The 67,560-nt window shown below is 52.5% G+C and overlaps 19 protein-coding genes and 1 non-coding gene across 20 annotated transcripts; 8 read left to right on the forward strand and 12 right to left on the reverse strand.

Annotated features, from left to right (window-relative positions):
* Positions 1-3,302: 3,302 nt before the first annotated feature.
* On the forward strand, positions 3,303-4,482 carry COL26b_009235 (uncharacterized protein; the record flags this gene model as incomplete). Its single annotated transcript, XM_053181970.1, has 2 exons — positions 3,303-3,936; positions 3,986-4,482. 2 exons carry the CDS (start codon positions 3,303-3,305, stop codon positions 4,480-4,482), a joined length of 1,131 nt encoding a protein of 376 aa, XP_053034086.1.
* A 375-nt stretch (positions 4,483-4,857) lies between these two features.
* COL26b_009236 (uncharacterized protein) lies at positions 4,858-6,041 on the forward strand (the record flags this gene model as incomplete). The annotated part of the gene is made up of 2 exons (XM_053181971.1): positions 4,858-5,524; positions 5,581-6,041. The coding sequence occupies 2 exons, from the start codon at positions 4,858-4,860 to the stop codon at positions 6,039-6,041; spliced, it is 1,128 nt and encodes a 375-aa protein (XP_053034087.1).
* An 838-nt stretch (positions 6,042-6,879) lies between these two features.
* On the forward strand, positions 6,880-8,118 carry COL26b_009237 (uncharacterized protein; the record flags this gene model as incomplete). The annotated part of the gene is made up of 3 exons (XM_053181972.1): positions 6,880-7,306; positions 7,357-7,602; positions 7,706-8,118. The coding sequence occupies 3 exons, from the start codon at positions 6,880-6,882 to the stop codon at positions 8,116-8,118; spliced, it is 1,086 nt and encodes a 361-aa protein (XP_053034088.1).
* A 4,957-nt stretch (positions 8,119-13,075) lies between these two features.
* On the reverse strand, positions 13,076-14,489 carry PRB1_2 (proteinase B; the record flags this gene model as incomplete). The annotated part of the gene is made up of 3 exons (XM_053181973.1): positions 13,076-13,675; positions 13,784-14,125; positions 14,187-14,489. The coding sequence occupies 3 exons, from the start codon at positions 14,487-14,489 to the stop codon at positions 13,076-13,078; spliced, it is 1,245 nt and encodes a 414-aa protein (XP_053034089.1).
* Positions 14,490-21,480: 6,991 nt separating this feature from the next.
* On the forward strand, positions 21,481-22,615 carry COL26b_009239 (uncharacterized protein; the record flags this gene model as incomplete). The annotated part of the gene is made up of 3 exons (XM_053181974.1): positions 21,481-22,377; positions 22,432-22,524; positions 22,577-22,615. The coding sequence occupies 3 exons, from the start codon at positions 21,481-21,483 to the stop codon at positions 22,613-22,615; spliced, it is 1,029 nt and encodes a 342-aa protein (XP_053034090.1).
* Positions 22,616-23,198: 583 nt separating this feature from the next.
* COL26b_009240 (uncharacterized protein) lies at positions 23,199-24,060 on the reverse strand (the record flags this gene model as incomplete). Its single annotated transcript, XM_053181975.1, has 2 exons — positions 23,199-23,981; positions 24,043-24,060. 2 exons carry the CDS (start codon positions 24,058-24,060, stop codon positions 23,199-23,201), a joined length of 801 nt encoding a protein of 266 aa, XP_053034091.1.
* Positions 24,061-26,202: 2,142 nt separating this feature from the next.
* Positions 26,203-27,940, reverse strand: COL26b_009241 (uncharacterized protein; the record flags this gene model as incomplete). Its single annotated transcript, XM_053181976.1, has 3 exons — positions 26,203-26,538; positions 26,593-27,363; positions 27,446-27,940. The coding sequence occupies 3 exons, from the start codon at positions 27,938-27,940 to the stop codon at positions 26,203-26,205; spliced, it is 1,602 nt and encodes a 533-aa protein (XP_053034092.1).
* Positions 27,941-28,780: 840 nt separating this feature from the next.
* Positions 28,781-29,723, reverse strand: COL26b_009242 (uncharacterized protein; the record flags this gene model as incomplete). The annotated part of the gene is made up of 3 exons (XM_053181977.1): positions 28,781-28,865; positions 28,921-29,386; positions 29,438-29,723. 3 exons carry the CDS (start codon positions 29,721-29,723, stop codon positions 28,781-28,783), a joined length of 837 nt encoding a protein of 278 aa, XP_053034093.1.
* Positions 29,724-33,285: 3,562 nt separating this feature from the next.
* On the forward strand, positions 33,286-35,086 carry COL26b_009243 (uncharacterized protein; the record flags this gene model as incomplete). Its single annotated transcript, XM_053181978.1, has 3 exons — positions 33,286-33,535; positions 33,633-33,833; positions 33,927-35,086. 3 exons carry the CDS (start codon positions 33,286-33,288, stop codon positions 35,084-35,086), a joined length of 1,611 nt encoding a protein of 536 aa, XP_053034094.1.
* Positions 35,087-35,673: 587 nt separating this feature from the next.
* Positions 35,674-37,402, reverse strand: COL26b_009244 (uncharacterized protein; the record flags this gene model as incomplete). The annotated part of the gene is made up of 6 exons (XM_053181979.1): positions 35,674-36,140; positions 36,372-36,518; positions 36,584-36,856; positions 36,960-37,040; positions 37,101-37,178; positions 37,237-37,402. 6 exons carry the CDS (start codon positions 37,400-37,402, stop codon positions 35,674-35,676), a joined length of 1,212 nt encoding a protein of 403 aa, XP_053034095.1.
* Positions 37,403-39,301: 1,899 nt separating this feature from the next.
* On the reverse strand, positions 39,302-40,761 carry COL26b_009245 (uncharacterized protein; the record flags this gene model as incomplete). Its single annotated transcript, XM_053181980.1, has 2 exons — positions 39,302-40,449; positions 40,692-40,761. 2 exons carry the CDS (start codon positions 40,759-40,761, stop codon positions 39,302-39,304), a joined length of 1,218 nt encoding a protein of 405 aa, XP_053034096.1.
* Positions 40,762-43,826: 3,065 nt separating this feature from the next.
* COL26b_009246 (uncharacterized protein) lies at positions 43,827-44,699 on the reverse strand (the record flags this gene model as incomplete). The annotated part of the gene is made up of 1 exon (XM_053181981.1): positions 43,827-44,699. The coding sequence occupies one exon, from the start codon at positions 44,697-44,699 to the stop codon at positions 43,827-43,829; it is 873 nt and encodes a 290-aa protein (XP_053034097.1).
* A 4,892-nt stretch (positions 44,700-49,591) lies between these two features.
* Positions 49,592-51,694, forward strand: COL26b_009247 (uncharacterized protein; the record flags this gene model as incomplete). Its single annotated transcript, XM_053181982.1, has 2 exons — positions 49,592-50,457; positions 50,599-51,694. 2 exons carry the CDS (start codon positions 49,592-49,594, stop codon positions 51,692-51,694), a joined length of 1,962 nt encoding a protein of 653 aa, XP_053034098.1.
* A 524-nt stretch (positions 51,695-52,218) lies between these two features.
* COL26b_009248 (uncharacterized protein) lies at positions 52,219-52,962 on the reverse strand (the record flags this gene model as incomplete). The annotated part of the gene is made up of 1 exon (XM_053181983.1): positions 52,219-52,962. The coding sequence occupies one exon, from the start codon at positions 52,960-52,962 to the stop codon at positions 52,219-52,221; it is 744 nt and encodes a 247-aa protein (XP_053034099.1).
* A 3,453-nt stretch (positions 52,963-56,415) lies between these two features.
* COL26b_009249 (uncharacterized protein) lies at positions 56,416-57,192 on the reverse strand (the record flags this gene model as incomplete). The annotated part of the gene is made up of 1 exon (XM_053181984.1): positions 56,416-57,192. The coding sequence occupies one exon, from the start codon at positions 57,190-57,192 to the stop codon at positions 56,416-56,418; it is 777 nt and encodes a 258-aa protein (XP_053034100.1).
* Positions 57,193-59,499: 2,307 nt separating this feature from the next.
* COL26b_009250 (uncharacterized protein) lies at positions 59,500-60,747 on the reverse strand (the record flags this gene model as incomplete). Its single annotated transcript, XM_053181985.1, has 1 exon — positions 59,500-60,747. The coding sequence occupies one exon, from the start codon at positions 60,745-60,747 to the stop codon at positions 59,500-59,502; it is 1,248 nt and encodes a 415-aa protein (XP_053034101.1).
* Positions 60,748-61,655: 908 nt separating this feature from the next.
* Positions 61,656-62,555, reverse strand: COL26b_009251 (uncharacterized protein; the record flags this gene model as incomplete). The annotated part of the gene is made up of 1 exon (XM_053181986.1): positions 61,656-62,555. One exon carries the CDS (start codon positions 62,553-62,555, stop codon positions 61,656-61,658), a length of 900 nt encoding a protein of 299 aa, XP_053034102.1.
* A 954-nt stretch (positions 62,556-63,509) lies between these two features.
* COL26b_009252 lies at positions 63,510-63,581 on the reverse strand. Its single transcript has one exon. It is a non-coding gene; the product is annotated as a tRNA-Thr (tRNA).
* A 755-nt stretch (positions 63,582-64,336) lies between these two features.
* On the forward strand, positions 64,337-64,969 carry COL26b_009253 (uncharacterized protein; the record flags this gene model as incomplete). The annotated part of the gene is made up of 1 exon (XM_053181987.1): positions 64,337-64,969. One exon carries the CDS (start codon positions 64,337-64,339, stop codon positions 64,967-64,969), a length of 633 nt encoding a protein of 210 aa, XP_053034103.1.
* Positions 64,970-65,314: 345 nt separating this feature from the next.
* COL26b_009254 (uncharacterized protein) lies at positions 65,315-67,030 on the forward strand (the record flags this gene model as incomplete). Its single annotated transcript, XM_053181988.1, has 1 exon — positions 65,315-67,030. One exon carries the CDS (start codon positions 65,315-65,317, stop codon positions 67,028-67,030), a length of 1,716 nt encoding a protein of 571 aa, XP_053034104.1.
* Between the last annotated feature and the right edge of the window lie 530 nt (positions 67,031-67,560).

The raw sequence follows: 67,560 nt of genomic DNA on the forward strand, positions 1-67,560 counted from the left end.
CTCTACTCGACAATATGCGTGCTAGATGAGTTGCGTTATGACATAGAGAAATGCTTTCAAGGGGCAAGAATAGCGGCAATTTCTGGCTTAATGCAAGGTTGACTATCACAGCCATTCTGAGCCCTTATATCGGGGTACTTGTCCGAAGACTTGCCTAAGGGGCTTTAGCTAGGTACCGACGGCGCGGCTTTTGAGCATATGGAGGGTGCTGCGTGCATTGATGTCTCCTTTAAAATCGACAATCGGACCGGGCAACGTCTTTCTGTTATGGAACACAAGCGAGAAATGTGAATGCCATTCCAGAAGTCTCATATCACACGATACAATGTTCTGTGTCAGCATTGTGTGCCCCAGCTACCACCCATGCTATGCTTCTGGCAGGAAGAATATATTGTGCGGTGTTTCCCTCGTGGCGTTGGAATGACAAATACATTCTTAACGACGGCTAGAGCGGACGATGAAGAACGACTGACCTCAGTACGCAATACTTGAATATATGTTGACCCTGATGTCACAATGACGAGATGAACCCAGACCGGCCGGTGTGTAAATCTTTTGGATTAGCCGTCATCCGATCATCAATGTTATGGACTCGTCTGGCAGTACCGACATTCTTAGTTTTAACTATTATGAATACGTGGGAATTCAATACGCCCTCACTCACATATCCATTAGCATCGAGCCAAACTCCTAACTGCATGTTTGGGGCTGACAATGGCGACTGCTTATCAAGGCCCTAGATTGAGCATATGCATTACTCAGACAGCCTAACCAAATGCCATTGCCTGTGGCTTGACGGATATGAAAATGGTTCAGGGTGCCCATTTTTATACGCCTAGCCAGTCCAAACATGAAAGAACATGCAGCGGCCTGGTGTGCTACTGGACATGTATAAAAGAATTGTGTCAAGATCCTAATCTGGCCTCAGGACAGCCGAATCAATTTGTTGTTGATTTCTATAGCAAGAGGATTTTGATCTCCGGCATGAGCTAAATGCGCACCAATATAACTAAGCTCCCGTTAGCAACGATCGACCCAACTGCAAAGTGATGTTCGGCATTTCTTTCTTACTATCCCATCAATACACCTAGGAAGAAGGACGATTGTTTGATTCCATTGCAACGTCAGCATCTCTAGTTGTCGTCCAGGGCTTCATGGATGGGTGGCTTTCAATTTCCACTAGGCTGGTTGATACCTGGTACGGAGAAGAGTGTGCCAGTTCCATCTGGCAGGCTTTCCATTTGTTCAAGAAGTAAATTGACAGATTTATCGATATGTTTATATATCCAAGTGTCTTACCATGCAGAGCAATATCCCGGACTGCTTGGATGCCGCTCGACACAAGATAGCCGTTGCGTAATATGTGACGGCGCTTCGGCAACAGATTCGCTCTATCGTAAGCTTCCAAGGGCCCTTTCGACAGGAAATGCTAGCAATTAAATGCAAGATGCGTCCAACAGACTCCGAGCTACAGCGCCTCACTCAAAAGATCTAGTAAGTTGACGGTGTAAGGTTGGTATCGAGAGCTGTGTTCTTCATATCAAGCTCTGGCCTGGAAAATGAAATCATCTAATCGATCATCCTTCGTTTAAAGTATTATCAAGACATCATTCATGGACGATGACGGATGATGTGAGTTGAGGGAGGAGCGCTTGTAAACCGGGAAACATCACATCCATGTCTTTCGCTTGAACTCTCAAGCGACACGAGCATCATAGCCGTCAGAAAATGACATTCTGCTCAACCATTTGCAACGTTATGCCACTTAACTGTGGGCATCTAAATAGCCCGCTTGACCGTACCGGGCCGAAGTTCAACAAGACCTGTGGTATTTAAATACCAATGTTAGTGTCGTTACGTGCGCTCCTGGACAATCAATCGACTTTGATGATAAAAGGGACAAGAACTACTCGCTTGACACAGCAATTGGACGACAGGCGCTACGAAGAGAGGTATCGTCGCTGGAAGTATTGACAACAACTGAACGGGATATTAGTCTATCATCCCGACTGTTAATCATTTCCGCTAAAGGATGATACATGGAAGGTATACCTGACACGAAGCTGCTGGATATCAATCGGGGGTACTAGAGCCATCTAGCCCCATCCCATTTGCGCCAGAGAGTACCTAGACCAGACTCGCAACAAATCGTTGACTCATTGCTCAGACAACTTAGCTCAACTTCACAGTTATTCCTCGCCCTGCTTGCTTCTGAACATCGAATTGCGCTTTCTCAGTCGGGCCTAAACTTGATGAAACATAAACCGCATAAGTCTGCAGATTTGTGGTCAGGCTTTACCCAAAGTTTAGGTCCTGTTTGAAAGCAAGTCGCATTGGCGTAATTACTGCCGCGGACATACTGGGCAACAAGACTGTGCATTCTTACTAAACAACGAGTTCGATGGGTCCGATCGTGATGTAAGATGATGTCCGACCAACACTGTGACCGGTTTCGTTGTGGTAAAACTTTCGACAAAATAAATTCACTTTATATCTACTAGCAACATGGCCGAAATCCGTGGTGGCAGCTACTTTGTGAACATATCATGACTTTGCCAAGCACACAACTTGGCTATTTCCCACTTTCCGAGTCATGGCGGAATCCATTTGAAGCTGCAGCCCCATCTCGAGATAAGACAAAAAAAATAAAAAAAATTCGAATGCCTGATTTGAGGCACACTTCTAAAAGTCGCTCAGCCCAGCGGCTCCAAGGCGCATCGGGTCGGCAAGCCACGCGCGCAGGACGCGTCCCGGCCCGCGGAGCTGTGGGATGCCGAATCGGGGGCTGGGAAACCCCGGAATACGAGAGGCCAATGGGATTTTAAGCGGGGCCCGGCGCGCGAACGCGGGGGCCTCGGGGGCCGGGATCATGCTGAACCTTTTTATATCTTGAGCTGAATCTCAGCCCTTTCCCGTCTAGTTCAGCTGATGTTGGACGTCGATGCGATCCCATTTCCACACATCACCTTCGCGATAGCTGACTCACTGCTCAACGAAGCATACGCACATTTCAACACATAGTACACGTTGGATCAGGTCATCCACCTCGCCAGTTTCAAATTCGCGAGGGAAAATCTCCCCGGTTACACAGGTTCCTGCGACGTGCACGGGCCACAATCTGACCACTCTTTCACCCCTCGGAAGCGGAACCAGGCCAGACCTGGTGTTGTCCCAAACTTTCACCTGACCGTTCCGAGTATCTGTCTTCAGAGGAACGAGTTCGGGCTTATTGGTTCCTGCCATTTCACTAATCAACAAAACGACTCTGAACTGCCGAATGAAGTTATTGCCGAGAACCAAGCATGGCGATCATGGACGAGGACGGGTGCACCAACCATGACCCGCCATCACCAATTTCAGGGGAACTTGTCAGCTTCGACCCAAATGGCGACCTTTATTTGCACGTTGGCGCGGGTGTCGAAGAAAAGACAAAGACTTACTTTGTGTGCTCGAAAGCGCTCGCCCGCGCGTCAACAGTGTTCAGAAAGATGCTCTATGGGGGCTTCGCTGAATCAGGGCACTCGGATGTCGACCACGGATGGACGGTGGACTTACCTGAGGACCGGCAGCAGCCCATGGAGATGATGCTGAATATCGTTCACGGCGCTTTTGACAAAGTGCCTGAGAAGATCGAGCTCACAGAGTTGTACACATTTCTTGTTGTCACGGAGAAATACGACGCGACTAATATCACGCGACCTTGGGCGAAGGGCTGGATGGAGGGCGTAAAGACGAGCATGCAAAACCCATTATTGCTTGGGGTGGCGTATGAGTTGGGAGATTACCAAACATTCAACGCCATGGCTATGAAGATTGCGACTGAATGCCATTTGGATCATGAGGAGGACTTGGTGTTTGGGTTTGCGGGGGAGAACAGGGAGAGTTACACATACAAACTCAAGAATTTGGACTGCTTAATACCGGACGGGTTGCTTGGTAAATTTCCCGCACCCGAGGATGAGCCAAAAGCTGATATTATGCGCAGACGACGCCGCATCAATACGAAAGACTCTGCTCATCGCCATGCTGGATCCGTATCTCAACCTCTACGCCGCTCTGAAGGGTGGCGACCGATGCATGTCCTCGCCAGGAGATCCATCCGGCGGAAAGAGATGCGACAGCTTACTCTTGGGGTCTCTCATCAGATCCTTCGCCACGCAGAATCTGGACCTCACGGCGAATGATCCCGTCAAGGCATACCGCGGGAGTGCGTCCCACCTTCAGTCGGTGATGCTGAAGCTGGAGCTGTACACAATCCACTCAGGCTACGCTCACCCGACCACTTCCTCATTCAGCTTTGGTCAGACGGCGCCTTCCCGATTCGGATTCAGCATGAGCGCATGCGAGCACGTCCTGCAGTCTGGGCTGCGGGAAGGAGTTGAGAGGTCGTTGATGCTGAGGGGGAACATGTCATTTGCGCAGCCTAAGCATAAGGAGTATTTGACGAAACAGGCAAGTAAGACGGGCCTGCCAAAGTCATGAGGGTATGAAACATTGCATTTGACAGCCCTGTCTATGGGAAGGCTCGGCGTTGGAAGATTTGCGTGGACACCTCGAGTTGCGAGTCCCGATTAACTCCTTCCGAGACCTTCCGTCTTCTTCTGCGTTGGAAGGAGAGGCTCTTGCCTACTTTTCTCTCTTCTCTAGGCTAGATTATTTTATAAATAGACGCCTCCCTATGCGCCTACCGGATTCAACTTGGAATGTTCCAAACTTTCTACAGGCTCTACAGCAAAAGCAACCGTAATTCAATCTCCCGAAGCACAGCCTCATTATTTACAACCTTATCAACTGCAACCTTGACCTTCAACACCAACTGCGGAAACACTTTTCATCAATCGTCTCTTGCTCATCATCATGGGGGATTCGGAGAATTCAATGAGTGAGCCTGACAAAAAGCGACCCAAGCTGGAAACAACAGGGCCCACCACGCCTGTCGTTCTTGAGGAGTTTGGAGATTTGCAACTCAGAGTTGGATCCGATCATACTGACCAGACCACCATCTTCCTCGTCTGCTCCAGGACGGTAGCAAGATCGTCGCCGGTGCTGAAGAGAATGCTCTATGGGGGTTTCGCGGAGTCCTTAAGCGCCCAAACAAAGAAGGAGAACTGGGTGGTCGACTTACCCGACGACAGACCTGACTCTTTCAAGATCTTTCTCCATGTCATGCATGGTCACTTCGACCAAGTACCGTCGAGAACCGCAATTGACAACTTGTACCTACTCCTGGTACTGCTTGACAAGTACGACAGCATCGGCCTCATTCGCCCATGGGCAAAGCCCTGGCTCAAAGGTATCAAGACATCGGAAAGCTTGCCATTGGCATTGTACATCGCATGGAACCTTGGCCACAAGGAGACTTTCCAATCAAAGATGACGAAAATCATCCACGCATCCTTCATCGACGAGCAAGGTAGCCTGTCGTATGAACAGAATTGCCGATCGAAGGAAACCGGTGCATGGAGCGTACACCACATCAAGCTCGCAGCCGATCTGGACAATTGGGGACCCTCAGACGCTCTAGGTGAGCGGAATCTCTCGTGGTAAATTGCAGATCAATCATGCTAACTTGGAACAAAGACACCATCCGTGAAATGCGCCACAAGTTGGTGAGCATTCAGTTTGAGCCGTACATTCAACTCTACAAATCTCTCATCTCCGAGCAGGGACTATGCCGCTACCGAGCTAGGGTGAAGCCCTATCTCCTGGAAGCCGGAATGAGATGTGACTCAGTAGCTCTGGGATCTATGATCAGGGAGTGCTTGCTCCAGGGCATTGATATCATGGCTCAAGACCCAGTGGAAGCTCATCGCGGGCCTGTGCGTCAACTGGAAGACAAGCTCGCTGCATTGAAAATCTTCGTCGGAGAGAGCAACGACAAAACTGAGCATAGCATCTGCAGGAGAAATCTTACGAAATATCGGGACAACATTTCCGCAGACAACGAACGGAAGACAGCAGAGGCGCTCGTGCTGAAACCTCAATACCAAGCCCGGATGGAAGCGCAGGCGAAGAAGACAGGCATTTGCGATGCTCGTTGAATGCAACATCCTTGTCCGGAATATCTCCTTCATGGTTACCAGTCAATCAGGGTGAACATGATCGGCGAAGACGCGGCGAAAGCGTACCGGGAAATCGCGAAACGACTAAGAATCCATTTAGGAAAAGGGGAAATGCTTCCGCAAGGTTGCGATGAGGGTCATTACCACAGGCCCCGCGAGCAACTCATTCAATTGATGAGCAACTTGACCTTGGAGGGCAAGATACTTTGGGGGTAGAAGGAAACAAACATGTTCTGCAAAGCGAAGGCGGAACATTGGACTCGTTTGGAGGCCCCAGCCCAGAAAGCTGGATTTGACTATCCTCCGTGAGAGTCTCGCGAGGAGAACATAGGGCAAAATGGCGTTGCATTGGGATTGCAACTTCGCAATTTGGTTCTGTAGTGTGATTTGAAAAGGCAGAGCATTTGATTTTGCATGGCAAAGGCGGATCAAACTTTCTCGGGCCGGAGAACACAAAGATTCAGTAGCATAGATAGCGCCACGGACATCTAAGAAACACCTACTACTGATACTGAACCCTGGTCATGATTTCACTGGCCATTTGGAAGTTGTCGACTACAAGTCGTGTCCATTTTCCCTCTTTTGCTCTGGCAAGCTCCTTCCGCCTGGCCTCTCCTTACTAAATCTTCTCTGGCAGGTGCCTGCCTCCCTGTAAGGTAGGCGCGCTCCTTCCCTTCTACTACCTCACAGGCTTTCTCCGTCGGGTTGTTCCTTCCGAATCTTGGAAGGGGGAGGTCGCTTTTCCTCTTTCCCTGCCACAAAATCTCCCACCCTCAAACCCGAAAGACGACAACTACGAAAGAACAACAACCGCATCATGGACGACAACGAACGATGCCGACCAGCGGAGATGGCAAATGACGACGAGCGGGAGACCAAGCGCATTCGCCTCGACAAAGCAGCCATACCGACGCCGACCAAGATATTAGACAGCAAGGGCGACTTGTACCTTGTTGTTGGCAGCGACATCCGTGCCGGCGACCCGTCAACCTTTCTCGTCTGCTCCAAAGCCCTCGCACGCGCGTCGCCAGTTTTTGACAAGATGCTCTTCGGTCCCTTTGCCGAGTCCCGTCCATCCACCGAGTCGTCGAAGCAAGATTCAGTCTGGATCGTACACCTTCCCGGAGACGAACCGGCCCATTTTGAGGTGGTGTTGAACATTCTGCACTGCAATGCAATTTCAAGAAGGTCGCACAACGCCTCTCCATTCCCCTCCTCTCAGGCTTGGTCGCCATTGCGGATAAGTACGACTGCATCGAAATCTTTCGACCATGGGTCAATTACTGGCTTCCAGACCTCGAGCCAGAGGACATCTACGAAGCGAAATTGACCCTTCATATTGCATTGCATTTCGGGTGCATTCCTACCTTCGAGTACGCGCTGTGGTCCATCACTAGCCGATCTTCTATCTCCAAAGATGGTCGACTTTCCATCGTCCCAGAACCTTTCATGAACTTCAATGCGCGTGGAGAGGAGATTGCCGCGATGCCACAGGACCTTGACAAGTATCTGGGCGACCTGATTCCTATGGAAATCGTTGGTGAGTACCATGGTTGTTGTATCTTACCGTCGATGTCGGCGCCTTTTGGATACCGCCTCTTTCCACCTGTTCTGAGCAAAGGCTAATTGTGTATCTCGAGCAGATCAAATTAAGGACCATCGCGCCAAATCCGTCCTTGGGATGATGGAGCCTTTCGTTACCCTGCATGACGACCTCGCAAATGGCCACCGCCGCTGTTCCATACCCGGTGATCAAGACGAGTGCGACAGCATGCTACTTGGTAGCCTGATCAGGAGCTTCCGCCGTACAACGCTGGGACAGCCTTCGAAAGACGCAGTCCAGCAATATCGCGGCAGCGTTTTGGACCTCGAGGGAAAGCTTGAAGAATTCGACCTTATGACATTACGTAGTCATGACCATCTCTCGGAGTGTCACAAGGATCTTCAGGAGAGACGAATGATGATAGAAAAGTATGCAAGTGGATCTGCCGTTGTCCTCCATCCTCAGCAGAAGAAGCACTTGGAGCGGCAGACAGTCAAGACGGGATTGGAATGAATTGGCTGGGTTTGCTGTATGGGCGTTGAAAGGCGGAGTTATTCGAGAGGAACTTGACCTATGAGGGATTCCTGGTTGCCATCGCTATCTATTTGTATGCGTGAACCTACATGCATGTCTCGGCCGGAGCCTGGGGTCATTTCAGCCGAGAAGCTTGCGCTGAACTCTTTGGTCCCAAACATTACATAAGCAATTCTGAGGTCTCATTTTACTTTTATGAAGGGGATAGCCAATCGTATTTGCATGTCAAGCTCTCTATCATAACAGCAGTTTGACGTGAGAATGACACGCTACCAGGCCGAAAGAACGAAGCTTGACGATGACATCGGCCCTCAGACGGTCACCATGGTGGAGGAGGATGGCGACATTCATCTCATTGTGGATGGGACGGGTTGTCTGAACGCATTACCTACATTGTCTGTTCTAGGGCCCTTGGTCGCCACTCATACGTGTTCAAGGCGATGCTCTTCCTGGGCCTCGCGGAGACTCGGCCCACAGATGGGAGCAAGTGGGTACTTGGAATCTCAGACAATAACCACAAGCAGTTTTTAGTCTTTCTCATCATTGTTCACAGCTGTTCCAAAGATTTACCGACGAAGCTTCATATCCAAGACCTGTCCGCGTTGGTCGTCATCGTTGGAAAGTGCGACGCTTTGTCCATCGTACGACCCTGGGTCAAGGGATAGATAATAAGAGCATCTACATGGTCTGACGATGCAAACTCCTCTCACCTCATGTGCCTTGCTTGGGTTACCGGACATCATGCTATTTTCGAGAGCAACGTGAGAAAAGTCATCTATAACTATGATGACAGTGATATGATGACAGTGAACATGAGCTGTTTCTCTACTTTCAATTCTCTGACCTTGAGGCCTTCCGCTAGGGCTGTTTGGTAAGTACTGGCTTCGCGTGGAATCCCTCATCAATAGTCATATTCTGACTAGTAATTAGTCGAATATTTTGGCGAAACTCATAAAGATATCATTCAGGTTATCATGGATCCTTATCTTAATCTTTACTATCAACTCACGGCCAAAAGCGGTATTCAAGAGCGTCGAATATGCACGAAAGTCCAATGGTTCGACTGCGAGAGCTTATTACCAGGTTCCTTGATGGCTGGTTCTTGCCACAGGGGCCTGGGCATCATGCAGAACGAAGGCAAGTCCGAACCAAACCTGGCGTCTCAACAATGGAATCGTCAGGATATAGTTCCTGATAGAAAAGGGTCACAATGAATGCGAGTCTGATATTTTGCAACGCATAAATAGAGGTCGTCTAGGAGAGGAGCGGCTGATTGCCGAGACTGATCTCATACGGCCCGAGCGTTTGGAACACCGTCAGAGGCAAACGAAGAAGAATGGTCTAGACGAAGACAACAAGGCTGGTGGTACCAAGAACTGAGATCCCATACTGGAAGCCTGATAAGAGGTGCGATTATCAAGTGATCACTGCATTTTTGGTCATCATTCCGGTCAACTGGTGCGTCCGCTGATAAAACAGCGACGGACACATTGAGAGTTTGAACCTTAATGGGTGGCAGGGGCAGGCTCAAGTGACAAGATGCCCATTTACCACACCTTCATCTCAGTCAAAGTTTGTTGAGACTTTGACAGCTTCAATCGAAGTCCACGGCTGCTTTCGCAAACCACTGGCAAAAACACCCAGTTTCTTTATCAAGGGATCCAGGTAATGTTCTGAAGACACGTGTAATGCGTGAAACCGCCCCACATAAAGTGTCGCGCAGCGACTCAGACTCATCAGGTGTTTTTTTCTCAACTCAAACCTTGAACTTCGCAACCAGCAAACGCACCTCCAACAACCACATCATTTGCTCACCGACGCTCGATTGGCTAGAAAGAAAGAAAGAAAAAAACGCATCACAATGGGATCCACGCCGGCTTCTCAGAGCCTCCCATTGACAACAGAAAATGGAGTTTATGACAGCGATGGCGACTTGATGCTCCACGTCGGCCCAGAAATGGCACGATTCAGGGTGTGTTCCAAATCACTCGCACGATCATCTCCGGTCTTCAAAAGAATGCTGTATGGAAGTTTCGCCGAATCAAAACCTTCAGACGACGCAAAATGGGTCGTTAGGCTACCCGAGGATGGGGCCAGGGCGATGGCAATATTTCTGAGTATCATCCACGGAAAATTCCACGTCACGCCGGAAACATTGTCCGTCCGAGACCTTTACGATCTTCTAACGCTCACCGAGAAGTACGATGCCACCGCCCTTCTTAGGCCTTATGCACATCGATGGATCGATGCTGTCGGTTCCCAAACGGATGATCCGTATCTTTTGTGTGTGGCATGGGAGCTGGGTCACATTGAGCTCTTCGAGAAGATGATGGTCACCATCACGCGAGACTGTACCGTTCATGAAGATGGCACGCTTCTATATGGAGTGCCGACGAATGAGCTTTCAAGCTGTATATCAGATGCGACTGCGTGTCTGGACCCAGACAGAAAGCTAGAGCTGCCTTGCTCATTTGATGTGAATTCCAGGTCTCAGCGTGCCACACACCTGGATAACTCCTGGACATTCCCAATGGACTCGATCCTCCACCTGCAGCCCGACAACATGATGGGTAAGCCGGACTGAAGCTTCGTTCATGATGCCCTTGGTACGCTAACAAAAGGTGATTCAGAGACAATCAAGAAGAACCGTATGGCGTTAGTCCAGGAATACCTGAAGCCCTATCTAATACTTTACGACGCTCTGGCCAGAGGCAGATGCACTGTAGATTTGGGCCGCCGAGAACACTTGACATCAATTGAGGAACACTCGGCATGCGACGCAATGGCCTTTGGGTCTCTTTTCAAAGCCTTCCAAAGCCTCGGTTACAACATCACGTTACCTGGCATTGCAAACAGGTACAACGGGAGTTTTAGAGACCTGTTCTATGTTCTACCTCGGGTCAAAATCTTATCACATCATTTCGATTGCTTGAAAAGCTTCGCTGTCGAGTTGAGAGAGGGCGATCATAGAGCAGGGGAGAAGTGCAAAAGATTGGAGTTCATTACACGGAGCCAACTTCGCTATCTCAATAAGCAAGCTGAGAAGATGGGTTTTCCGACAAGGAATCCCGAAACGAGAGCGGAAGATGAGGTGATGGGATTTCTGACGAGGAAGTTTGATAGAAAAGCGAAAGAGGAGGTGTTCTGGGGGCAGTCGAGGCGCATAGAACAACCTGCAGCGTCCTGGGGGCAGCAACGCGCCGATCCTTCATGGTGGTAAGCTTTGGGATGGTCATTCAGAAACAAATCATACACATGCTTGAATGTTGACTCAGCTCTGAAAGATTCAGAAGCCGTATAGATTCTAGATAGAACTACAATGTCTGGGTAGAAGATAAACTGTGGGACCCCCACAAAGGGTGTCTCGCCAGAGTACATTACAATGGTGGAATGTTTCAAAATGGTCTTTCATGGCTGTCTCAAGGCCTGTGATTATGAATTCATCAAAGGCATAGAAGTAGACCGAAGCGAGTGTTGACGTTTGCCTAGCACTCTACTTTTGCCTAAAATGCTTTCCATAAGTACCTAAGACTGCCATTTTATTCAATCACCCATCATCCGAACTCAACTTTTCAGGGTCCAACATGGTCGGCCACTGCGCAACTCCGAAGATGACGACACCCACTGAAGTCAAAGTCTGCGACAAGGATGGCGACCTGATCCTTCGCGTAGGACCCACGGAGACACTCTATCAAACCTGTTCTCGCAGTCTCGCTCGGAAATCGCTAGTTTTCGAGAGGATGCTCTTTGGCAAGTTTGCAGAGTCTCGCCCCGCTGTTGGTGATTGGGTGGTCGACTTGCCTGAAGATGACACTCGAGCGATGGGGCTGTTTCTGGCAATGGTTCATGTGCAGTTCGATAGAATACCGAGACCCTTGCCGCTTGCAAGTTTATACGCACTGCTCACTCTCACCAACAAGTACGATGCCTCCGCCATTGTGCGAGGATTCGGGCGCTCGTGGATCGCCCCGCTGCAGAACTTTGTGCAGGATTATCGGCTGCTGGGAGTCGCTTGGGAACTCGGTGACTCAACAGTGTTTTCGAAGATGATGCGGGCGATGATTGAAAATTCGGTCGTTGGCTCAGATGATCAGTTGCATTTTGATCACGGCCTTGGACCCCATCCATTTCCACTCGAAGATTTCGTCTATCTGAGATCGACGAGACTCATTGGTATGCGAACAACAACTTCGTGTCACAGTTCAAAACTGACCATACCCATCGCAGAGATGATTGAGGAAGGACGACAGTCCTTGATAGGAGTGGCGTTGTGGACGCTGACCACAGGCCTGAACATCCGTACGGGATCCTCGATTGTATACGAATGCCGGTATCTGGTACAAACACAGTCAGCAGAAAACCATCGCTGCTGCTGTACGATTCTGGGATCGTTGGTCAAGATCCTTGCTCATGAGGGATTGTCGCTCGAGACCATTTGCGGAGAGGATGCGTTCCGTCACAGCCCCAGAAAATTTCGAAGAATACTGCGAGACAGCAAAATCTTCGCTTTACACCCAGAGTGTGATAAATCCATCGCCAAGGTTTTGTGGGATGGGGCCATGCAAATGGACAAGGTCTGCGAGGAGAAATGCGAGAGGATCAATGTGAGGTTTTGGTGAGGCAGGCAGAAGACAGGTACCTATCTGGCGTGGGGTAGCTACCCTAAATGAGCATGAGAGCGGAGAAGGAGTTAAGGCAGGCAACCTCATTTCGACAAGATCATTCTGTAAGTTAGAGGTAGCATGGTAGGAATGAATATTATTCAGCTACTTCGATTACATGCTCATGTCGTACATATCTTGATAACCCCACAACTCTTCTAAACCAAAGTTTTAGAGAAGGAAATATGGTCAGACAAAGACTATTGTTCATAGACAACCAATGTTTTCAATCCTCCTCTTTCTACTGTCTAGGAAGTTTGCTGAGGTAGTCGCAATTAAGCGCTGGCACCGTTGAAGGAAACCAGGTTGGGGCTGCCGCTCAGGGTACCGGTAACGCGGCCAGTGGTGCCGAGGGCCTTGATGCGGTTGGTGACGGCAGCGGGGGTGGAGAGACCCTCAAGAGCCTGGAGGTAGACGGCCAGACCAGCAAGGTGGGGGGCAGCCATGGAGGTACCGCTGAGGGAGGCAGTGGCAGAGTTGCCGCCGATGTAGGAGGACAGGATAGAGACACCGGGTCCGAAGATGTCAACGCCGGCACCGTAGTTGGTGAAGGAGGCCGGACGCCAGCTGGAGTCGATGGCGGCGACGGTCAGGGCGTTGGGGGCGTTGGCGGGAGATTGGCTGGAGACGGGGAGAGGGTTGCCGTTCTCGTCACCGTTGCCGGCAGCAACGACGGAGAGGACGCCCTGGTTGTAGGCAGCGTTGATGGCGGTGGTCCAGGTGGTAGTGGCCTCGCCGCCAAGGGACATGTTGATGACGGAGCGGGAAGCGCGGGACTTGGAGACAATGTCGTTCACGGCCCAGTTGAAGCCGGCGAGAATGGCGGAGGTGGTGGACTGGCGGCCCTCGAAGACCTTGACGGAGATGATGTTGGTCTGGGTGGTGTTAGTGGATGGGTCAAGGAAGAGTGGGGGGTTGCCCTCAGTTGCGGGAGCGGGATGTCCCGGCTGATGAAACTGATGTGGGCTTGAGGCTCAACTCACCTGCTTGGCAACACCGTAGGTAGAGCCACCGATGGTACCGGCGACGTGGGTGCCGTGGCCGATGGAGTCGACGTGGGCGGAGGAGAAGACGTTGTAGCCGAGAGTGGCACGTCCGCCGAACTGGCTGTGGGTGGAGAGAACACCGGAGTCGACGACGTAGGCGTAGGTGTTGGCACCGGCCGAGGTGTCGTAGACGTACTGGGTAGAGCCAGAGGTGCGGTGGGAGATGGTGCCGAGACCCCAGGTGGCGCCAGACTGGGTAGTCAGGGCGCGCTTGGGGTTGACCTCCTCAACGACGAAGTCGGAGAGGTACATGTAGTAGTCAGGCTCGACAAGGGCGACCTATGATGATGATGTCAGTCTGCTGCTCGTCCAGGATGAGACGATTGGCGAGGAGGCCTACCTCGGGGCTCTTCTTGATCTCCTCAATGGTGGCCTCATCGAACTCGCCAGAGTAAGCGTTCCAGTTGCTGATGTTGAACTTGTTCTCAACACCGACGGTGTCACGCTTGCCGAGGGAGCGGCGGTGGACATCGGCAACCCAGGTCAAGTGGGAGTCGACGTTGGCGGCGGCATCCTCCTTGAGGGTGACGATGTACTTGCCGGGGGCGAACTTGGGCTCGTCGCGCTTGATAGCGGCGGGAGCGGCAAGGACAACGGGGAGCAGGGCTCCGACGGCGAGGGCGAGGCGGCGGAAGTTGGTCATTTTGGCCGATGAGGGGAAACCTTGAGGATTAGATCAGGGAGGCGACTGAGCTTGAAGCATGGGGCTGAGGCTGAAGAACAAAAGCTGAGAGGATGGCGAGGAGGGCGGCCATCTTTATACATGATTCTCACGATGCGTGAGTAGGAGGAGGAGACATTGGATGTTGTCAATCCGACATCTCATTGCGCCTATCGGCGTGGTATCTTGCGTGATAGTTTGCCAAGTCTATGGTCTCCAGCTACAGGCTGTCAAGCTTCCTAAACTGGACCTAGATCGTGGTGATGGAGCAAGGAATCTGTGGGCTCCGTGAGCTGTATACGAGAGCGAGTTGTCTGCGGGTGGGAACTGTTGCCTCCGAAGGCTGAAAAGCAATTGACACACTTATCCGCAATTGCAAGGGGTAAGCGTGCATCATTGGCAGCAATGCCCTCTATTCCCCAGCAGTTAATCTATCCATAAGCTTGGTTCTTCCGCTGATGCGCGGAAACCAGCTCCGCGGTTCAAGAAAGCCAAGCGGGAAGCATGCCGGGCATTGACCATACTCTATCATTGTCAATATTGTGAATAAACGTCCGATCTAGCTCCACAAAGCAATTCCGCGCTGGCGGGGACCGCTGTGCCATTCAATGGGACATCCAAGCGTGTCGATTCATGGTTTGTTGCACTGGCTTCTTGGCAAACAAGTCATCCTCGATTTGGCTGACAGCAGACCGTTGGACGTTGCCTTAGTTGAGGAGCCTTAACACACCCAATTATGCTTAAAATGGAAGGTCGCGTAGGGCATTGGTCAGAGCCGATGTAGGCGGACCAGCACTTAATTAAAGGTGGCGCAAACCCACATCTTTCCCGCCTGCCAATTCCGTAGTGATATCCGAGAAAATCGGGGGTTGAATAAACTCCAAATGGAGACGGGAGATCCCCAGACGGGCCAATTGCCGGCCAAGGCGCTCACCGTCGTCCGGATCCAAAAGAAAAGGGTGCCCCGATTTGTCTTGGCCCTGGAAGCGCAGGTACCGCAAGGGGCAATTGGACAGCTGAACGTCTGGAGGCGAAGACACGGCACAGCTGACGGCGCAGTTGAGATGAAGGAGCATTACATGAAGGAGGGTGAATGGTCTGGGGAAATCGGGACGCGCTGCTGATGCGTGTGAACGCTGATGCGTGGAAGGATTGGCATCCAGGTACCGCGGCAATTGGTTTTCTGTCAGTTGGTGCAGATGGATACTCGTATTCATCATGTTGTCACTCGAGCGCATGCTGCGGCGGCTGTTTGTACAGATTCGAGCGTCCATGCAGACATCAAGGTCAGAATTCCTGTTTGAATTTCGTTGACAACCCGCGATTGAAGATATCGAGCTTCCTGAATAGTCAATCGAGTCACCGTCGCATGTTCGTTCTCGCACATCGCTTTTCCGTGCTGACCTGTGGAGTTGTCTTTCGGATTTACCATTCCGATTCAGGCTGTTCGAACGGATGCCAATCGATCCTCGTGCAGCCCACATGATGCCATGAACTCTTCGCCCGAGCTGACCCAGTCAACTGCGAGTGACGCAAACTCCCTTGTAGATGGCAGATAGGCTTGTGGGGTCCCGCCAAGCCGCCACGAGGGGAGCTCGGATGTCTTGGGCAACTGCCGTCAAGCGATAGGGGGGCCGTCGCGAAGCCAAGGAACAAGCTTGAGAGAAACATGGACGGGGCGAATTCGAGTGACCGGCCAGAGACAGGCTTCGGGAAAGCTTCATTGGGGGATTGGAGAACGGCGGAGTCCGGGCCCGGCCGGTCGCGTGACTCGCGCACTGATATCACGAAAAGGCGAACTCCAGCTTGGCGAGGGTTCACGAATTGGATTGGTTTTGATCATTGGGCTGTGCTTCGTAGGGAAATTCCAAGGTTGGACATCCTGCTGCAAGGAGTCGGGAGGGAGGCGCCGATGGCGGCGGCAGTCAAATACAGTAGGTCCTCTTAGAACTGAGACCGAAGAAGGAAAAATAAGGGGCGAGGCGTCCTGCGTGCCGCACACCTGCTTGAGAATGACGGATCAGGTGGGAAATCGCCTCTCGGCAGACTGGGCGAGAAGAGATCGCAACGATTCTGGGGCCGAGCCGACGGGGAAGGGATTAGGAAGGAGATAAAGAATCCTGGCGTGTCTCGCTGGCCGAGGTTTGCGGGAGAGGAAATGTGCGCCGTGCTTGGCGGCAGGGTTAGCTCAGAAGGAATCATTGAGCGCAATTGCGCACTTTGTTGCGCATGTCATCTTTTCCTACGATCACACTTGTCAGCAGGAAGCAGATAGCTCTCAACTGAAGTCCTTCCTTTTTGATATTTGAGCTCAACTGTTCTTAGGTTCTGGGAGACACGAGGGAGAGCGGGAAATTCCCAGCATGTGAAGGCTCCAGCGTCTCCATTCAGTCGTATTGCCAAGACTTCAACTCAGTGGGGCAGATAGGAACACATCCCGACTTGGCACCGAGGTTCTCGTATCCGCAGGACGAACTTTGTTGGCACGTGAGGCAGGACAATGACTTCGGATCGTGTGTTGTTGATTTTGAACATGAGGCTCTGCGTAAAGTCGTCGCGAGAGCTTCTAATACAGGCCAGAGGTAGTTGAAATGAGAATCCGGGGGGTTGCAGTGCTTTAGTGAGCCTGGGGAGACGTACACTGCGTGGTAGGATTCGTAATCATCCTAGGAAGGCCAATGATATCGACCGGATAGGCCCAAAGATGCATACCGACGATAACTGCCGCTTGGGAATTCGTGGGGGTTCGCTTGTGATGGAAGACGGGAGGATATGCACGTTAGCAGCTGCTAATTCCTGTGCTGTAACGCAACCCCCGGAATGTGGGCGATACGGATACATGTGTGTATGTTTAAGGCACAAGTGCCTAACGCCAGCCAACGCCGCTGCATAATAGTATGCATAACTCTGTTGGTAAGAAGAACATCATTACCTTAGTTTTTATCAGTTGCCTTTGGAGTACCGTTATCCATACATTCCAAAATCTATGTTATGTTTCTTACCCTTATCATGTAAGTAGTTGCTTGATGTCCCGCCACCCTACATCAAAAACCTTACTAAACCTTTTCATTTTAACTGCAATTATACTATTTTTTCAATGGAGGATATATAAGTACGTTATTTCATTGCCTTAAGCGCGAATTGTCCGCCTTAGGCTCAATATTCCAGGTTGCCGGAAGACAACACCTAAGACGACTTATAATTTTATACAACAATTATTCTATCAAGTTTTGCAATGGTCTGCAAGACGAGTTAGCGTCAGTTCGACAAGAAACAGTCCAATAATTTACCATGTCTAGTAATTAGAACAAATGAGCTAATCCGGCGAGCAGCAATTGTGCTCAAGATACAAACTACATAGCCACAGAGAACTTTCGATGTCCCGTAGCTCACCGAGCAATTGACTTCCGATCAATGTCAAACTGATTGCTAGCCTTCATTGTATCAATTCCGCCCAGGGACTCTAGCATTCCCTATCATGACACCTCTGTCGTATTAAATCCATCGACAGCTATTAGTTGCATATGTTGTGACCAGGAGATACTCCGAATACAGAGTAACGTGTGACTTGTGTGAGCCCTAGCCTCTTTGTGCATTCGTCTCCCGCATTGGTCCGGAAGCGAATTTAAAGATCGTCGTTGTTGATGCAGATGATGTGACGCTCGTCCGAATATTCGCAAGCCTTAGAAGGCCCTTATTGGTACCACCGAAGGGGCGTGCATTCCACAGGTCCTCACCGACAAAATCGGACTTGGAATCCTACTTGCCATCGAACTCAACAGTGCCAGTTTCAAGAATGATTTCAGAGAGTTGTGTTTCAGAACAGTTTGATGCCGTGACAGTGATTTGCAACATCGTTACTAGAATAAGAATGAAAACGAAGGTTTTCCATTATCAAAGGAGGCCGAGCCCAACGGCGGTTGATGGGCTTAGAATATTCAGTTAACGTTCAGTAGCAAAGCGCGACAAGACATGAACGAACCTCGGATGAAGTTGTGTTGATCGGTTCCAGAGACACCAGAAGCGTAGTGTCAGTTGTCGCAAGCCCGTGAAAAGCAACTAATTTATGGAACTCTCACGCTCCAGCGTTCTGATTTGACCGAGTCTTACTGTTATGATGATAGCGCCATCGTGACGAGGTAAGAGCAGCTAACGGCACCACAACGTGAGGGCTTCGGAAATGGCAAGTCTGTTGCGTGTATCCCCTTTTATGTCCGGTGCTGTAACTCCAGACGGCATCAAAGAATTAATAGATGTGAAGATGAAATTAGTAAGGGCGTGCGCCTTAGGATAGACTCTCAAATTGTGCAATGAGTCCAGGGCGAGGATGGCGACATCGTTAATGATTTTAACGGCCGAGCTAGATCATCATGAGCCAGGCCTAGAGTCGGACGCACCCGCGCAGCTCGCTTTGATATCAAAAAAGAAAGCACGCTAATGAAAGCCTAATAGATGCGAGAAAGGTGGTGGTAAATTATTCCAGTTTCATTTATGTGTATTCGATCCCCCGTTTGTCACCCTTCGGCAAGCAAAGCCGAGCATAACTGAACTCTATCCCACCTCGCATCGCGTTATTTGCTGAGAAACCTTGTCCTAGTATAGCCCTGAGTGCCTCGCATTTCAGGTCGGCACCTTTTCTTAGTTGCCGGAGAGAAGTTGACTGCTTGTCCTTCTTGCTGCGTCTCATGCATACGCTTTATCCATTGAATCAATCCAGTCCATCATTTAAATTCACTAATTTTGCACGCGGAAGCCTTAACCCTCACAACGCAAGGCTTCCAGACCGGTGTCATTTGCACACATTTAGATGCAAATTCCTTTATCGCAGTCCTGCGGCAAAATTAGCATTCCCATTCGGCAGTGGTAGAGTGTTAGCTTATCAACTGACTGAGCGGCTATTGGCTTTGCAGGTCTATGATGTATTAGTTATTAAATGACTCATAGTTGGACTACACAACTCACGCAACGGCCGCCTGCAGGCGGTAATGTACAGCAAACCTCGCGTGCAGCCAGAACAGGATTAGGCGCCGATTGTACGACCTTTGACGGCAGCTCTGCGGCTAATGTGATGGCCAAAGAAGCAAGCACAACTAGGTATGCGTTGATTTGCATGATGAAAGCAAGATGAGAGATGTGTGGCTATTTTTCATTAGAAAGTAATATGTCAGATATCATTTAATCTCTTGCCTTTTCGTGCTCAACTCTTTGCTTTATACTTTTGCATGCGACGGAGGGACAATGACCCTAACCCAGGGTTGCGAAAGGGTGTCTAGTCATGCTTATCCCATCGGCTGTCGCAGTCATATGCCAGCCGATGGGATACGACATTGATTGAGTCGCAGCCTCTACACGTCTCTTCTTTTCCGCCTTTTAAAGTTTTCTTTGTACAACAGGTTACCGTCTGGATTTGTCGTGTTTGAAGCATTTGTATCCTTCAAGTAATCTCAGCACCTGACGCCAATCTAGATAGCAGGGATCTATGCTGACGCTGTTGGCTTCTACAAACCAAGGACACAAGGCTCAATAGCAGGATGACAGAAAGGTCATTGGTTCCCGTCCTTGCTCATAAGCTCTCCGTGCGGCTTGCGGTATCTTTTTCTCTCCTACTTCAATTGTGAGATGACAACGCGAACCCCGCTAGTTGATTTTGCGATTGACATTAGTTGAATTCATGGAAAAGATCAGACGGAGCTCCGATATCAGTCTCAACCAATAATATAATGAGACACATCCGGTGGTACTGTCCGGCATCCAAACAAGCAAAGTCTGTAGACCAGTGCTTATGCTCTGTGTCGTTCTTGGTTATGAAGACGAATGATGGACCGCTGAAATTGGAATTTCCCTCCGTAGAAGGATTGTAAATGACCCGCTGAATAGCCTCGAACACCGACATCAGTGTCGGTGTTTTGGAGAAGTTGGAGGATCAATGAATTTTCATCTCTTGAGATTTTTATCAATCAGGCAGGAGGTTGTGCTAACGGATGGGATGAACATCTGAAGAATCGTGTTACATGTCTCGCAACGCGTAGTCTGAGTAAGAGCTCGAACGTATGGTCCTCGGCTGGGCCTATCCTCAAATTTACCACTTTCCTCCGATTCAGCGCAATGCGTATGCTCGGACTTCTGTCCGACGTGACTTACCCCATCAATCATATTCCTACAAGGTCATGAGCAGTGCCAAGATTCATGCCGTAACAGATTCTCTCTTCAAACAGGCTCTCTCTTCAACGTCGATGATTGATCTTGGTAGTCTACGGCGACGTGACGATGAATAGTTATCAATTCCGCCGGAAGAGTGGCCATGATTTCCGTCACCCGGCGAGTGCCTTCCCAATCCGTCCCGGCAATCCCGCCGGCACGGCACACGTTCCAGCCCCCTTCCGAACCAGTGGAGATCAGACACATTCCCAAGCCGCTTACTGACCTAGCACACCCGCATGACCCTTGAAAACTATTCGTCCCTCTCGGCAATCTGACATTTGCCATCCCGCGTAGCTGATCGCAAAACAATAGGGGTGGGGATCAGATAACGTCAAGCGTGGGACATTCGCCGCAAAATGCCTGAAAATGCGGGGGATATATGGGGAGAATTCCAAGCCACAGCTGTCAGAGCTATCCCGATGAGGCAATTATTCGCCGGGTAAGAGGCGGATGCTCTGCTTTTACCCCGCGGATTACTTTTCTCTTCAAGGAGATTCGTGGACCGCGCCCTATGGCCAAGAAAGGCACGCGGCGCCAATTTCGGGCGGGAATGGCTATTCTTGAATTTGCCGGGTGTTGATGCCCGGCGGCTGGTAGGATACTTATTTAAAGGGTCTTCTCACGATGGGTTCATTGTGAGTGCCTGCTTTTATCCAATTCTCTTTACTCACATCATCGATCGCATACTCACTTGCCTCTTTCTCTACCAGAATATCGTATAACACACCACCGTTCATTGAGAGCAACCAACGGATAACAACAGACACTCACCATGCCGCATGCAGAGTCTCCCACGCCAGCCGGTCCTCCCACGATCGCCGGCGTCCAGCTCCATGTCAACGACGACCTCCTCTCACCCAACGAAGTAGAGCAGCTCATCCCCTCATACCCAACAGAAGACCTCGAGGTCCTACGTAAACGCTACCGTGAAAATGGCTACCTTCTTCTCAAGGGCATTCTCCCTCGGGAGGACGTTCTCGACGCTCGCGAAGCCTACTTCAAGTCCCTCGAGCCATCAGGGGTTATCAAGCCCGGCACATCACCACGCGACGGCATCTTTGACGATGCGAAATCACCCGGCGACTACCCCGGCATCGGCGCCGGCAGCGTGAAGAACTCTCGGCCCGGAGAGACGGACCGGTCCGCCATCTTCGCCGACCAGGCCTTGAAGGCACACACGGAAGACTGGTATGCGGGGTCCGAAGACGGAAAGGTGCAGGGCTTCTGCAATCACCCCGCCCTACGCGACTTTGTGGCGAAGTTCACGGGCTGGGGAGACAACACACTCCCTGTCAAGAGGTCACTGTTGAGGAACAACACCCCCGGGAATAAGGCTATCGGAGTCCACTATGACCAGTCGTTCATGCGCTACGGCGAGCCTACCTCCGTCACTGCGTGGGTTCCCATGGGCGATGTCCGGCTCCAGGGTGGAGGCTTGATTTATATGCAAGACGGCGAGAAGCTCGGCGAGGAGATTGAGAATGAGTTCACAGCCCAGGCCAAGGCGAAGGGCATGAGTGATGAGGAGACGAGGAATGCCTTCAATGCGAACATGATGACCACGGGATTCCTCTGCGACGGACCTGCGGACTTTGGGCGCAGGTATGGGAAGAAGTGGCTTGTCTCTGCTTACGAGGCTGGTGATGTTGTTTTCCACACGGCGCATATGGTCAGTCGGCTTGCAGCACTCATTCTTTTTATCATTTGCTGACCAAAACCTTAGATCCACGCTTCAACGAAGAACTTTGACCCTGAAGGGCGCATTAGGCTCGGCACAGATCTCCGATTCGTCGATAAGAGCCGTCCCTGGGACACGGTGAGTTCTTTTATTCAACCCATCGCTACGAGCTGGTGCTGACGAGAAACAGCGCTGGGACAAGCACTACAGCTTCAATGACGGTATTTGATTCGTCAAGGCAGTATGAGACTGTAAAGCATAGGTGTCACAGTGTCTTTTCGGGATGACGCCACGAACAAATTGCATAGCCACGCGGATGAATTTGAATCATTGATTAGAAGCTGTCAAGCTCAGCCCATTGCTCTTTCAATGTCTTGACCAACGCCCCTGTTTTCCATTGCACAATATTCCTCACCTGTGCCAAGTACTTTATCGTGTGTTCTCTCTCCAGCGGATGTCGTATGAGATGTCCGCCTGTACCACTGTTAGCATGTCATAGCAACGTGCAATGACTCGTCTTGATGGGACTTACAAAGAGACAGCATATGCGCTGGGAGATAATACGCATTCACAGCCTCGTTTGAAAGTGCCAAACCCATTAGAATACACAAGTAGAATGTTATCTCGCGCTGGAGATTTCGTTAGCTTGAAGATCCTGCCAGACTTCAGCACATGTGGCTTACCTCGCTGTCGAACCGCTTCTTCGTGCCCTCGAAACCAACCATTGAGTTTGAGCTGTTGTAATCTTGAAACCTGAAAATGGCTTTTGAGGCATAGTAGTATCCCAGACCAACGGTTGCTAAACGCCGATATCAGCGATCGTTCTTATCGTCAAATGCTTCCAGGTCTTGCGACCAGGGCCTCAAGATGCACTCACCTGGGCATGCACTCATCCACAACACCGGAAACGGCTTCCCCCTCGCCAGATCCGGCCGGTCATAAAACAGCGGACGGAATGACACCGGCTTGTCTCGATACCAAGCCTCGACTTCACCCTGAAGCTCCTCCCAGGCGGCGGTGCTGCTTGCCAGAAATCCCGTGCCATCATCGGGGAAGAAGAGCTTCAACACCTTCGCGAACAGGTAGACTATCCGGTTCGCTTGCGCCGTGTCATCGTTCATCCTGAAGGTGGAAGACCTTTCGAAGTTCTCCAGGCAGATCTCGATCGGTGTTCGGCGTACCAAGAATACATATAGCGCCTGCCTCAAATGCACCCAGCTGGCCGCCTCAGCAAGCCCGCCTTGAGTGACGAACCTTGCAATCGCGTCATGGTTCAGCAAGTTGCGGGTCCCGCGCAGATGGTGGTAATGTGAGTCCGTCTCGTTGTCGTACTCCTCGTATAGGCGCATGATGACGACGGCCGTCAGGAGGGTAGAGTCCCAGGTCTCGGGTGGTTGCGAGAAGGCTTCGATGAGCAGCTCGATGCATCGATTGTGGTAGTAGGTGCTCTCAAGATCAGTCTTTTCGGCGTTGTCGTCAGCTTGTGTGTCAAATCGGCTCGCGAGGGCGAAAATGCCGTTGAGGAGGATTGGTGTGCTGAGAGCTAGGCGAGGGACGTCGAGGGTGAACGGACGGGCATCGTGACATGCATCAATCTGTGTGGAGTGAGATTAGACGGGATGATTAATCATCAGAGACCACGTAAGTGAAGCCTACCGAAGGAGCTATCCTCATGATGTATGTGCGGAACAGATATGCTTGACGTCCGGTAAAGCCGCAGTGTTCGGGATCCGTAGGCTGTGGTCGTACCTCGACATCTGATATAAGACTCTCAGTCCGTTCACGCGGTGCTGATCCGCCTTGAGTCGACGGAGAATCCCCTAGGAGATACGATATCTGAAGCTGGGGTTGGACCTCCCCGGGATTCCATCCCCCAGACTCGGAGGCCAGGCCATCGCGGATGGAATCGAGATAACCGGGGCTAGAGGCAAAGCTTGATCGATTTGGAGGCTCAGCCGGCGGGCCCCTGTTCAACATGAACCCGATGGGTGCATTCCCATCACCGTGCGATCCGTGGCCGGTGAACCTCTGAGCAGGCGCCTCGCCAGGCCTCGATCCCGCAGGAGGAGAGAAGGCAAAAGTAAGTTGCTGGCTCTCGAAGGACGCTGAGCCGTGCGGTGACGCGTGAGATCCGACGCTACCACTCCTCGCGGCCGCCTGGGTGGACTGAGTGGCTGGTGACGAGGAGGCTTCGGTCCCGGTCTCCTCTACTCCTCGACTTGCCTCGCTCTTACGTCTGGCTGAACATAAAATAAGCCCCTGGTGTAACGAAATGGAGCGATGTGAAGGTTTGAGAAGGAAGCCAAGGGATTGACAATGTGTATAAATTGCAACAGAATGTCTGTGATGGGAAAGTTGTCCAGGAAAGGAAAGTCAAGTCACACCTCTCTGCTGCTCCAGCTTCTGGACCTTATCGCCGACAGAGGCACTTTTCCTCGAGCTGCCGGGTGCATGCTTAAAGCGTAATGTGGTATCAAAGTGACACTCCAAGTCCGCCTCGACGCAGGCGCCGCAGCCCGTTGCGCCGGGTTGCACGACGCATTTGCGGTGACGCCGCCGGCAGGCGTCGCAGCAGCGTCGGGGCTTCATGTAGCTCTAACCACCGACGGGCCCCTGATCTGTTCGTCTCTCTCTCTGCCTCTCTCTCAAGAGTGTCCGAGTGTCATCCGAAACCTGCCGCATTCGGTACTCACTGTCTTGTCTCCTTCCACCGGAAAGTAATCACCATTGCCGTGAGTGGTGGGGGGTTGCCACAATCAATCTGGCCGGCCGGGGGTCGGGGTGAGGATGGACAGACAAACGTACGATTTTGGGTGTGTTGCGGGGGAAGCAGAGGTGAATCCCGCGGGATACATGGCCTTTTGAAGACATGGCGGGCAAACAGGGCATTGGTCGGGGCTCGGGATCGACGCGATGCGGGGGTGAATGCGGGGTGAATCCCGAGGATAAAACATGCCTGTCGCTCGCTCGCGATTGGGTTCTGCATCGTCACGTTTTAGCCCCAAGCCAAGGTTGAGTTGGAGGGTCTCCATTTCAAGTAAAAGCCTCCGCATTTAAGGTAAAAGGCTCCGACCTGCTGAAGAATACGTGGCGTGTGGGCTTTTACATCGTGGTTCTCCTCTCTTCTGTATGAAGTTGACTAACAAAGCATGATTCAATGCCTTCTTTGAAGACTCCATTCATGTCAGGTGATCGGGTTAATGTACAGCCAACGGCACAATCCTCTACCGAAGACCCGGGTCAGCCGCGACAAGATGAGTTGAGGTATTAATATCTCGACGACAAAGATTCCGAGACGACGGCTGAACCCCGTCAGATCTCCGACTTCACGATAAGTTGCAACTCCCACCCAATCACACCAGGACAACAGTAGCTGGCCTTATCTGATCACATCCCTTCACAGGATGGCGTCAACGGGAGCCATCCGTGTTCATACGAGGACAGCCCCGTATAAGCTGCCACAGAGGAAGCATTGCGAGTTTGTCCTGTTGAATCATACAGGTCACGCTGACCGTGTCAGCGGATCAAGCCCTAGTTGACCCACGATGCCGAGGGTGGCGAAATCTGCGCTCAGCCAACAAGCTCGATGGTAAAAGTCTTGATCCTGTTGCCAAAGTCACTCTCACTTGATGCGGGCCTTAAGTGGTCTACAGTAATAAAAGAGCCGTTCTTGAACACGAACACTTTGGTGGATTAATTTCGATCTGTACCTGAAGATCCAGCACTTGATCTCGTCACTTTCTCGTCAACAAAGCCCGATGACAAATACAAGAATCAAATGAAAATGCGCGGATGAGGGCCGGGATATGAGACTGCTTAGGCCTCAACACACTGCCACTGAGCACCGGCTGTGGTGTTGCCCCCCGAAGCCGAGGCCAGGCGGGAACGCTGAGGGTACGGGCAGATCAAGCGCTCCTCATTGTCGCCCTGCTCATCCTTCCGTTGCAAAGGAAGTGAGTCTGGAGCCTTTCCCTGCTCTACCCAGGCAACGAGAGCATCCCACATGGCAGTTGGCTGCCCTCCCACACCCCCAGCGCAATGGGCCAACCCAGGAACCTCGAAGACACGGTAAAAGTCCTGAGCCTTGGGGTCCAGCTTCAGGATTTCATTGTAATAGTGCGTCGTCTGCTTCAGGGGAATGAGGCCGTCGGCCTGGATCGGAGACAGTTAGTATGCATTTGAACGACGTTGAGAAGATCGACTTACAGTGCCATGGTAGGTCATGAGTTTCCCACCAGACGCACGGAATCCAGACAAGTCTGCATCAGCAGTCCCAATGATAGAGTTGAACTCGCGGATGGACTCTTTGAAGAAGACGGGGAGGTTCTCGGGGGTCAAGTCTTTCCAGGATGCAGATGAGTTCTTCTGCACAAAGAGGGGGATCCATTTGTCGCCAAATCCAGCGGGCGCGCCCTCGCAGGTGCCGTTGCTGCAGGCGGTCTGGGCATAACCCAGATCCGAAGTCTGCGCCCCTCCGGACGCATCGCCGGAGAGGCGAGCGTCGAGGTTCGGGCCATACCAGAGGAAGTCTCCCTCCGGGGTGCGCGGGCCTGCCCAGGTCGACGCAGCGACCACCGCAGCCGTCTCGCTGATAGTGGATGTCTTGCCGGAGCAGTTGAACTGCTGTCCCACTAGAGTCATCGGGTCAAATTCGCAGGCCGATTCATCAGAGACGAGACCATCGACAAGGCCATCGATGGGATCGCACTCTGCGATGGCGGCGGCAGTGATGTAGTCGAATTCGCAGCCTTCGGGAAACTCTCCGCGGGAGTTCATGAGCGTCTGTGCCCAGATGGACGCCGAGAAGAACTCGTTCCAGTAGATTGCAGGCGCCGAGGCAGCGATGCCGTCGTACGCGTCGGGGTATCTCTGGGCTAGCATCATGCCCTGTCGGCCACCTTGCGAGCAGCCGCTCCAGTACGCGTACTCGTGTTTCTGGCCGTAGAAGTTCTCGGTGACAGCCTTCACGATGATAGACTGGCAGAAGATTAGCAAGACACGTCCACACACCCGAGAGTGTCAATGTTTGTCGTGCGACTGGAACTCAGTTACAACTCACCTGGTCATGCAGGGCCACGGAACCGAAGTTTTGGAGGTTGTACAAGTTGACGTTCCCCTCTGAGACCATCGCCCAGTCGTCCGGGGTGTATGCAACTTGGCCACTCTTGTCCTGAAGCCCGGCATCAATGCTTGAGGCAACATAGCCCTCGGCAACGGCGCCAGTCATGGCCTGGTACGAAAGGAAGAAGCGGCCCGCGATCCAGCCCCCGCCGCCGACGGACTGAATGCGGCCGTTCCAGGTGCTCAAAGGCAGCCAAGTCTCGACACCGAGACTGTCATCCTGGCCGGGGTGGGTGTACGTGATCGTGATGTTGCAGAAGTCGACGCCCTCGGCTTTGATGGTCGGGTGGTTGTAGTTGTAGTCCTGCGATGCAGTCTGGGTGTAGTTCAGCACTGGGACTGCCGTCAAGGAGAGAATCTCGGCCCCGTAGAGCGATGGTATGGGGATGTTGGCGTCGGCGCACGCAGAGACGGGAACGACTGGATACGACATGTTGAGTCGTCGGTGGAGGTTTGAGTAAGTGATGAGGAAGTGGTTGGCTGATTTTACAACTCACAGGATTTGCGATGGGCAGACATCGTATTTCTACTTTTTTTTGAATAGTGCAACTTATCGCAATTATAATGATGATCTTTGTGTTCTGCCGAGATGCCCGCAACTCCTAAAGCGAGAACGCGGAATGAGGTTCGGACACGGAAGGCCCTGATTGGTCTATCCAGGGATCACCAAAGACGACAAGAAGCCATACGCGGCTCTCCTGGCTTAATCCGAACTACCCCACAGAAGAGACAGCAAGCAATGGGGAAACGACGTCACTACCCGTGTTGACAATCGGGAACCAGATTCCGATCTTACAGCTGGTGTAACGTGCGGCAGGAACCATCTCGGTGATGGACCCAGCGACTCTGAGTTGGGCACTTTCTCGTAATCATTATATTTGCTGATCTGATCCAACCAACCAGAGTCTTCCCAGAGCGGGTGAGTCTAAGTTCAAAGTGCACTGGAGATAGGTCAGTCTCCGTGTCAAGGGCTACTCGACATGCTTGGGTTCTTGCGGCCAGGGCGGCCGGACGACTCTGTCATCAGACACACAACTCTCTCGCGGTTTCCCGCAATCAAACGAAAGAGGCATGATTGAGCTCAAAGTCGACAACACTGGGCTTCATGCTATGATGTCAGACTGCAAGTAGCACATTATCTAGGATCTCAACTTTAGGCAACACTTCATGAGCCACTACTTGCGACCGAGATGAGCAGGGTGAGCTGGGTATCATTACATAACCTTAACGTCGCTTTGTATTCTTATTCAGGGGTATCTCTTTAGAAAAGGTCTCAAGGGTTTACAACAGTATCTAATGCATAGTACGCCATATTCTGGGCGTTTTGCACCTTGTCCTTATCGTCAATGTGTTCACAGCTGATGTCGGATTAGCAAGACGTTCAGCCATTATGCTCGTGCACAGAATACATACCAGTAAGGATGATAGCACGCCTTGGTAACATCATTTGGTGCGGGAGCATAGTTGTCGACGTCGGTACACCTTCTCTGATCCCCGGTGATTTGAGGAATGTGTTGTAGCTCATGTAGTAAGGTAAATCCCGACGTGAGCAGAACCTTCCCAGTCTTATCCCACCCAGACGTCCGCCAATCGTCGGCCATGTTCTGCCATGTAGGTCTGCTGAAAAATGGAGGACACAACGTGACTAAGGGACCCGTGTTGTCTGAGATGGATCCGGTCTGGAAGGCGATGGCAGCAGCCCCCGGCCCGCAGAGCGCGAAGTCGTAGGGGATGCACACGAAGGTGAGCCCCGTCGGGCTGAGTGCGGCCAGGTTGGCGTCGTGGATCCGGTTCTTTTCCCATGGCGGCTGTACGTTTGCGACGGGGTCGTAGTTGTTGGCTTTGATTGCTGTTCTCATGGCATCGTTGGCGTTTTCCTCTTTGGCGAGTTAGCGTATTGGTTGCTGGTGATGAAGTTCAATTAACGTACTGCCAAACCACTTGAGGAATGACTTAGAGCCCGTAGACTCTGGCTTTGCGAGTGCATCTGAAGCACTGCGGGCCAAGGTCTTAGCCTCAATCACAGCCGTGTAAAGCGTGTCGATTTGTTTGTCGCTGCAGCCTAACTCGTCTCCCTCCGCCTGGTCTACAACGAAGTAGCCGTCCAAAGCTCGCTTGCGATGGAGGCTGGAGTGTATGCTGTGAGTCTCGGCCGGATGAGCGGAAGAAAAGTCTACAAGAGCGATCAGAGCGAACAAAACAGAGAACAACTCCATCTTGGGGAGCGTTGTAGAAGCCGGGCGCGAGAGAAACAAGGCAATTCGAAATGTGCTTTTTCCATGATGTTGCTGCCTATCATCTGTGTATATGTACTGAACGTACACTGGCATCCAGGGGTGCCACGCGATTCATTTAGCAGCAAACTGCACCTAAAAAAGGGTGCCATACCCTGCTAACATTTTAAACTGAGTCAAATTCAAGGGGCAGGAAGAACACCTAAATAAATTCAAATGAATTATTCACTGCGTAGTGCTTTAAGTTTGCCTATGCTTAATTTCCCATCCTCGGGCTCGCCGCTATCGCAGTACGCAGACGCTGAGCAGCTTCCTTCACTCTGCTCGCCCTGACCTTACCTCAGTCGTCACTTTCTTCAAGTCAAGTCAAGAGCGGCCACACCGAGGTGAGCAGAAGGCCGAGACAATCACACTTGAGCAACAAAATGTCTTGTCACTACCAAGGTCATGGACGTCGACGCTTCGCTGCATGTCGTTCGCCGTTTGGTATCCCACCGACTACTGCATGACGTCAGTGCAAGTGTGTACGGGGTAAGACTAATCAAGTGGTGTTCCGCTTAACCGACACTTTTTTTGCCCTCGCAAATCGCCAACTTCAATAACCGTAAATTTAGAGAAGTATAAGGATTCACCTTCTACCTTTTGAACGCAGCTACATCCAATTTATAGAGGTTTACATTACACTACGAAAATTCTAGTTATACTTGGATAGAAATCTTCTGAGTACCGTGATACTATTGAAGTCTTGGGATTCAATGTGCTGGCGTTAGGCAGTAGTCGATGGAATAGCATGTGTCGTAGTGGATTGCGAATTGAATATAGGGTATATGAACTCCGAATGCTTTGAGAGAGAACTTTCAGCCCTCATCGGCGATCTCTACGGCGGCTTCGATGGTGGTGCAGCCTCAGCGTGGCAAAACCAACCCGCATCCGGCCGACACAACGCGAAGGCGTTACCAGGCTTTCGTTCTGAAACACGAGGCCCTGTCTTCAATTAAGACAAAAACAAAGAGGAAACTCGTCATACAGATGTTTGGAAAATGCCATCATATCTCTGTTATGTGTATGTTGAAATGACATCGTTGGGCTTTTGGCGCTTGGAGGACGGCAGACCGAAGCTTCAGGACTTCAATCATGGGTCCTCAGCCACAAGTGAGGAGCAGTTGGCGTCGGTATGTGGCGTAGGCAAACACAGCCTCTTCAAGGCCTTTTTCTCTTCAATGTCTTCCTTTCACCGAGGCTGAAAGTTCAAGATGGCGGTGATAGTACGGCGCGGAAACACACTCAGTGTTCCCACTCAGTGGAGCTGATGACATGAGCTCCAGTCATTGGGTGTTCCTGCATCATCCCGTGAAGAAGACGCTCGTCTCTCCCCCCAAACTGCAAGTATTTCCCAGTCGTGCCGCATTTGGCAACGCCTGTATCTTCTCTTGAGGTCTCGCGACTCTCGTCTGAGCTTCACCCTCGTGGCTGTCGAGCGGTGAACTGGGCCTGGGATGGTGATCGTGCGACCTTGGCCAGATGACAAACGGAAAAGGCGTGATTGGCCCACACCGCAAAAGTCATCCATACGAGACGTGTCTTGGCATCTTACGTAAAGATGGGTTTGCACCGATTCATCGCAGCGCTGGGAACCAGATCTTGGCAACCTTCCAGCTGACAGCCGTCAAGCGCTCACTCTCAGCTTCGGGATGGAGTGTTTATGTCGTCGAAGGTGGGCGAAGAGAAACTCATCTACAGGACTGTGTTTGCTAGGTGCTGCCCTTCCTTCATTCTTGTCGTCCGAGTTGAGAGTCCCATGCGATGCGAGGGCACATGGGCTCCGAGCCGCTCGGTTTACGGCGCGCGTTTTAACCATCGGACGCCGTCTCCAATGATAACGGTGCATAGCGTGCCCAGCATGCTGTTAATTCTGAGGTTGGAAGGGATGAACTCTACACCGCACCGCATACAAAACAAATTGCAGCAAATTGAAGCTCGTGGTTTTGCTCGCCCGGCCAAGTGCCCAGCCACGGATGCTCAAGTGACGCGTCAGTAAGGGGTGGCGCCAGCCGTCTTGGGGCCTGGGCATTTGCAGGGCATGACTGGGCGCTGTCGCAGGACGCCGTGGCCACGAACGACGAGAATCGGGTTCTCGATCTTGCGCGCCCACCTGATTGATGTCTTTTCCCCGGATAAACAAACAACAGTCTACCTAGACTACGGACAGCAAGTCGGAAGTTGAAACTGACTTATCGCAGCTATCGCTGGCGCTGGGTCGGCTATCTTGTTCTTGGGTGCAAGCCTTCGGAATAGAGCGGGAGCGCTGAGCCCCATGGGGTAAGTGGGAGGCCCATCAGTGGACGGGAGATGGGATATGCGACCGCGGCGCGATGTGACCAAGGCAGCGATGGGAAGAACCGGGTGCGGGGAGGGCGTGAAGCATATGCAGTGATGTTTGGAGGTTGCAGTGAGAGGGGCACTTGGATGCTATTGCTTTTCGTGTTGTGGTCATCCTCGGCGCAAAGGAGGGCGATGTGTGAGATGCGGGATGTGTTGAGAGTTGTTCGGTGTCAGCAGCAGTGTCAGCTTAGGTAGGGATTCAGCAAACATGAAGATGAATCAGTTTGTAGAGCCAGGGCAGGCGAAAGAACAGTCATCTTCCAGAGTGAGCGGCTCAATGATGCGATTCTTGAAAATGCCAGAAATATTCCATCAAACTCTTCGTGCTGAATGACATTCAGGCCCGTTGCCCGACCGGCAATCCCAGGACCCAGAAGACGCCTACCGGGCCCCGGCAAGGTTCTCTTCCCCCAGGCGCCTGGTGACAGCCGAGACCCATCCTGTGGACCGCGGCCCCGAGCACCCGATCATCAAACAGGACACCTGCATCTTGAATGTGTCGGGACTTCTCAATAATTGTGAGTGATGTTCATAGCCGCTCAATTCCGATGGACTGCAATGGCATGAAGAATTTTGAAGACGTGGCGATGGACATGAACCAGTGTTTTGACACCCGAGCCATGTACATGAAGCAAGAGCCCTCAAACCAGGGCATTGGAGACGGAAAGAAACCTCACGAACCGTGCCTGCAGTCTCGACGAACTGAGCTGATATCGAAGATGCAGGATCCACCCTGTTCCGAAGAGGTTCTCAGTGGCTGCCAGAGCCAGAGGTGCGCGAGTTGCGATAACAGGGAGAGCGGAGGAGCTGAGGCTGTGTGACTCGCTTCCGCATTTGGCCGAAGCAGCTTCTGGACACCCCTGCCCCTAAAAATTCTAGATCCCGAAGACGGCCACTGATTTATTTATGTTCCCATATATTAGGTACGCGGGTACCTGACATCATCGTCCGACATCACCCCCTTGAGCCCGTGACTGAAGAAGCATCGAAGTCGTTGAATGCTCTTACGATCAACACGTTGAAGCAGTACTGTCATCACTTACGTACATCCACAAACACACTCGATAAACATACACGCACGAACTGAATTGAGGCCGATTGCCAGCAGAGAGAGACTTGAAGGAAGCAAAGGTGTCCCACGGCACACCCACCCACCGCCACGATGAACTGTCCCTCGCGCACCGACGAATGCACGCTGGAGCATCCCGATTGGAACCAGAACCCGCCCTTCCTCGCGCCGGACCTGACGACCTGCGAGGACCTGAACGGCATCGCCAACGCCCGCGAGCACCGCCGCGGCACCGACGGCACCGGCAACGGATCCGACGGTCGGGGTGATGACATGAATTACCAGACCCTACCGCGTCTGCAGCCCGATCGACGGGCGCCCGTTTCGGGAGGGTGGAACCACGGTGAGTCACCTCCAGTGCCTCTGTCTCTGACTTATTCACAACATCGCGAAGATGATGTTGTTAGCCATCACCATCACCAACTGACGTCTGTCCAAAGGATTCCACCCCCGAAACAAATACGTGCATGGTGGTGATGACCATACACGTCTTCTCAAGGGTTCCGACCCATCCCGCTCCAGCATCTGGGGCTGGCTGAGCTGGACCCTTTCCGTCGTCGGCTGCTCAGCCATCATCTCGGCTCTCAAGAGTCCCGAGGCCGTCGCCTCGTTCATTTTTGCAACCAAGGAAACCGCCCAATGTGAGTGTTTTCATCATCCCAACCAGAGGTTCACTGCCTTCAACCTCACCTCGCCATCGCCAGCACCATGAGTGACAACACTAACACACTCAGCTACCTTCAAGCGCTCTGCTCGCGTCACCCGCCGCTCAACCTGCCCGACCGGCGGCCTCGGTGACGAAGACAAGTACAACACCCCCCTCCACGTCGGCGCTCTCTTCATCATCCTCGGCGTCTCCTTCCTCGCCTGCGCGTTCCCCCTCATCGCCTCCCGCATCCCGGGCGTCCGCATCCCCCGCCCCTTCTTCTTCGCCGTCCGCCACTTCGGCACCGGCGTCCTCCTCGCCACCGCCTTCGTCCACCTCCTCCCGACCGCCTTCACCCTCCTTGGCAACCCGTGCCTCAGCTCCTTCTGGGTCGAGGACTACCCCGCCATGCCGGGCGCCATCGCCCTGGCCGGCATCTTCCTCGTCACCCTCATCGAGATGGCCTTCTCGCCTGCCCGCCACATGTCCCACACCCCGGACGCCTCCGTCCTCGGCCCGCACCGCCCCGAGTCCGCCGACGAAGACGACCACCGCGATCCGGGTTCCTACCCGCTCGAGATGGCCCCGAGCCGCGGCGCCCGCCGCAACAGCATCGGCCGCACCCTCTCCCGCATCGGCCGCGACGACCAAGCGCACGAGCAAGCCGGTGACAGGCTTGCCAAGCGCGTCGACGAGGAGTCCCGCGCCGTCACCGTCGGTGTCACCCACGGCATCGTCCTCACCCCCGCCCAGCAGCACCAGAAGGACATCCTCCAGTGCATGATGCTTGAGGTCGGCATCCTCTTCCACTCCGTCTTCATCGGCATGACCCTCAGCGTCTCCGTCGGCCACGAGTTCGTCATCCTGCTCATCGCCATCGCCTTCCACCAGACCTTCGAGGGCCTCGCCCTCGGCTCCCGCATCGCCTCCATCGCCTGGCCCGAGGGTAGCCTGCAGCCCTGGATGATGGCCCTCGCCTACGGCTGCACCACCCCCATCGGCCAGGCCATCGGCCTCGCCACCCACCGCCTCTACAGCCCGGACTCCGAGTTTGGTCTCATCCTCGTGGGCACGATGAACGCCATCTCCTCGGGCCTGCTCGTGTTTGCAGCTCTTATCGAGCTGCTCGCCGAGGACTTCCTGTCCGACGAGAGCTGGCGCATCCTGCGCGGCCGGAAGCGCGTGTACGCCTGCCTGCTCGTCTTTTTCGGCGCGTTCGGTATGAGTCTCGTCGGGGCGTGGGCTTAGGCGCGTCCAGCTGGCAGACGCATCTTTTGCTCACGGCTGGGATATCGTGTATTCCATGTTGGGGTGGATGTCGAAGTCTGGCCTGTTTGGTGAACTGATCCCGCCCACCCGCGCCTGCCGGTGTCGCCTTGGCACAGCCCGCGGTCTCATCGCGTCTGAGAGGATGTGGTGAGGCATCCCATAGGACCTCGATGGGACCTCATTCGGGGATGACTTGAGTCAACCCCCCGTCGCATCGCGACTTCTTTCGAGCATGTTTTCTTTCTTGTGGATGCTATTGCGTCTGTCTCGTTGGTTTCGAGTTTGTTGCTTTGGTTAGTTGCTCGCTCATGGGTTGAGAAACCCACCGCTTTTGAGAAGTCAGTTTGTTTGCTTGGAATTCGTTTGCTGGTCTAAACATGACCGTCCACTCATTACACCTGTAGAAGAAATGCCAGATGTCACTCATTAAATAGTCAAATAAGATTAAATCTTCCTGGCAGAATCATGAAACAAATGACCATCCCAAGTCTATCCCAAACATTGCCTCTCATGTCATCCAGATACCGCTCTCACAAATCTCATCACCCACCCATCTCATCACACGTCTAGCTCACAAAAGTGCAGTTGCTCCCGTCAGACACACTCGGACTGCCCACATACCCGCTATCGCAGCTCCTCACCCTCTCCCTGCGTCCCCGCCGCCTCTCGAACCCAGCCGCCTGCCATGCGCCCTCTTGCAGCCGCATCTCCGCCACGTGCCGCTCCCTCTCTGCGCGCAGCCGCTGGCCCAGCGTCTCCTCCATGTGGCTGTAGTACTTCCCCTCCCGCTCCCTGCCGCCGACACCGACTGTCGCGCCGGTGCTCGACAGCGGCGGCGCCGGGCGGGCCATGATGGCCGCGTGCATCACGCAGCAACCACCCTCCGGGCCGCGCGGGACGGGGCACCCCGGCGACGCACACGCGTGCGCGGCATCGCAGTAGCCGCTCTCGTTCATCCCCGCGGCCTCGTAGCAGTTACGGGCGATGCACTCGTGGGCAGAGCAGAACTGCGCGGCGGGCACGGCGAGGGGGTCTGCGGTGCGCGGGGCCGGGCAGGAGGGGGACAGGCAGGCGTGGAGCGCGCAGTGCCGGGAGGATGGTTTGGAGGGGTGGTAGCAGGAGGGCGAGGCGCAGGTGTGCGTGATGCAGTAACGCGCGAGCGAGGGAGAGGAGGGGTTGCAGGTTGGTTGCGGGCAGGAAGTGTGGTGGCATGTGTCTGTGGTCTTGTTAGCTGAGGGAGGAGGAGGGGGGAGGGGAGACGTACGGCTTGCGCAGTAGAGGCGGGATTGGTCGTGGGTGTTGTCTTTGGCTTCGTGGCATGGGGTGTACATGCACTCGTGCTGGGGGCAGAAGCGCACGCTGCCGCTGATGATGGCTTTGCAACCTGCTGCGAGACAAGCCTTGGGAAGATCTGGGGTGTGGTTTTGTGAGTATGATGTATGGGATATTGTGAGAAAGGGGGGAAGGTGGACTCACGGTTCCAGCAGAAGTCCTCGAACCGTCCGCCCGCGGTGACGGCCCTGCCCTGCTCGCAGCCGTCCGTCTTGCAGAGCCGGTGCTGCTTGCACCAGTGGCCGCCGTTGATGACGGCGGCGCAGTCGGCGTCGGAGCAGCTGTGGCAGGGGCAGTAGAGGCCGTGATCGGTGCGCGGCGTGTCGCAGCCGGGGATGAGGCAGAGCGGCGTGTGCGAGATGCACATTCGCGAGGTTGCGGAACATTTCTGGCGGCAGCCGTTGGAGGTGCAGGTGTCTGGGGTAAGGCGTCAGTCCAGGCTGTCTGATATGAATAATGGGGTCGAGAAGAGAGGGATAGGGGGGAGGGAGCATGAATGGTGATAGTGGAGGAGACGTACGCTTCTCGCAGTAAGGCCAGTCGGAGTTGACATCTGCTAGGAGGCGATTTTGGGAGCAGCCCTCTGACTGACAACGACGATCTGATGGACGTGTTTGGTTAGTGGCAAGGTCGATAAGAGATGTAGGAGGGGGAAACATACGGTCGTTGCAGTACTTGGCCATGCTGGATTCCTTCGGGCTTGGGCACATCATGTCGTCGAGGCGCTGGCGGCATGCGTCTGGTGAGGAGGATGTCAGCAAATCAAAAGCAGCAAACGGACATAAGGGAAGACTAACGATCTTTGCAGTAGAGCGACTGCATGGCATGGTGGCCCTTGGCCTTCTGCTCGCACTTGACTGCCTTGCGGGTGCAGTTGGGGTACATGCATCGGAATCGCGGCTCCGGCGGTGCAGCGGCAGGTGGAGGAGGCGGCTGTGGTTTGGCGCGGCAGTTGAAGAGCATTGTGGAAGGTGGATGTTTGTTTGGAATCAGTGTTGATTGAACCGGGTGTAGATGATGGTCGCCTTGCAGGTTTGCCGGGTGAATGCAGACAGGAGGGAGGAAGGCGACAGGAAGGTTGTCATGTTCGGCGGGATGATATAATTGTGGGTGACAAAGGGACGATGTCGAGAGACAGTATTGCATCATGGTCTTCTTGATGTAGGCTGGAAGTTGTGATGTTTGACTGGAAGATGGTGTGAGTGCGATGCCTGAACTCAACTCCGCCGACGGTGCAGACGTATTTTTCCATGACCATGATTGTTACGCTGAAAATGGCATTGATGCAGGACTGAGATTTCGGCATCTTGCATGCGAGACCCTCACCATTTCCAGGCAGCTGGGGAGGTCTGCCTTGCTCAGTTTGAACTACCCCTCAACCACTGGGTCCAGTTGAAACCTCTGTTGACTACTATGTAAATAATGAATGTTGATTCAGTCCCAATACCTCTAGGTGTCTCGTGGACTTCATGATAGACATGGTCGTGGCGATTGGTTGGCTGGGTGCCTAGCTGTGTGACACGTTCAGACTCACAACGGTCATCAACCACGGCCTTAAGACAGGCATCGTCATTAAGATCCTTGAGGACTACATCAAGCTGAATCTAGGTCCCTTTGTGAGGATTCTAGAAAGATCGTGCCTTTGTTGGAAGATCATGGCTGTCTGTCGCTCATGCAGGCCCCAAAGCTTTGTCTCCATTCTTTGTTTTCGACATATGGCACGATTCACCTGCTAGACCAGTTGTATTTCTTTTCCTTTGTGTGTGATCGTTGCGCCTGTTTCGGAGTGCGTCTGCCCCGGGCCTCAGGACAATTCAGCCTGAGTGGTGGTAGCTGATTGCCTCACGATGGTGGCAAGCGGTGTTTCGTTCACCGAGGGCTTACCGAAAAAGACACGGAGAGGTCCACACTCCTGACCACCTACCTAGCCACATATATGACATGTGTATTCATTCACCAGCCACCGTGGCTTCCGACTTCCAGGGTGAAGCATTCGGACGTCCGGTGGTCGAATTTGCGAACACGCGGCGGGTGAAAATTCAGAATGACACGGGTTTGGATGCGAGGGGTAATTTGCAGCCAAGACGATGAGAGTGAAACTGTCAGGCTTGAAGACTTACTCGGAATCGATACGAGTAATAACAAGCACATCTCGATTTGCCTCTTAGTATTCAACATCATCTTCACTCATAGGAGTCATATCGAGATATAGACATATTAGAGAGAGAGGAAGTCACGAGACAAGAGAAATATCTCACCGTGCCAAAGAATAACTCACATCTTCTGCCCGAAGACTGAAAATGGAAAGCAGGTCGTTGGGCTGGTCTTGTGATCTGCAGCGCTCTCCACAGAGACTGATGTGGCCTGTCTAACGCGAAGTATCCGAGGAGTGTCGGAGATCGAGCGAAGTTCCTATCTTAGTGTTTGGAGTTGGTAAGATATCCCTGTCGCACTTCCGCAGTGGTCGAATTGCGCGAGTACGACATGAATCTGCCGAGAAGAACCAGTCGTGACATGAACCTCTGAGGCGCCATCAAACGTGATCGACCGCCGCATTTGCAAAGAAGACAGTTCTGCTGCATGCGAACGCGCATTCGAACGCCAGGTTCTCGCTCTGTCACTTTCTGACAGTACCGACACGAACTGCCACCATGTCTCCGCCCGCAAGTCATACCCGGAATTGACAACATTGACAGCCTAGCGACAGTCATGGGAACCACAGCGTACGGGAATATTTTGTTTCATTTCTCTGGACATGTTCGCAACGCCATCTAGCAGACCCAGGGTATCCCTAAACATACAAAAGAAAGCGCTCATCCTAAACCACAAAAAGCCGTCTCCATAATAACATTGACCCCTCGATCACGACAAAGAGAACTTTGAACTCGCCGCCCCCGCCCACACTCTGCCCGGGCCCCGAGGAGTCTCCCAGACAAAGTCGCCCCGCTCCAGATCCGGGCCCAGCACCACGCCCCCGGCAGTCGACTGCCCGACGTAAGTCTCCTCAATCGTAGCCCCTGAGTGCTGCGACGGTGACGCCGACGACGCGCTCTTGCGGTTCTTCTCCGGCGTCAGCGAGCTCATGGGCGTCTCGCTGCCGCTTTCGAGGAAGAGCTCGGTGCTGGGGCTCGCAAGCTTCGCCCGCGCCGGCTTCTGCAGCTCCAGATCCCCGGCGCGGATCCAGGCGCCAAACTCGAGAAACGTGTCCCTTTTCATGACCGCCGCTGTCCCGACAGGCCATCCTGCGGGTCCGACCTGGCTCCTCTCACCCACCGCTGTGGACGCCTTCACGTTTGTCTCCTTCCCTCTCGGCCCTGAGGCCCCGGCAGGGTGAGGCGTTGGCAGGACGCCGACGGTCTTCAGGTTCTTCAGCCAGGGGAACCACTCTCTCAGGAGCGGCCAGAGGAGAGGTAGGTTGGACACGTAAACCGCGACGCTCGCCTCCCGGATGTACCATAGCATGTACCTGGGGCTGTACGGGTCGCTGAGGTTGTAGACCTTAGTCAAGAACGCCGCGACGACGACGCAGATACCAAGGCTGAAGATGAAGACGAGAACCACCTTCTGCCTCCATGACACCGTCATCCTGATGATCAAAGGCAGCGGGACCATCAACATCAACATGTCGGATGAGATGTTGAACCATGCTTGTAGAATCGCGTAGGTTTCGAAGGTCGCACATTGGGGGTTGGAAGGCGGCACGGCCCAGTAATCGGTGAACGGGTGGCATGCCGAGAACATTGTGATCTGAGTCGCAGTCCAGCCGACGACGACGTACAATGCCAGCCAGCGGACGAAGCGCCTCGTGGAGAGGTTGAGTGTGAGGCGGGTGTAGAGGATGAGAACGCATGCCTTGAGGACGTAGATTAGGTTAAGCATGCATTGTTCCGAGATTAGAACCAGCTTCGAGTTTGCGATTCTTGCTTGGATGTCTTGGGGGGAGAAGGTGGCATAGTCCTCGATAGGGAACAGATTCGAGCCGCCGTTTTCGGTAATGATGTTTAGCAGCGCTATTAGAGCGGTAAATAGACACTGAATTCGACCTGAGGTTAGCAATGTCCCCGTCGTGAGTCGTAATCAGTCCGTTGAGAAGACTCACTATTGCTACTAATTGTAAATAATCGTCGATCTGGTAATGCTGCACCCCGCCAAGTCGTCTTGCTCTGCTATATCTAGAATACTGAAGTCAGTCTCCCATTCAACAGTGAGAAAATGCAGGCAACTTACAATCTCATAACGACCAGCGCCATACCAATGGAGTACAGAATCCAGCTCTCGCGCTGGAGCGTCGTGGCGAACTGCCAATCCGTATCGACCATCATCGCGGCGGTATTTGTGGAGGCGAATCGACACCAGCTATTCCCAACGATCCACCACTGACAGGAAGTATCCGATGGCCGACGATTTGCAAAGTTGCATGATCCTTCAGCTAGAAAGAAAGCATGCAAGATCTGGACAATTACCGAAAGACGATCCGAAACGTTCTTGGCGAGGAGGCGAGAGATGGAAGATATTCACGATGGCAGGTCATCATCAGAGTCAGGAAACGCCCATACAAGTAGGCTGTGGAATTCATCGTTTTCCAGAGACAATGCGAGGTCTTTGAGATCTGGGTTCTAGTCTACGCCCGTCCGTTGGCCTCTACAAAGGAGCTGCGGCTGTTGGAAGGTTCACCGGGCTCGAGGGCCTTTTTTGTCTCAACACCAGCCAGTATTGTCTCGATCAGTCCACAGTCCCAAAGAGGGAAACGCCACTCGCATGTCTGGCTATCAGCGCTTTTCTCCATCAGGTCGTGGTAGCATATTTGACTATGATTCTCTGTCTTCTCTGTGCTCTCTGAAACCCATATTGGGCCGCATCTCGCCTAGGGACCAAGACTGGTGGCAATCAGCCGCCGGATGCAGCATAGCTCAGGTGCGCCACGGAGCAGATGAGTGATCACCAACCCAAATAGAGCCTGGGACTCATTCTTTGTCAGGGAGGAGAAGCTCGCCCACGCAACTGGGTGCTTTTTCCGACAGCTTGGTTGATCTAGACGTTGGCTTATGTGCATCTTGCCTGCGCGGCACCCCGCCTGCTGCGGGAGATGAGCCCGCCGCCGACAATGACCTCCCCGGCCACATCGCTGACGAGGTAGTATATCCGGATGCGGACGTCTCGAACACTTTCAAAGTCAGAAAACCTTGGCACTAAACGTTTGTGGTGTTCTGACACACTTCACCGTCAAGCCGGGGGGCTCAGGTCTTGCCCGCAGGCTATTCTGGTCTTATCAGTGAGACGTAGTTCTCCCAATTAGCGGCTTCGGTTAGATCTGTCAAAGTAACGGAACACGATGCTGTATGTATGGTGGACTGATAAAACACTCAAATTCAGCCAAATTAGTTGCTTCTTGGATGCAACTAGGGATGCTTAGACAACGGCACCTAGGCCAACGGAGTGTTTCTCCGGCCCGAGGCTGCGAGTGCCTGAATTGAACAAGTCTTCCCGACGGGATGGGTCGACGACCATAGACAGCGCGTAGATGACGAGCCATCGCACCCCAAAGCCTTTCAGGTTAAGCTTGAGTCGGCACCTTTGCCGAGACTAATTCACCTAGATAGGCCAGCTTTCGGCGACGGCAGCGATAGCGCCGATCCTCCGCGACAGGTCGGCCATCGCATCCGCCGGATGCCGACGTGCCGGTGGGAAACTGTCCAGACTTTGAGTGAATGATTCGATAAACGTCAGAAGTGCGGGCAACGCTTTAATCAACAACCCTGGAAGTTGGTCGTCTGTATTAGCTCCCCCGCTGCAATGCGCGCACTCGCACTCGGGAGGCACCGGCAACGATAACGAGTTGCCAAGAACATCCAATCTTGCCAACAATTTCGCAATCTGCCATCGCCAAGCGCGGAGGGATGGCATGTAACGATCGAGCAGATTTTGTCTTTGATAGGTTGCAGATTCCTTGAGGGCAAAGATCTCCTCTCAACCGCAGGGACCAATTGGCAGACTTGGTTTCCGACACGGCATTCAATAAGGCCCCGACGGCATTCGTGCTTGGCTGTGGTTGAGATAACTTCTGGGAGAACATGAAAGCATAAGTTAGTGCACTCTCAAAGATCGATCGTGATCGACGGACAACTTCAATTCAAGCCTTTTGCATTCTGAACGTCGTTGGATAAGGACTAGTTAGTAGTGGATCATCATCATCATTCCCATGAATTGATGAGGAATCGTGATGGTTCTGATTGCAACCCCTGTCTTAACAGCATCACCCCCGAATACGAACCTGACATGGAGTTCGGACCCGTTCGTATGATTCTTCGACGACCCTTCTGCCCAAACTCTTGCCCCTGAGACTGACACCAACTCCGATCGCCTCGATCGACCACACGACGGCCAGGGCCGTCAGGCTAAGGGCGGCAGCCCGTGGCCCCGGCTGGCCAAGGCGCGGAAGACGTCTTGAAGTGTTTTCAGGTTGTTCCCCGTAATTCCCCTTTCTTGCTGTCGATTTTCTGATCATCATACTCCTCATTACCCCTCGTCCCGTTTAAACTCCTCGCTTGGACAGACCGCGTAAACCACGATCAACCCCGCCCAACCCGTGAAACGGTGTGTGGCCACGGCTCAACCTCGATGCAGTTGCCGGCATCTCCCAGACGCAGGAACAGGGAACAACTGATTGGGCTTTCTGCTCGCTCCCTGTGGAGATTCGTTCTGTTTCACTGTCTGGATGTCTGTTTCTGGTTCAACTGGTCGACGTAGTCATCATCCGAAATGATGTATGGGCACACTGACCTCCGTGTTTAGCGCCTCGACACACGAGAAGATGGACACGCGAAGGCACGGGCATGGAGGGCCTCCTGATGGATCTGTTCGCCAGTGGGCCGCGCGCCGGCCGAGACTAAAGCGACTTTGGCATGCAAGTTGCGGCTACGATCGCAAATTGGTTTCCGTGACACCTGCGACCACCCGTCTTATTGAGATTGACATGCATGGCTAGGCACGCAGCTAACGCGGGAGGCGTACACGAGATATCTGATCACTTGCAGGTAAAATCTGCTATTGATATCTGAAGTCGGTCAGATCGTTTCAACAGAAATCAGAGAGGTGGCTGTGTAAAAATGTTTCAACTAACAGCTGTTTCCCGTCGAGCTGTCCCCTGCCGATCAGCCCGTCTTTCTCGTCTCACAATTAGGCAAAAGATCATCAAGTGCACTACTCGGTGCTGTATCTAAGAACTCAACCGGTGGTCCGGATGGGATATGAAGAAGCCCCTTACAGAAATCTGAAAGCTGCAGGAAATGTCTAATAAGATGCATCTTGGCAACAGCGAGAGGTTGGCTCATGAGTTTTCCACGAGGGTATTGCATCTACCCTAGTCTATCTGATTGTGAAGGTGGAATTAAGCTCTCCCATCGTAGGCAAATGTTCTCCTCACCCATCCCATTCTCGTCTCAATAGCTGCCTTGGAGACCCCAGCCCCAACAGGCAGCCCTAGGATTTCGAAGCCATGAAAGCCGCCGCTCCACACATGCAGATCAGCCTGCACACCACATTCCCATAGCCGCGTCGCATACGCCACGTCTTCGTCTCTGAATGGCTCCGCCGAACCGACATCAATATATGCCGGCGGCAGCCCAGAGAGGTCTGTTGCCCTTCCCGGCGCTACGTACGGGCTTACCCCCTCGGTCGCCCCTCGCTTGTCGCCAAGCACGCACGACCATGCAAAGTCGTTGTCGGTGCTGTCATACACTCCATGGTCCTTTGAAAACTGCCTCTTACAGACCATCAGGTTGCGGTCATCGAGCATGGGGTACACCAGTAACTGGGCGCAGAGCCGCGGGCCCCCGGCGTCTCTAGCCCTCAGAGCCGCGCCGGCCGCTAGCCCGCCGCCTGCCGATGCGCCTGCAATCATGAGGCGTGCGGGATCGATGCCGATTTCTGCCGCATTCTCGCTGGTCCATTGCAGCGCGGCAAAGCAGTCATCTTGCGGAGCTGGAGCCGGGTGTTCTGGTGCGAGACGGTACTCCACGCTGACAACAACGGCGTCCAGTTCCTTGGTGACGTCCACGAAAAATGGCAGTCCGAGAAAAGCGTCGCCGACGACCATGCCGCCGCCATGGATGAAAAAAACACCTGGTCGCTTCCCGTATGGCGTTTTCGGATTCTTGGGTTGCATGATTACCAAAGGAATCTCGCATTCCGGTCCGGGGATCCTGCGGTCTTCAATGATGAGATCCTTGTCGTTGCGGATGGACGCTTGCAGGGGTGCCATGTTTTTCGCTCTGAGCTCCCGCCCCGCGACGACTTCATGTTTCGAAAGAGGATACGGCGGTGTCTTTCCGATCACAGTGGCAAGCTGTGAATCAAAAGGAGGTCGCGGGAGCTGATTTTCGCCTGGTTGTGCCATTATGAACAAGGTCTCATCAGTCGATATTTGCCGACTGGGAGGGATAATCCAGATCGCCAAGAAATTTGTTGGTCTACAATGTGACAATGACTACGGTTATCGGCGATTTTTGATGTTGATAACTCAGTGTCTCGATCCTCAATAATGGATGGCCGCGATATCCTTTGCTGACAAAATACCAGCCCTGGGCCTGATTGCTTACCGTTTCGCGCCTTCACTTCGAATCCTTTGTCTTACGATGTTTTGCTAGCATTCTCGGCTTTCCTCTGGCCGGACGCTATCTCCGCCTATGTTCACGCTAATAATGCCTTTATCCCCGCGACGCAAGTTTCTTGGTCCATGACCGCTTATGCTTTTGGGAGTCAGAAAGGCGAACGGGATCTATCTCCGTGGGCTCGACTAGTTCCTCTCATCGCGTCTTACCTCTCGAGTCCGTATACCCCGCAAAGCATTGACACCCTTGCGAACCATTACAAACCTGCCTCTGTCGAATGGTGCCTTCGATGGACTGTCTACTTTGGGATACTACTGTGCGCTCCGGATGACTAACGTACTGCGTGTTTGGGAAGCAAAGATTCGGAGGGTGAGCAAGAAGTCGTGGTGGAGAGCAATGATCATAACGCAAACAATGCATCCTTTCTTGAGCTATCAATGCTTCCAAGTCGCGGTATGGTTCAATAGCTCAAAATAAACCGCGGTCAGATTTAAAATCAATGATTGACTCTCCTCAGGATGCTTGCTTACAATCGTGATAAGACTGACCAGTGCAACAACGACTAGGTGAACATGGCGTACCACTATCATCACATTGCCTGATTTCATTCACAAACGGGCTATGTTTTCTAAATTTGATGATTTGTCTGGTCATGAGGTAGGTGTTCATCATTCAGCAGTATGCAAGTCTCGGCAATCGCGTTTGTTGACCGTCTGTGTATGCAAACCGCGTCTAAGCCACAGCAAATCATGTCGCCAGAAACCTTCGGACTTCCCAATCCTTCGGACAAAACAGTGGCGCATTATTATTGCACAACAGTGCATCTTGTAAGCCTTTTCTTCAAAGCTGAGGACGTGGGAGGAAATAGCATCTCCGAGGCTTATTTTCCGCAGTCACGAAAACGTGGCACGCGTGCACGTTGCTAAAAGGATAATGGCGCATGTTGGACGATGACCAAGAATACACAATGCAGCCACCGCAAGTGTCTCAATTTGGCCTGCTTCGATCACCATGTCGTTGGTATGGGCATTAATTTTATGAACCACGAATAACTCCAAGCTCACGGTCGAAATGCTTTACCACTTGCTATTTGGTCCCTTACGCGGCGAGAGCAATGATGTGCGATGACGTACTTGAGGTCAACAGACCTACCTTTTCACTCATACCTAATTATGCGTTGTATCCAGAGTCCAAACGGTGCCGTTGAGGCCCTGTTCCAAGAGCATTATCATGAGCGTCTAGCCCGCGGCTTCCGTACGAATATTGTTGACATCACTCACGGGATCGGTCCGTGAGTCGCCCAGCAAGTATTTTGCTAAATTACCGCCTCCGTATCCTTTCGGCCGACATGGAGTCCTTTAATGTTTACAGACTAGGACAGTCTCCCACACCGAGAGTCCGGCGGTATCGCGTTCTCGCATTTGGATAGAGCGCAAACCGAACGGGAAATTTCAGCGAAAGTTGGGCTGCCGGCCCGAGAAAACCGCTGCTTTGGGCCTTTGACCGTTCTTTTGGGATCAGGGTGCAAGTGACTTGGGCACAACGGCGGCTCATATGGTTCGTTCTGTGAGGTTGACAAGAGGTAAGATTTCCCAAATGTCTGTGGGCGGTTTTGAGGCGATGGCCCGAGACTCAACTCGAAAGCCAACAATTTCTTGTGTGGAAAAACTCAAAAAGATTTTGGCTTTGCTGTCAAGACCGCATTGCCTCGGTTCCGAGCGTAGAAGGTCCAATGGGCCGAGTCCGTCAAGCCAAGAAAGATCTTTGAGACGGACCTCAAGAGGCCGCGACTCAGCCTTAGTAATTAATGAACGAACCATGATTGCGTGACGGCAGTTGCGATGAAACAAGGCAAACTTCAGTGGTAGGCAGGCTTGTTTACTGTCCAATGAGAAAAGCTGGGTTATCTAGGCCTCGGTTGATCAACTTGGGACATCGCCGTTTGAAGTTCCAAGACTTTTTGACATCGGCGATGTTGCAATCCGCGAAAGAAAAGAAAATTGCACATCTAGGTGTAGAGAATGGGCACGTCCATGGAATTACACCGAAAGCCAGCGTGGCAATCTGTCGTTAGTGCAACTGCCACGCAGTCTGCCAACGTCCGCCACCCGAGACCGTGCTTCTTGTCAAAATTATACTTCGATCACCAAAAGGCAAAGAATGGCGGTCTTTCGGGCTTTCAATGGCTATCTTGCAGCATACAGGTATGATCTTCATTTTCTTCTACTAACACCTCTGAACGTGGGTAGACTGGCGAGTGCGAGTGAGAAAGGTTGCAGTGGTTCAAGATAGCGGGCGAAACTTGGCATCACTTGGACACATGAAAGCAGGTTTATTCGGGACCATTTGGGAAGCTGAAGCGGGCCAGACCGAAGGTATGATACAGAAACGATGTAACCTCAACTATAATCTACCAATCGGCCTAAGTTTTGCAAGCACAAGCTGCAGCCTTATCGGTTCAGGTGGAGTTCTAGCACTGACCTGTGCCGGAGCTAGAACCATTTCGTAAAATAAGATCGCCGTTGTGATGCATGCCGATGGCGCAAATTTGCCATGGATAGGTTCAGATCGCATAGCAGTGCGCCGAAAGAATGGCCGTTGGAGGCGAGATGCCTTCCTTCTGCAGTGCAACCACACACTGCCCTTCTGCCCATCCTGTCAGCATTGCCTTCCACCGGCGGAAGGTCTTTTGGGAGCAGAGGCTGAATTCTAATGCCCGGTCAGCACAACCCATCTTTACGGGGCTTCATCAAGCTTAAATGGCAGCCGTCAGCACTAGAGAGGCAATCCAACATAAAAATAGTATCCCGATTAAGGAAAGTCGCAAGCATATGCTGTGCTCATTCTAGAAAAAGATGCGGGACGTTGTAGATTAAACGATGTGGCCAATGGGAGATATCCCGCGTGCCTTTTATCCCGAGTTGCTACCCTCCACTACCCATTTGAGCCTCTTCTGACATACATCGATCGAGGATGGACTCATGATCTCAAATCCCCACCAGAGGCAAGGATCATTCTGTTGTCCGGCACATTGGACGGACAACTGATGTCAGCTCTCCTATGCCATCACGTCAACCACAGGCCCAGATCCAAATTCAGGGAAGTGTGCGACCCCTCGACGGCTCGGCCTGAAGTTTTGATGATTGGATATGTCGGTATTCACAACGTACCGAGCCAACGTCTTGGTAACTCAAAGTGCACCTTCCGCTTCCTGGCAGAAGCAGCATCAGCATCCATCGTGATCACATGCAGAGTGTTTAGCCCGTCTGAACTCAGTTGCATACACACCTTCTCACTCAACACCTGAAAGTCTGCTTGGTGAGAATGGCCAAGTTGACGCCCTAAGCGAAATCCTCAGCATGTGTCACGTTGCAGGCTACGGCGCCATCCCTTGTGGTGCCCTGCACCTCCAGTTGGGCTGAGGGTGGTCGGTAGACTTTCCCTACGGGAATCCTGAATCCCAAGGGACGAACCCCGTATCCGTATCCGTTGGCTGGACGGGAGTTGACCGGCTAATAACGTGCCCAAACACATCCAGCTTTGCTCACTGCTTACTGCTTTCCTATTTCTGCCTTCGGACGATGCCAACGATTCAGTTGGTGTGTGTTGTCACCTCTCTGCCGTGCCGCAGCTCGCGCAGCACAAGTTCGGCGATAAGCACCCCCCAATCCCTCCGCCCAGCTCTGCTGCTGTGCTACTTGACGTTTCATTGGGCAAAATTGCTGCCAACTACGAATAAGATGATAGCAGTAGAGACCGGGTACGTCGGACGACCATCTCATGTCCCGGACGCTGTCACGGAGCTGCCTCAGAACGTCAAAACCCATTGACCGTCTGGGGCGTGATAGGTCGCATCCAGTAGGAAGTGGCTGGATTGGGGCCGTGAAGGTGGTGTGGATTTCGCTTTTCCGTCAATTAGTTTTGCAGCTCGAGATCGGACAACAAGGCGCCATAGCGGTGCAAACCTGCAAAGACGACTACTGCTGCGTGGCAGGGATCGTGCATGTATCCGCGCGGGTGGCGGGCAGACCCTGTCGCTGAAACCTCTCCTCTAACTCTATCAACTTACACACAGATCCGAGTGACGCACGCCACGAATGGTCTTGACACGGCAATGTTGTGTTTCCGGGATGACCAGACATTCAGCCTCCTTGGAGATGGCACTTGCACACCACCTCACAGGGCAATCAAGTCGTCAACGTCCCCGGCCGACTCTTCCGACCAGGTCCTGGCTTGCTCGAATGCCTGGCATTGTTTAACCTTCCATCAACCCACCCTCGTTCCGCCGCCCCTCCCTCCCCAACGTCCACCATCGATCACATCAAATATCATTGAGGTGGTGTACGGCGATACGTCTGTTGTTGTCATTCACTCTCTTGTGCAGCGTTCTTTCATCAACTTCTAATACTTCGGATCGCCATCCAGGCCTCACAGTATCTTCCTTTCTCATCGCGTGCTGGCATGGCTTCAGACTAATTTCAACGCAAACCGAGAACACACTCTTTGAGAGGCACACGACGCCCTCAACCATACCACATCCAACATGTGGCTGCTCAAAGTCGCTACGATAGCGGCGGCGGTTGCAGCAGGGCTGCAAATTGAGCCTCTTCAACTGGCAGAAGTGGAATATGCAAAGAGGCAACTGGGAGATGCCACGTCCTTCATCGCAGAATTGCCAACAGGGCAGGCAGCAGATCCGTCTCCATCAACATCATCTGCTGCACCCACGACTCCCCCTCCGCCTCCACCTCCTCCGCCGCCACCGCCGCCTACCACAACATCAACAACATCGTCTAGCTCGCCGCCCCCTCCACCACCTCCGCCGACGACAACTTCACGGGCGACATCTTCGGCCGTAAGAACAACTTCTTCGGCAGCCCCGCCTCCACCACCTCCACCACCGGCGTCAACATCACCACCGCCTCCCCCGCCTACCGCTCCGACAACTTCAGCTCAGCCGTCAACTGTCCCGGCACCGGTATTTACGCCATCGAACCCTCCACCACAGTCAACCACGCAACCCCGAGCATCAGCACCGCCGACTGCGCTTCCAGCTGTTACTACCAGTGCCGCACTGCAGCCGCAACCGGCCCAGGGAGGGGCTCAGAATGGGCAGCCACCGCAGCAGAGACTCGTTGACCCAGCTGAGGGTGCATTCATCGGAGGTGTTCCGACGACTAACATCGATGTCCCCGTGACATTTTTGTTTTTGCTCTTATTCAGCGCCGGAGCGTACACGCACATCAGGATTTACAGAGCCAACGCGAAGCGGGGTCACAAATTCCTGCTCTCAGATCTCATGTTCGACTTTTGCATGGTCCGAAACGTCACTTGCATCATGAGAATCATCTGGGCTTTCGAGAAGGCTCGTGTAGTGATTCTCATTGCTTTGATTGTGCAATTCGGAGGGTGAGTTTTCCGCCGCATTTGAGATGATTGATTGAAACTTACACATACTAGTGCTGTGGTTGTCATGGTGGTCAACATATTCTTTGCTCAAAGAATCATCCGGTCAATTCACCCCAATTTTGGGTGGCATCCTTTCTTCAGAGTTGCGACTCTCTTCTTCATTTTCTCGGTTCCGGCTGTCATCTTCAACAACAGTACGGCACTGGGAGTCTCGTTCTATCACATTGAAGACCAGGACCGCGTCGACACTGCTCTCAACGTGCTCAAAGCTGGAGTATCTTGGATCATGTTGCTTGCAATCCTTCCTGTCGTTGCGGTTCTCTTTGCCGCCGTGATTCCAGGACCTAAGCCCGAGAGGTTTGGTGTTGGGGACACTCATCAGAAGATTGCAGTTTTGCTAATCGGCGCCATCCTTCTCATTGCGGGTCACGCTGTCCGTCTGACGTCTATTCTGAACCCCGAGCCGCCCGATTCGACGGATAAACTTTTGAGTAAAGAGGTCTTCTACACCACGGGATTCATGTTGGAAATCCTCGTCGTGGTTTTCTACGCTGTCATCCGAATCGACTTACTCTTCCATGTTCCCAATGGTTCAAGCCAGCCAGGTGACTACTCGAGGAAGCCCAAGCCAGGAGAAGACGACTACGAAGCTGCCCTTCTCACCAAGGAGGAGATCGAGGACGAACTCGCGGCAATGGGTCATCCATATGAGATTGTGGACTCATCGGGTCTGGGTAGAGATGGATCTGGACGAACCATTGTCGCATTCAGTACCCGCCGCATGAACGGCGAGAAGCCTGTTGTCTTGCCTCCTCGACCACAAGCATACAGTCGTGTGCAGTCGATCAGGGGCTCTGTCCGGTCTGTTCGTGGCTCGCTTAGGTCAGCCCGCGGCGGTATCTCGCGAATGATGTCCGGTCGCATGACTCCGGCTCCGTACCTGAATCAGGTTGATGTCGCACAACCGGCATTCAACGAAAATCCGTTCGGTAACGATCATCGGAGCCAGTATGGTGTGGCGCAACCGCTTTTTATCCAGTCCAGGTTTAGCAGATATACGGATCCTGACGATGAGAGATCCGCCTTGCGTCCTGAAAGTCAGGCAACATCTGGCGAAATCCCCTTGACGTTTGACCGGGATGGTCTCGGATTCGAAGAAGGACGGTCGAGAGTAGCGCGGCGGTCTTCGATACAAAAGTTTACAGCGATGGAAAGGGAAGGCGGTCCTTTGAAATAGACTATTAATAAGAGACATGATTTAAGGTAGTGTTTTTACAAAGCCGGGCTGCTCGTAAGGGTATCCGCATTCATATTGATATTTTTTGTACATAATTGTTAGCCATGTTGTGAATAGTAATTCAAGATTCACGACAGTTTCGCGCTGCAAGGAGACTTTTGTAACTCAATTTGCTTAGCATGTGAGGACAACTCCAGCTTCAAAATTGTTCGTTCGTCACATGTGTCGTTAGCGTTCCAGGCTCCATGGTTTGCGCTTAGGGGTCTGCTTTTTCTCGCAGACCAGGGCAAACTCCTTGATGCTACTTCACGGCAGGATGACCACAGACATGTCACTGGATCACGATAGCGATGCAGTCGTGATAATATTATTGCCCCTCTCAAATCAAGATGTATTAAGACTGAGAGAGAATCTCCAATTTGTGTATAGCCGTTGAACACCATTCCAGTACGGACCCGGCCGTAGTGTACCCTCGCGCCCATGCTCGTATGCCAACATATCATACATGAAAATTATCTCCGACTTTAGTGTTTCTTGAACGGAAACATGCTCATGAGCCCTGCCAAAAGACCTCCACCCCCACCAGCGCCCGCGTCCTGGGCAGCGGCAGCATCAGCTTCGGCCTGTGGGGGAGCAGCGACTGCTTGACAAACGGTAGAGCCGGCAGCTGCGGCGCCAGCCGGGGGTGGTGCGCCGGGTGCTCCCGGGAGAGCCGGGACAGATGTGCCGCCAAAGACTGCGATGCCTTGATCCAGGACGGTGCTGAGGGCGCCGGCACTCTTTTGCGCGTCGGCGTTCAGCTCCTGGGGGACTTTGCTGACGAGAGCCTGGGCGAGGGCGACGCTTGCAGACTTTTGATCTTGGAGCGCAACGGCAACCAGTGGCGTTGCGCCGAGCGAGTCGACTAGTGATTTCTTTGCCACAACATCGTTGATGGTAACCTTGACGTTATTCGTAAGCGCGTCGGTCGCAGCCTTGAGATTCAGCGCGTCCTTTCTGTTGAGGACCTCAGAGGCTTGAACTTGTGTCGTCGCGTCCTCGATTGAGGTTTTGACGTTGCCGACGGCGCCGAGCAGCTGGATTCCACCGCCCAGTGTCACGGTTTGCGTGTTTTTCACCGAATTGTCGAGTCCTTGCAGCGCAGAGTTGATGGTGTTCAGAGCGGCTTGGATCGTGGCAAGATCGCGCTTGTACTTGGTTGTAATGACGGGAGCGCCGAGGACCGTGGCCGCGACAAGGGTGAAGGACAAGAGAGAGCGGAGTAACATCGTGACCTGCCTGCCTGCCTGCCGGTTACTTGAGTATCGTGGCCCTGAAAGGATTGAACTGCTGCCTCCTTCGGATCAAAAGAGAATGTGGGTGCGGAAATAATAAAGGAGGAGCAACTTCAGACCATCACAGCGTTGCGCAGTAGGCTATGTTGCGGTGGATGTAGGCAGCTGAAGAGGGGAGTGTAACGCCAGCTGAAAAGGACCTTGACTACGAGGGTCCATATAATGCGAATGCGGGGAGCAAGGACAGGATGATGGCACACGGCCAAGGCTATCACAAGGCGAGGGCCAGAGACTTGGCTGCCGCAGGTCCCGATGTCACTAGTGAATCCAGCCTGATCTTTGGGTGGTGCTGGCTTTCATGAGGCAAAGTTGAGACGGCCTTGATTTTGTGTGGGAGTATTGCCCTCTGCCGTGAGACTGCTGCCTCCATGGTCCCGCGAGCCGGGCCACCTACGGCAGGCGACTTGAATCCATAGTACGACGTTCACCTAGTCGGCGAGCTACGCGATTTGGTGGATTTGAACCACCATGCAAATTCCCTAGAAAGGTAACTCTCGTAGAATCCCTGTTTCATGTCCCGAAAGTCCAGACGAATCTGAGTGCATAGTTTGGCATCCAGCATTTTGCCTTTAAGCCCGCCCACCGGGTCGACAGGTGGTCGTAAAGAAGATGATGGTCTCTCCATTGCCAAGTTCCATTGTTTTCAACAGGAAGATCAATGTCATGCAATTGATATCACTGTAACATCAATTGGCACAGTAATTGCCTGTCCAGAGATCAACGTAATGAAGGAATAGAAGCCTGCGCATTGCGAGGGAATGTCGTTGAGTCAGTCGTTGGGCATGCAGGCCATCGGATCGGACTCCCCCAAGTCACATCGAATGAATTTCCCGATTCAACGGTGATACAACCTTGACTGCTTCCACGCCGTCTCATCTTTTCTCGTTTTCGTTTCAATTTCCGCACAGGCTTTGTTTCCTTAAACGGGGAATTATTAGGTACGATATTACGAAATCCGAGCCGCGATCATCGCCCCATCTTCCGATGAGTGGAGCGCGTGGACAGCGATCCCTTTGAACAACGCTCGACGCATCCAACCTGTCACTAACCAGACTGGCGGAAGATTTACAAAAATTGAGTTGGAGAGAAAGATTTGTGCAGTTCCGACCAGGACGAACTGCTCCGCCCGTGGTTAATGTGATCACAGAGTCATTTTGGACCGGCCCCGACCGCCGATATGTCCCCGGGTCGAGCCTCTCTGTCATGGCCATCAAGCATACCCTTGTTTGTTTCAAGGAAGCTCAGACCATATCAGGCCTGCGCGATGCGGCTGTAAACCCGTCGTTGTATCTTAGTGTCGGGCCATCATCTGGAGGCTGTGGACAGTGCATCCACTATTGACGTGTAACCGTCGTGTCTGCCAGTACTTGACGTTGGGCAGATTTTACTGATCTTGATTTTCTGCTTTCAACTGTTTGTAGGGAGACTAGCGCAAGTCTAGTATTCAGCGAAGGTCCCGGTGGTCCATGTATGATCAGATGTCCGTTGCAGTTGCGATAGCGTGGTGAGACTTTTTGTCGGCGCCGACAGATAGACACGACCTCCCATCCTGTCTCTCTAGGTTTGGACTTTTTGAAAATGCTTCGTCGCATCTTTCTGTATTCGGAGCACAACGATATACACGAAAGGAGTTTAACTCCGATGGAACCATGATCGGGATTGTGTCTACCTATTTGACTGGAGTTCGGAATTCGTGGGACAGGTGAAGAGTGAAGAATTCCCATTGGCTCGCTCGCTGTTTGCCGGGGTCTTGGCGTCAAGTGTCAAGCTCCAAGAGCATTCCGAGCTTATTATGAAGGCCAATGCGATGTCATCAAACACTCTGGCCACAAGTTTCGTATAATCCGTATCTGGCAAGGCTGCGCCGAGCCATCCGAGGGAGTTGTAAAGCAACAGTTGAAGTAGGTCCCCGCTTGTTTGTGACGTTCATCACACGTCTGCCTTTCATCACGCTGAAGTTCACACCGTTGGGTCGGCGTCCAAAGTCGGGATCTTCGTACCTTTCGTGTTCCTACCCCTCGTCGCAACTTCGATTACGTTCCATGCCATCCCAGAGACTTCCAAGGTCCAGCTGCATACTTCACGCGTTGACTATTAGCTAACCCAAAAGAAAAGGCAATGTTTAATATTGAGGCCCAAACGGTCCCTAGATAAACCAAACTTCTCTAGCGCGAGATCAGGGTTGCTTCGCCGGAGAGAAATAATCGCCGTGAGATCTGTGTTCGTGCCAAGTGTGCCGTTGACACAAACAAGCTTAAATCAAGGCAGCGAAGTCTCTTTCGGGGCCGGCAGTTGTGTAGTGACACGGCAACATCCGCCGTTCGACATGATGCCCTCGCTATTCGGCCCATGCCAAGAGTATTGGTTGCCAGTCCGCGGTTTTGACATGATGTTTTGACGGATGTCGTAACTCTTGGCAACGCCGCTATCCATAAGCCGCCTTTGATTCTGACAGACCGGCCATCGCTGTTCGGGCGACTCACTGACTTTGAGTCACGCAATCGTCTGATGTGCAGAGCTCCACGCGATACCTAATTTGGGGGCCAAACTACAACTTCTTCTCGGTTCTTTGTCTAGTTTTACACATATTCCGTCGATCTTAAGGACTCGGCCGATCGAAGCCGGGAGTCTTTGAAGCATACTTCGTTCGCTAATTGCTATCATACGAAGGCTGCCACTAACATACTCACAGCCCACATACGCACTGTTTCTCAGCTTCAAGCCAGGGACAAAACTGGGTTGAAGCATATTTTCCTACAGCAAGTCACTGGAAGCCAATCGCTACCTATGTAACAATGTTTTCTCTTTGACTTGTTCCCATTCACAAGGCAAAAGCAGGGTTGACTCAAGTCCGGTAATCACGAGCTTCACTGACGGAGCATTTGTCTGGCCTCAAGATCCAAAGATCGTCAATGATTACCACTCTTGTCTAGTGTGATCAGAGGTAAATCTCAAAGATGTTGTGAATGTCCAGTAATGACTTTTGAAGGTCAGAAAAATGTGAGTTTTTACATTGGCAAGTGTCATGTTAAGAAGGATGATGCGAAGGTAGAAGAATTTTATCGCACCAGTATGTACTGAATTCTTGAAGACAGGACCCAATGATTTTTTACATTTACACACCAGACTCGGAACTTGTATCGCGAAATTGACAGACATGTCTGGTATTGCACCGTAAGCGGCTACGTAGTGATGTAATGCTGGGGGAAATGGCCCCTCAAACATGTGAAAACAGTCAATCTCGCGTCTCGGGTCATCCGCGAAAATGGGGTCTAAGATATATTTCCTGTGCGATCGTGGTATTCTATTAAATAGTCCAGCACCCTAGCTGTGAGCTGGATTGACACCGCAGTCTTAGGATATTTATGTCATATAGAAACGAGCTGATCATATGCCTCTTTTGATATCCATCTCTTTCACAAAGCTCTGAAGCTCTTTCACGACTCGATCTCCGAGCTGTTTGCCTTCCGCGGTAGAAAGGAACATCTTGTGGTCCTTGGAGATGTGGTCGTCCGTCCACATCTGACCGCGACCTTCCTCACCCAGTCCAAGGCTTGAAATGTAGATATTTGCCCCTTGCTCCACCGTCCGCGCAACCGTGTTGTTGACGATCTTCGCCATCATTCCGACGACTCCGCTGTTGGCTGAGTGCCGCGAGAGGTCCGAGTTGACCGCACCAGGGCAAACGGGAGCAACAAGAACCTTGGGTTTCTTTTCAGTGTCCTCGATACCTGGGAGGAACGCAAGGTGCCGCATGGAATATTCAAGCATAAGCTTGGTGAGGCAGTAGTGCCTTTGGCCTCCCATGACTCCCGGTGTGAAGGCCTCCGGTCTTGACAGGTCACGAAGAGGGGCTGCCGAATTGACGATAGGTTCTATGGTAGAACGACTGGCAAGCCAAGCCGCGCCGGAGCTGACCAAAGTGAGATGCGGTCTTTCGGCGACCGAGGCCTTCTGCACCAAAGGAGAGGCGAGTAGCAGAGGGAGAAGTAGCGTTGAAAGCAGTGTTGGCGAAATGGCGTTGACTTGCAGGCTGCTCTCATATCCTGTTTCCGCCTGATTGTATGATCCTGCTAGCAGCCCGGCACTGATGATGGCGTGATCCAAGTGGTTTGTCGCCTGCCTCAGTCTATTGACCCAGTCGTAGACTGAGTCAGATGTCATCTCAACGACGAGAGACGATGACCGGCGAGGGCCCTGAAAATACCGAACTTGATGCTAGGTGCTCTTCGATGGTCGCTTTAGTTGTAGCTGCCTTGGTTTCGTCTCGGGCTGTGATAATGAGGGTAGATGTTCCCTGTGCTGCTAGCTTCTTGGCTGCCTCAAGACCGATGCCTGTGGAGGCCCCCACGACGAGAATGGTGAGCCCATCAAAACGTCGAGAGGATGGCTTAGGTGGGTGGAAACGGGCTGTGATGACCTTCAACATGGTCTAGGAGGGAGAAATGGAAAGGGGTAAGCAACAACATGAAGTACTGAGAGGGCATCAACCGATCGTGTAGGGCATCTTTATAATTCAATGATAAACCCATGATGTGGGTTCGATCTGTTCATTCCATTTAGGCTAGTTCCAATTTGTGGCGTCGTCCAATAACTACACCGTTCTTGTCGGGTTCGAGATGTTACCCGATAGCCCGTCACCTGCAGGCTGGAGTAGTGGAATGAAGTCCTTCTCGTTGTCAGATCTTTGCCAAGCCCTTGCCATTTGCTACCAAGGAATCCTCAATAATGCTTCTTTCCCGCTTTCTTGCGCACCCGTTCTCCTAAGCCAGCCATGCCCTTTTTTTCCTTTTCTCTGATCCAGCACACAATGCCTCTGAACGTTTTCCTGTCAGTTTCAGAGCGAGGAGCAGCGCCGACGTGGGCCGGCTTTTGTGGACAAAGCCCGGCCTCTTCCCGATGGAGGATTCCTTGGGGGTGGCCGAACATGAATGCGCGGGTAGACATCCGAAAAGTGGGAATACTCGTAAAGCGCACGGGCTTTCTTATGTAGGTTGAGATTGTCCCGTGTGTGGTTCTCTGTCTAATTCGACGCTAGAAACACTGTAGAAATGCTAGTAATTGCATGAGTACACGAAGATCTTGTGGGGTTAATCGTTACCCAGTTCAACGATTGGAAGGAAAATATTAAGTACTTCTCGTAGTTGTATGGCCCTGTCGTGGCCTAGATATTGTCAGCTTTCGAGCCAGACAAATCGGTCGCATGGTCATTGGCCACCGACCAAAGCACAAGAGCAACTTACCTTACCAAAGCAAGATGCGTTGTAATTTAGCCCCTACCAACACTACATATGTCTCCCAAAGCTCTGCGTCATGCCCATAGACCGAATGGAAAGCATCAGCCCAATGATGTCTCACTTCTGCGACAAGCCTAATTTGAAGCCCATCCGATTGCGCAATAATGTCTTCAAGAATACTTACTTGGAGTTGAGAGTCTGGCGAGCCAACTCATCTCAGGTTTAGGACCTTATCTGAGTATTTCTCATTTGCTTTGGCATGTGTGTCTCCGTCAGGAGTGGTTTGAGTATACTGTCTCGGCGGTCAACGGAGTCCCCGCCGACCAGCACAATCAAAACAGCAGGAGATCCCGAGATGGGAAATCGCCTGGCTCGCCCTCTCAGCCAAGACTTGTCTGCTATGTTCTTTGGCCCACAGCTTTCTAGAGTAGGTGACCATTTCACTTGCCTGAAGCATCCGCAAGTGACAAAGTCGGCAAGGCTTCACGACAGGTCACCCCAAATAAGTAGAGTAGTTTCCTCTTCCAACTTCGCTAATGTTACATTTTATGATCACTTGGTGGCCAAAGGCCGCAGTTTTGTGATTGGTTGTAATTGCTCCTAGTTCTGGTGGCAACTGTTCATGTTCTGTTGTGTTGTTCCGCGCAGGCCGTGGATCGCACGGTGGCTCTGGGCGCCACGGAAACCCCGCTTCGTGCTGCGCCATCGGTATGCCCCATCAAACCGAGCCCGAGATACCTAGCTCGACTTAACTGAGACTCTCTCGACAGCGAGTCGTTTCATTCTCGAGTTGATATTATTTGATTACTAGCAATTGCTGGTAGGCCATTGCCGATCGTTACATCTCGGGCGAATCCCAGCTTTGCTGGCTAAGCTGGAGACCTCACGCCTTGCGGCCATGGGCTGAGGATATGGCGACTGCACCGGATTCTTTGGACCCTGGGTGGAGGATCTGACGAGAAATCACTAACGAAGTCGATCAAGTGAATATTTTGATATAAAATAGACCAAAGTGAGGTTTCGTGTCAAGCATGGAAAATGCAAGGGCTCCGCGGGTGGGTTGCTACGAGCGAGACTACAGTCAAGAATGGATCGCTCCAAGCTCGTGCCAGAAGCTTTTTGATTTGTATCATTTTTAACTGACAACTATTCGGTTCTCTGAGTAGTTTGGATAGGTAATTGGTAGTTTCTGCTTCCAAATTCCAGTGCAGGGTCCTTGAGAATCGCCCCACGCCTAAGTTTCCAGAATACCCATTCGCTGAAGCTCGGCAACCGACACATATGGCCGTTCAAATCTTGGCTCGAATTCATCCTTGTGCTTTCCAAACCCATAGCCTACTGACAGACTCGGTAGCAAGCCTTCCGGTGCATGTGCCCCAAACGACAAAAAGTGTGGCAGTAATGAAGGGAGTACGTAAGGATTCTCGCCGTCGCCGTACAGGAACTCGTCCAAGTCGTCATCAAGCCAGACGGCACGCCCTGGTAACGCTTGGAATTCACCCTCATCTCGAATGAGTAGTCGAGGTCGTGTCGCCCGCCTCCGCCAGTCTAAGGTGTCTCGAATGCCAAAGAGGAGCTCTCTATAGTCGCCACTGTCTTTCAAGAACCAGAGGAAGCTAAGCTCGACCGACAGTAAGGTCTGCGGGAGGGCAGCAAGAAAGTCTAGCAAGTCTTTCTGCTTAACTAGAAAGCGCGAAAGTCCAAAATGTGATAGATTCTTCCACGTCTCGATAGGGAAAATAGATCGCAGGGGTATGAAGTGATCGGCTGTCGAACTTTGGGCCCGCCACGGATCGTCAGGGTTATCTTCTTCGTCGGTCTCCAAAGTAAAGTATCGCAGATCACTAGCAGCCTCCAAAGCCTTCTTCAGGCGCCCATTGCGGAAAGCACCGTAGCCATTGTACTCCTGATCGTCCATCATCAGGTTAAGCTTAAGCGTGGTGAAGCCTGGCTTTTTGATAACGGCAACGAGGTTTTCGTATTCAACGGCCTCAACTCCAAATTCTGGTGCATTGAAGATAGCACACGGAAGCCCAGTGCTGATCAGGTTGCCGTCAAAAATGAGTTCCGTAACACCCGTGCTTGTCGACTGTGCGAGAACTCTGACGACATGGCGAAAGCCACGCCATTTGTCCTTCACCTCCATGTACGTCTCCGTTGGGTGCCCCAGTGGGGATGTCTTAACAATCTTTTCGTTCCAATCCCAGCCGTCGAACTCCTCTCCGTGCAAAGGGGTTGGCCAACCACGAGGAAGCGGATAGACAAAGCCGTCCGGAAGAGCACGAATAGCAGGAGTTGAATACAACGGGTTGAAAAGCATGGCGTGGGCTGCAGGTGTGAGAATAACTCTCTTCAGGTTAGGGAACCTGTCATTTTTCAAAGCCCATTCGAAAGCAACTGCATCAGCCGAAGGATTAGACAGCACGTGTTCTTGCTCTTCAAGTAGCTTCAGATAATGTGCGTAGGCGTCTCGGATAGGCATCTTTGCGGCAAGCTGCTTCGATGCCTCGACATACTGCGGCAAAGTCTAGACATCGTGCTGACGTCTGTCTTCCAAGCTTTCGATGGCAGTATGATAACATCTGTAAAACCAGAAAGGAACACCACGTGGACGCTTGATCCATGGGCTATCTTCATCGTCTCCTTCATCGCTTGAATGGTCGGAACCTTGATCAAAGATGTCCCAGTCGCCATCATACCTGTGGTCCCGATCCGATGGTGTTTCGTAGCGAGATTCATCCCAGATAATCTCGCGGACGTCGTGGCGGAAAGTGTCGTGCTCTGCGACCGCGCGGAACACCTCCACGTTCAAGGGGCTAGCGCCTATGAAGACGCGCTTGAAGCGAAGATGAGGGCTAGCGAGATTGGCAAGCTTCATGCAACTCAATCGAAGGTTTTTGATGTCGATATTATCAATATGGGAGAAAATGAGCGCAGCTATTTCGAAGGGCGACTTCGTAAGGAAGTCGACAACAGCCGACGCCGAGGGCAGGTCGGGTTAAGGATTCATCATGAAGGCTGCCAAGAAAGATGGAAAAAAGGAATTTCGCGCAAACGAATGGCGCCATGGGCTTGTTGGTGCCTATTAAATACTTCTTCTACTCAACAGAGGTAGTTTTTGTTGGACTGTATCGGGTGTTAGCTCCGGGCGGATCAAGTGGAGTTTGTCCCGCCCATCATCCCTGCTGGGGCCAGGCAGAAGAGGTTCGGAACTTCGTGGACCACAGCTTAAGCCGGACTCCCAGGTCCGATTCGACCTTCTCATAGTCCTGTCTCCTCGACATTGCGGTAATCACAATTCAAAGACGGGATTATGATCCTTTTCACCGGCAAAACAAATCAGAAATTAGATAAGGTACGGAGTATGAGGCAATATAATTCGAATTGTTATTATATCTTGGCCTTTGTGTTTTCGTTCCAGTCCAGTCCCAATAGTCTGTCGAGGTTTCCATGAGTAAACAATTTCATCTGTTCCGCATCCAAAAAGTCAATACTGTTAATGAGTCGTTTCCCGTCCTCATTTGAGGCATACGGATAGTCCACAGAAAAGCATATCCGGTCCATCGGCATAATATCGACCAACGTCTTGAGCGGCGTCGTGGTGAACATTCCACTAGTGGTGATGTAGAAGTTCTCTCGCAAACATTGAAGCGGTCCCTTTCTATGCCCTGCTTTCTTCATCACCTTTCCGAGGGTATCCTCAATGCGGCCAATCATGACCGGAACCATCTCGCCACCGTGGCCAATGATGATCTGGAGGTTCGGTAGCTTGTCAAACAGCCCGACTGATATGAGTCTGACTACGTTGAGGCCGACCTCCGAATGCCATCCCCAGGCTCCGGTGGATACCATGAAGGCAGCTTCTGGCGAGATGGTGTCTCCGCTGAATAAGACGTCGTTGGCCTTTGGACTCGGGAAGCTAGGATGAATGTAAATGGGAACACCAAGATCCGCTGCTGCCTGGAAGATTGGAAAGTATTCCCGGTTGTCAAGGAACTCCCCGTCAACCGTGTTGTTGATGAGAGCTCCCTTGAACCCAAGTTCCCGAATGCATCGCCTGAACTCCGCTACCGCCTTCTCCGGATGCGCGGTAGGTAAGCACGCAAAAGCTGCAAACCGCGCGGGGTATGCTTTGACAGCTTCGTACAGCTGGTCGTTTGTTTTGTGGCATCTTTCGATGTCTTTCACGTTGTAGACCGTCTGAGAGAGCACCTGGAATTCCATCAGCGATTGCACTCTCGGCTGCGTCCCAGAGACTAATACTTGTGTACTGATTCCATGTTTGTCCATATCGGCGATGCGGCCTACCCCGATGTCCCGCAAGTGCGACACAGGCCATTCAAAACCCGGATGATGCGCAGGGAGCTGGCCATCGAAGGCCGTTGAACTGAAGTGTTCTTCAGCCGCGACAATTCTCATGTTGTTCAAGTCTCGGTATGCAAGGATTTCAGTGGAATTAATTTCGACATTCAAAAGCCATCGAACGGTCGGGGATCACGGAGACTTTTATTCTGCCTCAGCAGACGCTGAAGCTAGCGCAGCTCGGTTTCTCATTCGGTACCGACTACGGCCCAAGAGGTGCTAATGAGTGAGGGTCTGATCCCATCTTCGGCAACTCTATCGAGACCATGACGTAGATACCCGGAATTCCTTCTTCGGCATTTCCGGCGACGGCGACGTTCGGTCAACGCTTAATGTCCGCGCCGGCCGGAAGGTCCACCCATCGGTCTTCTGCCCCACTACCTCCGAGCCGTCAGCAACTAATTGTTGTTCGGCGTTGTGAATCAAGCTTGAGTGGTATTATTAACTGCTTACATTACTTGGAACTGAGCGCGATCAAGCGCCGACGTAACTCTGACTGCGTACCTTGACTTTTGGGGAAGAGTCTGGATGTATAATTAACAGTAGGGACTCCGTCTCACGGAACCGAAATGGATACTACCTTGGGAACAAAAAAAGGCTCCTGTTACAGTGCCAAACAAATCCACGTCCTTCCTTCGGTCGACGACAAACGGTTAGAGTGCATGGTTCCTTTCAGATTCTGCGGGTCCCATTCAGAACGTTTTATACTGTTCTGTTCAAGAACACTCCAATCTGTTCAGCTTAGACCATACGTCTGCGGGGGTGTTGAAACTTCATGTCATACATGACTTGCTTTCGTACCACGTGAGTCTGCAATGCATTACACCAGAACTTGCAAAACGCCTATTGCACTCCGCCAAAAAGAGCGAAAAAGCAAGGTATTGCCTCGAGGGCGAATCGAACGCCCGATCTTCTCATTACGAGTGAGACGCTTTACCACTGAGCCACCGAGGCATTTAGGAACCAGATCGTGGTTGGTGGGCCACAGATGCGAGCTGGGGTGGATGCAACCAAGCTAAGGCGTGCAAAATCACGATGGATGTTGTAAGCGAAAACCTCTGGATGTTGTTGATTGCTGTAAGTTATGCGGGGAAACGGCCGTAATTCGTTGGAAAAGCCATTTGAGTTATTAGTCAACGACCGCGCGGTTCATCTCTTGCTCTCCATCTCACAACGCCGGGATTGCGTGTGGGCTTCTGCGCCCAACTCCGACCGATGTGCTGATACCGCGCGGGCGCCACCGTAAGCAGCGTCAACCTACACACCTTGCATATTAGTTTGGATGTCGGTGGTCAAGCTGCAGACCCCGCGCGCGAGCGAGTCTTTGCATGCAGCGAAATTAACTCTAGCTGCCCTCAACTCACAAGCCGGTATTGATAATCAGCGACACGCCGGAAAGAATTGTACAGAACTTGTGTCACTTACCGGCCAGCAAGCCAAGCCGACGCCGACGTGGGGCTTGGGAAAGGACTTTGGTACGGAGAGTAGGTTGCAACAGACACCGGTCGCCTGCTGAGGAGGGGGCGAGTTGTACCACGGGCAATCCAGTGCTCGTTGTTGTCCTCGAACATTAGTTGCGAGTATAAAATCGAAGTTCTTCGTGCCCTGTTGAAGACTCATGAAAATCAGTCATTCAACGCCTTGTCTTCGAAACTCATGAGAAGGTCCTCTTTCATTCCTCAAAACTAATTAAAACATCAACTTCCAACATGGCCGCCGCCAAGAAAGTCGCTGTCATCGCTACGAGCACCCGCAAAGTCAGAATCGGCCCCAAAGTCGCAGAAATCGTCAAAAACACCATCAGCCAAGACGCCTCTACCAACAAGATTGACCTTGCGCTCGTCGAAGTCGCCAAATTCAACCTACCCGTCTACGATGAAGTCGCCCTTCCCGCCCAGGTGCCTGCCGTTGCCAAGTTCGAGCATGCTCACTCCATCGCCTGGAGTGAAGAGATCGCCAAGTACGACGGATACATCCTTGTCGTTCCGGAGTACAACTACGGCATGGCCGGTGGTACGAAAAACGCCATCGACTACCTGTACAACGAGTGGATCGGCAAGCCGACGGCCGTGGTAAGCTATGGCATCGCGGGCGGCAACCGGGCGTCGGAGCAGGTCAAGGGCACGTTGGAGGGCATGAAACTCCGTGTTGCGGCGACCCGCCCGGCGCTGTCATTTGCGGGCGGCGCCGGTTCAGATCTGGTGGCAGCCATCAAGGGCGAGGTTGGAGAAGACTCGCGCAAGGATTGGGAGGCCAAGTCGGAGGATATCCTCAAGGCATTTGGGGAGCTGAAGCAGCTCTTGAGCGAGCCTCCAGCGCCTAAAGCCCCGCTTGCTATTTGATTTCCTGGAATATGTTGTACATCCACCATGTTCTCTTTCAGAGCCTGATTCTGTTTTCTGTCTTGAGGAATGTTGATCACCTTACCCAGCGAAGGGCGGAGACCCACCTCGTAATGTCGCTTAACCCCCTGCCACACAACAGCATCTTGATCTTTCGTGTTAGTGTTGTTCTGCTTTGCTGCCTAGTACAGAGTACCAATGGATTATGACTGCTGTGCCGCATTCTGTGCCGCACGCTCTTGAAGCCTCAAAATTCTCGTGAATCCTTCCAAACGTTTTCCCCCTTTCTTCTCTTCTCGCCATGCATGCATCACAGTCACTCGCTTCTTCCATGCTCGCCCTGCCATGAAGTTGTCCGGCGTATCTGCGGTCGCTCTATGGGCCGCAGCGGTAACAGCTCAAGTCCGTCTACCATTCACCCGGCAGTCTCACCAGCCATTGAGCAGGAACGCCAGACGTCGTGATGATGAGCGTCGCTCCACCTCAACAGCCGACTTCTTTAGCGCGGACACGGTCTATCTCGTAAACGTCACCGTCGGCACGCCGCCACAGAACATGTCGATGATGCTCACCGTCCAAGCCGGGGAGACATGGGTGGTCAACGCCAACAACTGCGACGAGGACGGATATTCGCTTAAATACGGGTGGTGCAAATACGGCTCCTTCATGCCTAACGAGTCGTCGACATATGTCAACCCCGGCACTGAGACGTTCATGACGAGCTACACAGAAGGGTACGCGTATGGGGAGATTATGAGCGAAACACTGAGCATTGGCGACGTCCAGTTGGGCAAAATCAACATGGGCATCGTTGACACGGCAGACACGTATATTGGCGTACTGGCCCTGGGCTTCAACACGAGCGCGTACACCCCCAGTCCCTACAGCTCCAGCTCAAGTAACGCATCCAGCGAAAGTCTGCCAACTGTTCCCGACCGCCTGCTCACTGATAGCAAAATCAACTCCACCGCGTACAGTCTATGGGTCGATGATCTCTCCAATGAGTCTGGGAGTCTGCTCTTGGGTGCAGTCGACAGGTCAAAGTTTGAGGGTCCGCTCACCCGCCTCCCGATCCTGACTAGCTTTTCCACGTCAAAGGTCTTCAACACTCGGATCCACTCTATCAACGGCAGCAAGTCATCATCGGACGTCTTGGAGCCCTTGGGCAGTCTCGGGACGTCCTACAACGACGAATCTATCGTCCGGATCAGTCCTCACAACATCGCGTCCTGGCTTCCCGATGACATCGCCCAAGATATCTACGCCATCGCAGGCGCGACGTGGCTTGAGTCGCAATCGAACTATGTAGTCCCTTGTTCTGCCAACACCTCAACTGCACAGCTGGCTATCCAGCTTCACGGCTTCGATGGGCCGGTTCTGAACGTGCCAATTTCCGACCTCGTCATTCCAGCTGACTTTTGGTCGTCGAGCAAGTGGTCTTGGGATACTGAGACCGCAACACAATACTGCCTCTTTGGAGTCCAGTCAGACAACTCATCAACGTCCTCAACTTCCACCACATCAGGCAGCTCAAGCTCGACATTTAGCCTCGGCGGCATGATGCTGAAGCGCGCGTACATGGTCTTCGACCTCGCCAACGAAGAGATTGCCATCGCGAAAACTAAGTTCGGCGACGGCACGACTGAAGACGTCATCCCTTTCCCCAGCTACGCCGCAGAGATCCCCGACTCTACCTCGGTCAGCGTCGTCGTTTCAGTCTATTGTCCTGTGGGCGCGACGTCTGACGAGTGCGACCCTAATGGATCTGGATCGGGCGATGGCTATGGCTATTACGATTCCGTTGGGCTTTCCAGGGGTGCCAAGATTGGCATTGGCGTCGGCGTCGGCGGGTTTTCGCTCATCGTGCTGGCGTTGACGGTATGGGCCATCATGAGGTGTCGGAGGATCAGGCGTGCAGAAGCGGAGCTGGCTGAGAAACAGAAACGCGTGGAAGAGGGCACGGGAGCAGCTGCCGATACTGGCATTGATAAGGATTTGAATCCTGCAATGTCACAACAACCGCCCGTTGCAGTCAAGGAAAGCACATCGATGAGTGAGTGAGCGCAGGATGTGACGACAGCAGGTAACGTCGAGGGAAACAAAATCGACCCATCAAGGCCTCAGTGAGGACCACTTGAGTTATGACAGAATATCTTAATGCAATATTTAATACCCCCGTGCTTTGTAGCATGGGGTGTAGTCATACTTTACGGTCATCTTGCCTCTGCCCAATTGTCACTCTCCGACGTCGATGCCAGATTGCCGGAGTCAAGGGACTGGCGTCAGTCGGTTAGCACGCAACGTGCGGACCGATCCGGAACCTTGCCCGCAGCCAGTCATGGAAGGCGGTGGTAACCGTCTGAACTCGCCATGTGCAGCAAGGTAGTATCGAACACTCGCCGAGATCCGGCCAGTGAGGGCTACCAACTTGGTTCGTCGACGAGGGAAGATCCTAATCTACTCGGGATGTCCATCTGTCGTCGCCGTTTGCAACGTTGCAGATCTCTCATACCCTCATGAACCGGACAGATGGACTCAAAGTTGCAAAAGCAGGCGCGGATGCCACTCTGTAATATGCACACAATCAGATG

This window comes from Colletotrichum chrysophilum, assembly GCF_026319265.1.
Source record: "Colletotrichum chrysophilum strain AFK26 chromosome Unknown scaffold_87, whole genome shotgun sequence".
Classification (NCBI taxonomy): domain Eukaryota; kingdom Fungi; phylum Ascomycota; class Sordariomycetes; order Glomerellales; family Glomerellaceae; genus Colletotrichum; species Colletotrichum chrysophilum.